Source organism: Oryx dammah, unplaced genomic scaffold (genome assembly GCF_014754425.2).
Source record: "Oryx dammah isolate SB20612 unplaced genomic scaffold, SCBI_Odam_1.1 HiC_scaffold_20, whole genome shotgun sequence".
Classification (NCBI taxonomy): Eukaryota; Metazoa; Chordata; class Mammalia; order Artiodactyla; family Bovidae; genus Oryx; species Oryx dammah.
Window position 1 is genome coordinate 43,133,676 of NW_024070204.1, and position 72,089 is coordinate 43,205,764.

Genomic DNA, 72,089 nt, shown 5'->3' on the forward strand with positions numbered 1-72,089 from the left:
CTGACCTAGAGCCAGACATCCTGGAATGTGAAGTCAAGTGGGCCTTAGAAAGCATCACTATGAACAAAGCTAGTGGACGTGATGGAATTCCAGTTGAGCTATTTCAAATTCTGAAAGATGATGCTGTGAAAGTGCTGCACTCAATATGCCAGCAAATTTGGAAAACTCAGCAGTGGCCACAGGACTGGAAAAGGTCCGTTTTCATTCCAATCTCAAAGAAAGGCAATGCCAAAGAATGCTCAAACTACCGCACAATTGCACTCATCTCACACACTAGTAAAGTAATGCTCAAAATTCTCCAAGCCAGGCTTCATCAGTACATGAACCATGAACTTCCAGATGTTCAAGCTGGTTTTAGAAAAGGCAGAGGAACCAGAGATCAAATTGTCAACATCTGCTGGATCATCAAAAAAGCAAGAGAGTTCCAGAAAAAGATCTACTTCTGCTTTATTGACTATGCCAAAGCCTTTGACTGTGCGGATCACAATCAACTGTGGAAAATTCTTCAAGAGATGGGAATACCAGACCATCTGACCTGCCTCTTGAGAAACCTATATGCAGGTCAGGAAGCAACAGTTAGAACTGGACATGGAACAACAGACTGGTTCCAAATAGGAAAAGGAGTACGTCAAGGCTGTATATTGTCACTGCTTATTTAACTTATATGCAGAGTACATCATGAAAAACGCTGGGTTGGAAGAAGCACAAGTTGGAATCAAGATTGCCAGGAAAAATACCAATAACCTCAGACATGCAGATGAAATCACTCTTATGGCAGAAAGTGAAGAGGAACTAAAAAGCCTCTTGATGAAAGTGAAAGAGGAGAGTAAAAATGTTGGCTTAAACCTCAACATTCAGAAAATGAAGATCATGGCATCCAGTCCCATCACTTCATGGGAAATAGATGGGGAAACAGTGGAAACAGTGTCAGACTTTATTTTTGGGGGCTCCAAAATCACTGCAGATGGTGATTGCAGCCATGAAATTAAAAGATGCTTACTCCTTGGAAGAAAAGTGATGACCAACCAACCTAGATAGCATACTGAAAAGCAGAGACGTTACTTTGCCAACAAAGGTCCATCTAGTCAACTCTATGGTTTTTCCAGTGGTCATGTATGGATTTGAGAGCTGGACTGCGAAGAAAGCTGAGCACCGAAGAATTGATGCTTTTGAAGTGTGGTGTTTGAGAAGACTCTTGAGAGTCCCTTAGACTGCAAGGAGATCCAACCAGTCCATTTTAAAGGAGATCAGCCCTGGGATTTCTTTGGAGGGAATGATGCTGAAGCTGAAATTCCAGTACTTGGGCCACCTCATGCAAAGGGTTGACTCACTGGAAAAGACTCTGATGCTGGGAGGGATTGGGGGCAGGAGGAGAAGGGGATGACAGAGAATGAGATGGCTAGATGGCATCACTGACTCTCTGGACGTGAATCTGAGTGAACTCCAGGAGTTGGTGATGGACAGGGAGGCCTGGCATGCTGCGATTCATGGGGTCGCAAAGAGTCGGATGCAACTGAGCGAATGAACTGAACTGAACTGAGCTGAACTGAACTGCATATTATTCTTAAAGTAAGAGATGGGTTTCATAAACCTTAAATATTTTATATAAAGTTTATTACCATCTATTAAGTTTTGTAGTTTTCTCCCCTCCTAGTTAGTTAGTTCAGTCACTCAGTCGTGTCTGACTCTTTGCGACCCCATGAATTACAGCACGCCAGGCCTCCCTGTCCATCACCAACTCCCGGAGTTTACCCAAACTCATGTACATCGAGTTGGTGATGCCATCCAGCCATCTCATCCTCTGTCGTCCCCTTCTCCTCCTGCCGATAATCCCTCCCAGCATCAGGGTCTTTTCCAATGAGTCAACTCTTAGCATGAGGTGGCCAAAGTATTGGAGTTTCAGCTTGAGCATCAGTCCTTCCAATGAACACCCAGGACTGATCTCCTTTAGAATGGACTGCTTGGATCTCCTTGCAGTCCAAGGGACTCTCAAGAGTCTTCTCCAACACCACACTTCAAAAGCATCAATTCTTCAGTGCTCAGCTTTCTTCACAGTCCAACTCTCATATTCATACATGACTACTGGAAAAACCATAGCCTTGACTAGACGGACCTTTAGCTTCCAGTATCTCAAAATATGACCTTATTTGGAAATAAGGTTATGATATGTTCAATTATTTAAGTTCCAAATAAGTCTGTTGCATATGTAATTGTTTAAGATGCGGTCATAGTGGAGTAGTCCTCAGTCGCTCAGTCATGTTTGGCTCTTTGCGAACCTATGGACTGTTTGTAGCCCCCCAGGTTCCTCTGTCCATGGGATTCTCCAAGCAAGAATACTGGCGTGGGTTGCCATTTCTACTCCAATAGTGGGGTAGAATGGGCTTTCAACCCAGTATAATTGGTGTCCTTATGAGAGGAGTAGAGACAGAGAGATGCAGACACCTAAAGAAGAAAGTCATGTGACACCAGAGGCAGAGACTGCAGCACTGGAGTTACAAGCTGAGGGGCACCAAGGATTGGTGACACCCACCAGAGGCGGGAAGAGGCAAGGAAGAATTCGCTCCTATAGGTTTCAGAGGAATCATGGCTCTGCTGACACCTTGATTTCAGACTTCTGGCTTCTAGAATTGTGAGGCAATAAGTTTCTGTTTTTTTAAGCCACCCAGTTTGTGGTGTTTTGCTAAGGTAACCTTAGGAAATGAATACAGTGTCCGTTACCCTCCCTTCACCATGGTTTTTCTTTCTATGGGTTCAGTTGCCCATGGTCAACCATGGTCTGAAAATATTAAATGGAAAATCCAAGAAATAAACAGTTCATAATTTTACATTGCATGTTATTCTCAATAAGGTGATGAAATCTCCAGCCATCCTGCTCTGTCCTCCCTGGGATGTGAGAACCATCTGTTTGTCCAGCATAGTCCCCCACTAGTGATGTTAGTCACTTAACAGGCATCTCATTTAATAGACTGACTATAACAGTACTATAGTGTTTGTTTTCAAGTAACCCATATTTTACTTAATAATGGCCCCAAAGCATAAAAGTAGTGATGTTGGCAATTCAGATACACTGTGACTGTGCTAATATATAAATTAAATTATCATGTTGTTGCTGTTTAGCCTATAGAATTCTTTGCAACCCCATGGACTGTAGCCCACCAGGTTCCTTTGTCCATGGGATTTCCCAGGCAAGAATACTGGAGTGGGTTGCCATCTCATCATCTAGGGGATCTTCCCTACCCATTGATCAAACCCACATCTGCATTGCAGGCAGATACTTTACTGCTGAGCTATATCATAGATATGCACATATAGGAGAAAATGTAGTGTATATAGGATTCAATATTATCTGTGGTTTCAGGCATTCACTGGGGGTATTGGAAAGTACCTCTACAAGATAAGGGGAAATGACTGTAAGAAAATATAACTTTAAAATTCTTGCTAAGAATTTGGGTTCCACGATGAAAAAAAAAATTTAAACAAAAATACAGCAACAGGGCAGCCATGGATGAGTATACAAAATGAAGAATCCATAGTATCACTACATTATCAAATATATACCTATTAAGCATTGACTATGTGATACTTTATCTACCTTATCTCGAATCTCTAAAGTAGGCTTTCTGCAAAAAAAAAAAAAAAATTACAAACAATAAATGCTGGAGAGGTAGTAGGGAAAAAGGAACCCTCTTGCACTGCTGCTGGGAATGTAAATTGATATAACCACTATGGAGAACAGTATGGAGGTTCCTTGAATAACTAAAAATAAAACTACCATATGACTCAGTTCCACTCCTGGGCATGTACCCTGAGAAAACCATAATTTAAAAACACACATGTACCCCAGTGTTCACTGCAGCACTATTTGCAATAGCCAGGACATGGAAACAAAGTAGGTGTCCGTCAACAGATAAATGGATAAAGAAAATGTGGCACATGTATTTGTTGTTGTTCAGTCTCTTAGTCGTGTCCAACTCTTTGCAACCCATGGACTGCAGTACTCCATCATGTCCAGGAGTTTGCTCAAACACATGTCCATTGAGTCAATGATACCATCCAACCATCTCGTCCTCTGTTGTCCCCTTCTCTTCCTGCCTTCAATCTGTTCTTTCCCAGCATCAGAGTCTTTTCCAATGAGTCAGTTCTTTGCATTAGGTGGCCAAAGTATTGGAGCTTCAGCTTCAGCATCAGTCCTTCCAATGAATATTCAGGTTGATTGCCTTTAAGATCTCCTTGCAATCCAAGGGATTCTCAAGACTCTTTTATAACACCACAGTTCAAAACCATCAATTCTCCAGTGCTCAGCCTTCTTTATGGTCCAACTCTCATATCCATACATGATTACTGGAAAAACCATGCCTTTGAGTAGACAGACCTTTGTTGGCAAAGTAATGTCTCTGCTTTTTAATGTGCTGTTTATGTTGGCTCAGATGGAAGAGCGTCTGCCTACAATGTGGGAGATCCGGGTTCAGTCCCTGGGTTGGGAAGATCTCCTGGAGAAGGAAATGGCAACCTACTCCAGTATTCTTGCCTGGAAAATCCCATGGATGGAGGAGTCTGGTAGGCTACAGTCTATGGGGTCACAAAGAGTCGGACACGACTGAGCGACTTCACTTCACTCACTTGGGTTGGTCACAGCTTTTCTGCCAAGGAGCAAGTGTCTTTTAATTTTATGGCTACAGTCACTGTTTGCAATGATTTTGGAGCCCAAGAAAATAAGTCTCTCACTGTTTCCATTGTTTCCCCACCTATTTGCCATGAGGTGATGGGACCGGATGCCATGATCTTAGTTTTTTGAATGTTGAGTTTTAAGCCAGCTTTTTCACTTTACTGTTTCACCTTCATCAAGAGGCTCTTTAGTTCCTCTTCTCTTTCTGCCATAAGGGTGGTGTCATCTGCATATCTGAAGCTATTGATATTTCTCCTAGACTATTGATTCCAACTTGTGCTTCATGCAGCCTGAACATTTTACATGATGTACTCTGCATATAAATTAAATAAGCAGGGTGACAATATATAGCCATGACATACTCCTTTCCCAATTTGAAACCAGTCTGTTGTTCCATGTCCAGTTCTAACTGTTGCTTGTTGACCTCCATACGTGTTTCTCAGGAAGCAGGTAAGGTGGTCTAGTATTCCTATTTCTTTCAGAATTTTCCACAGTTTGTTGTGATCCACACAGTCAAAGGCTTTAGCGTAGTCAATGAAGCAGAAATACATGTTTCTCTGGAATTCTCTTGCTTTTTCTATGATCCAGCAGATGTTGGCAAATTGATATCTGGTTCCTCTGCCTTTTCTAAATCCAGCTTGTACATCTGGAAGTTCTCAGTTCACATACTATTGAAGCCCAGCTTCAAGGATTTTGAGCATTACCTTGCTAGCATGTGAAATGAGTGTAATTGTGCAGTAGTTTGAATTCTAAACTCAGATCAGGAACTCCTTTATTGCAAAGTTCAGACTTAAATGGAAGAAAGTAGGGAAAAACCACTAGGCCATTCAGTTATGACCTGAATCAAATCCCTTATGATTATACAGTGGAAATGGTACACGTATAAAATGGAATATTATTCAATCATAAAAAGAAACAAAATTGGGTCATTTGCAGTGTATAAATCTAGAGTCTACTATACAGAGTAAAGTAACTGAGAAAGAGGAAAACAAATATCATAAATTAACACATATATGTGGAATCTAGAAAAAAATGCTACTGATGAACTTATTTAAAGGGTAGGAATAGAGATGCAGCCATAGAGATGGATTTATGGACACAGAGAGGATGAGGAGGAGGGAAATTGAGAGAGTAACATTGACATATATTCACTGCTATGCGTAGAATAGCTAGCTAGCTGCTGTATAGCACAGGGAGCTCAGGTCAGTGCTCTGTGATGATCTAGAAGGATGAGACTGGGGGAGAGTAGGAAGGAGGCTCAAGAGGGAGGGGGTATATGCATATGTATAGCTGATTCACATTGTTGTACAGCAGAAACTGACACAACATTGTAAAGCAATGATCCTCCAATTGAAAAATAAATAAATTTAAGAAATAGTGAGTGAGGCAAAATTCTGTTAGATCTGAGCCCTTCTTCCCTGTTATATCCCTCCCTTCCATTAAGCTACAATGAAAAGAACACGTGGGAAAATTATGAAGATGAAAAAAATATATGTAGCTTCTCTGTTTATAATTTCCTAACACTTCATTTTTTGACACATGAAAACTTTTGCTTCATGGTTTATGTATTTCAAGATAAAGAGATTCAACCAATAGAGGCTTGATCAAGTGAATACTCCATGGTGCATGGCTTGTATGAACAGATGCCAACATAAAAAGAAATCACTATGTAACTCTCCAAATAAAAATTAAAAAAAGAGATGCCATAATTTCTGAAAAGGTTGCTCAAGGGAATAAAAGTAATTTGCTCCTACCTCAAATAAGCAAAGAAAGAAAACAAAGATTTGACAGAGTTCTTTACTGTAATGTATCATCTCAGATAGGAAAATGCAAAATGTGTCAAAATCAGAATAAATGAACATAAACAATGAAAAATGAGTAAGCTAAGCATGATTTTTTAACAGGCTTATTAAGTAGAATATCTGGAAATAATGGTACCCAAACCACGGAGGAAAGATAATATATACTGTGACTTTTGTTACAAAGTCAGAGGCTTGTGTTTTGAAGAAAATGGAGAAAAAATAAATACAAGAGAAAATGTTCTGTAAAATGATATGTGGAAAAATCAGCGAAAGTATTTGTGAATTCTACCAGTCCCATATATGTGTATATATGTTTTAGTGTTTAGCTTTTTGACTTTTTGCCTTCTCTTATGCATCTTACATGGATCGATGCTTAGTGAAAGAAAAGTATTTTTGAAAAATAACATTGGATCAGATAACAGGCTCCAGGTTTGATGGATAAATTTCCCTACTGTCCAATTCTTCAAGATAGTCTGTTTACATTGGCCTCATGTGGCTAAGTTATTGACCATAACCTTAGCTGAATTTCATTCTTTCTTATCCAAAAGCATCTTTGTCTTTTTGTAAAGCTGAAAAAAGTTCAAAGGTCAGGCAGCTGGAGAGAACTGTGGTCATGGAGGCGCCATTTTCCTGGACTCCAGTCCTCATCATCTCTAGCTCTTCCTTCTTTGTACTACTGCTCAAACTGCTCACTGGCGCAACTGACATTTTTGAGAACATATTGCAGTGGAATCCATAAAGCTTATTTGTGTTGAAAAATGGGAAGGCTATGCTTCATACATCAGCCACATAACATATTCCTCAGTGAGCTCAAGATGAAACTTCCATTCCCTGTTACTATAGCAGCAAAATCATCTGCAATAATTTTGTATGTTATTGTGAAACAGCATAGTAATTAGGAAGATAAACTTAGGTACCAAACAGAGCTGGTGTCTTCTTTCAGTCTTCTGCTTACAAGGTGATGCTGCACAAATGATTTAATTTCTCCAAGCCTCCAGTGCTTTCTGATTGATAGGGTTTGTGAGAACAAAGGACATGATGCTTAGAAAGCATCAATATTAGTGTCTGTAGACAGTGGACAAGAAGAGCTAAACATTTTCATCATTACTTGTGCGAGTTTAGACAGCTTACTTAACTACTCTGCTGTAGTTTCTTTGTTTGTGAAAAGGGGGATAATTATATTATCTGATTCAAAGAGCTGTTCTGGAGATACAAAAGAGAATATTTCAAGAGCACTCAGAATAGCGTTTGGCACAAAGTAAGCGGTTAATAAATATAAGCTTCTATCATCATCATCATCATCATTAGCATGATCAGCATCATTATTCATTAATGGGATAGTAGTGAAGTAAGATTCCCCTAGGTTCAGTTACAATTGCTTTACATTAAGTGTGACCAGCTTTGTGTCGGTGGAGTAGTCTGTGTGATTTTAGGTTTACTTGAAAAAAACCAAAACAATCCACGTCATCCATACATATCTTTCCCACAGAGTTCTCCATCACTAAAAACTCACCATGACCCTCTGAATTTAGAAGTCTCCTCTCCAACGGATCACTTTTAAATTGGGAAGGAGTTTAAAATATGTAAACATCTTTATTTGAAGAGCCATAATACCCAAAACCAATTATAATATGAATATAGAACAATTTATCAGGTCACTTTCCTTCTTAGTGGAAAGAACACGGTAAAATTCAGAACTGTTGGATTCCCAAAATGATAGTAGAGTAGATCTGTAGGAGTAATAAAAATCAAAATACAAGGCAAAGAAAGAACAGGTGAGAACTACCAAAAAGCAACACAGTTACTTTAAAGTTAGAGTGGGTTTTATCCAAATAACTAAAGATATTGAAGTTGCTTCTCTTGACCCTGGGTGCAAACATAGTTCCAGAAAGGTTTGGACAGGGAATTATTGGCAGAATTTGATTTATAAAATATGTCCTTGGAATGCTGCAGGAAGCAAAGCCCAAGGGAGCGTGTATTCTCCCAGAAAGTGTGAAATAAATGAATGTATCATTCAAATCTTTCATGGTGGGAAAGGAGGCTGTTGATAAGAAATGGCTGCCTGATTAGTCTTTTGAGTAATAAAAGTTCAATAGAAAATGTGTGTGAAAGAAAAACTTTGAAAAGCTTAGGTTTATGAAGAAACTGTTCTCAGGAAAAATTATAAAATCTTTTGTGAATGAAAATGAAAGATGAAATTGAAAATTTAGCAAGGGGTGTATTAAGTATTAAAATACCAACATTTGTGTAAAATTGTTGATTTTAGTGACTTTTAGCAGCACCAAATTTACGTAGGGTCATGAATAATTTGGTGAATCAACATCATACAGACAGTGAATGTGAACATTTTAGAGAAGTTACTCCCATCACACAGACTTTTTGAAGTTCACTGACCTTGGAAATTCCTTTTTTGGCACAGGTACAAAATGTTCCAGATTGACTTTCTATGTATTCACATTTGCCACATAATAAGCAATCAAGAGGTAATTAACAGTCCTTGAATCACTTTCAACTTTAAAAACTCAGCCAAAGTAACAGCTATTTCATTTTGCAAGGCTGTGGCCTTTCAAAAAATGACTGTGAGTGATGTAATATGTAATCAAACTAGTATCGTTCTGACCAAATCAAGAATTAGTACCCTTTGTGGTGAATGTACAGATGAAAGGAGAGGTCATTCTATATTAGAACATCAGGACCAGGCTGAGGCAAAATCAAATAATGGGTATCCCCCAGAAAGAGAGGTTTTAAGATTATCACAGAGTTGACTGACCCTTAATTTATCTTCCCATCAACTTACACAGTATCTGAAAATTCTACCATTAAATTCCCATTTTGAGTTGACATCATGTCCAGAAGATATGGTTTGTTTAGGTAGAGATGAGTTAGCTAAATGGGGTAATAAACTTCAACACATTTGTTTCTATTATTTATCAGATCAGTTTGCTGTCATCTAATATAGAGAAGAGCCAGGAGAGAAGGGGACATACAGTAAGAAATGTCTGGAATAAGGACCTGCTTACAGAGACCTAATCCACACAGACAACACACAGGGCAAGAGTTTGGGAGGAAGACTGTAAAGGTCGAGGATAGGAAACCAAACTGGGGGATAAAGAGGGAGTTAACCCTTATGGCAGAAAGTGAAGAGGAACTAAAATGCCTCTTGATGAAAGTGAAAGAGGAGAGTGAAAAGTTGGCTTAAAGCTCAACATTCAGAAAACGAAGATCACGGCATCCGGTCCCATCACTTCATGGCAAATAGATGGGGAAACAGTGGAAACAGTGTCAGACTTTATTTTTTTGGGCTCCAAAATCACTGCAGATGGTGACTGCAGCCATGAAATTAAAAGATGCTTACTCCTTGGAAGGAAAGCTATGACCAACCTTGATAGCATATTGAAAAGCAGAGACATTACTTTGCCAACAAAGGTCCGTCTAGTCAAGGCTATGGTTTTTCCTGTGGTCATGTATGGATGTGAGAGCTGGACTATGAAGAAAGCTGAGTGCCGAAGAATTGATGCTTTTGAACTGTGGTGTTGGATAAGACTATCAAAAGTCCCTTGGACTACAAGGAGATCCAACCAGTCCATTCTAAAGGAGATCAGCCATGGGATTTCTTTGGAGGGAATGATGCTGAAGCTGAAACTCCAGTACTTTGGCCACCTCATGCGAAGAGTTGACTCATTGGAAAAGACTGTGATGCTGGGAGGGATTGGGGGCAGGAGGAGAAGGGGACGACAGAGGATGAGATGGCTGGATGTCATCACTGACTCTATGGACGTGAGTCTGAGTGAACTCTAGGAGTTGGTGATGGACAGGGAGGCCTGGCGTGCTGCGATTCATTGGGTCGCGAACAGTTGGACACGACTGAGCTACTGAACTGAACTGAATGCAAATTCTATGGAAATTATCACTAACTTGACCATTTATTTAAATATGGTTATTTTATAACATTTCTGACAGATTTTACTAATACAATTAAACTTATTTCAAAAAATGTTGAAATCTTTTAACATTACCTTAGGGATCCTGAAGACAATGTAATATGCTTTGCTGTATCTAGGGTTGAAACTCAAAAGTAAATCTGAACTTGTAAACCCAGCATTAAATGATTATCATCCTTATTTGCATGGAAAAAATAAAAGTTGATCTCCTACTCCATACCTAAAAGTTAATTGAAGATAGATCACAAACTTAAATGTAAATCCCAGAACCATAATACATACAGGAAAAAATTGGGATAGGTAGAGATTTCTTAAGCAGAACACTAAAATCAATAACTACAAAATAAAAAAAAAAAAGGTAAGTTGAATTTCATCAAAACTAAATGTGTTCATCAAAAGTCACTGTGAAGAAAACATAAAACCACAGACTGGGGAAAATATTTGAAGTATATTCACGTGACAAAGGACTTGTGTCTGGATTTTAAAATAAAAGTATGAAAAACCCAGTAAAGAGATAGTGACTTAGATACTTCACAAAGTAAAATAAACAAAAGGCTAATAAATACATGAGTAGGTGTTTACCATTATCAGTTATCAAACAAATGCAAAATAAAATTACAATGTACCATTTCACATCCTTTGGAATGGCTACAATCAAAAAGATTTATAATACTAAATACAAATATTGGCAAGGCTTTAAGGTAACTCGTACACTGCTGGTAGTAGTATCAAATGGTCCAACCACTTTAGAGAGTTCATTGGTAATTTATTTTAAAGTTAAACGTGCATCTACCCTAAGATACAGCAGTTTTACTCCTATGTATTCACTAAAGAGAAATGAAAACACAAGTTCACAAAAGCTTAAATGTCCATTAACATGTGATGGAACAAAAAAATTATGGTATATTCATTAAATGGAATACTGTGCAGCAATGAAAAACACTAACCGCTGCATGCAATAGTATGACTAATCTCCAAAAACATCAAATTAAACAAACAATTCTAGGCACAGAATACATACTCTGTGATTCAATTTATATGAAGTCCAAAATTAGGCAAGTATATGATGATAGAAATCAGAAAGTGGTTGCCTAAACAGGGGTAGGGATGGGGAAGGAGGTAGAGGATGTGATTTACTGGAAAGGGGCTTGTAGAGACATTCTGGTGTGATAGAAATGCTCTAAATCTTGTTTTGGGTGATGGATTAATGATTGTATAGATTTTCACAATCTTAAAATATGTGCATTTTTGACATTAGTTATATGCCTACAGAAAATTATTCTCAAATGGATTCTTATATGTTGAATTTCTATTATCTTCAGGCACTGTGCTAGTCCCTTTTTAAGTCATATCTATAAACAAATCTAACAATCCTTATGGGATAGTTTTTCCCCCTTTATTTTAACATGCAAAGAAATTGGAAGTCTTTAGATTTGCTCCATGAAACTTACAGGGCTAATAAATGACAGAATGATATTCAAGCCAAGATCCATGGCTAAAATCCATGCTCTTCCCAAACTGCCGCACTTTCAGAGTCAATATTTCCTACAGTCCCTGAGGATAAAATAAACAAGCTTGGAAATTTGAGGATGCAGTTGAAGTGGGTGGAGTTATAGAGAAAACAACTCAAAAATTGTGACCTGCTATTCTGAAATTTTGTTTGTAAAAGCTTATGTGTCATAAAGAGATGCACAAAATGATTCTCAGCACAATAGTGAACTCACACAATGCTTATTATCTGAATGATTTCAATGTGAACTATTTTAAGAAGCTGTTATTTGGTGCATGCACCTGTTAGACTAAATCGCTTTATAATCTTTTCTTTTGATAGAATTACAACTGTTCAAAGTGTTTGGACAAAAAGGTATTCTTTCCTCTTCTATTGTTCCCTGCTAAAATAGCACTTTACTGACTAGAAGAAAGCAACTATAGAAACATGGAGAACAAATATGACTTTTAAAAGGACAGTCTGAATAATTCTGGAGTAAATAATATAGCCAGAGAAGCTCTCAAAAGTTACTTTTCTATAAATGAGCTTCTCTTGCTCTTTGTCATAGACCTCAGATTTTTTCTATTAGAGATTAATATTTTTTATGTCTTGCTGGTATTTGCTTCTCACAAATGTCTTATTGAAGTGCAAATACCTCTTGGAAGAGGTAAATTAGGCCATATCAATACAAACATGAGTTCCTAGATAAGAAAGTTGAAAATAAGGCAAGTAGGCAACCATATAACAATATATAAATGTATCAAAATAACACTACATACACATGAATTTACCCAATGTTACTTGTCAGATTTAGCCAATAAAAAAAAAAAAAGGAAGTATGCTGTTTAGGCTAAGATAGGCAATGCTGTGGTAATGCATTAATCCTGAAAACTCAATATTTTACATTTTATTTTTCACTCAGAAGATTTTCACTGTAGATCAGGTGACTCTCGAGACACCTTTTGTTCATGTGATAACAGAAGGAATCAGGTTGTTTCCAGCTTGTTTTGCCTTCTCAGAAGTGACGTCCATGATCTCTGCCAAAGACACAGTGGGCCTTACCTCCGTACACATCTCATTGATCGGAACTCAGCCTGGCTGTCCACCTAACTACAAAGAGCAGGAGGAAATATATCATTGTCTGCCCAGAGAAAGGAAATGATGTAAATGGACACATGCAGCCCTAATTATTCCACAGCAGAATTATCATTCAGTTCAGTTCAGTTCAGTTCAGTCGCTCAGTCGTGTCCGACCCTTGGCGACCCAATGAATCGCAGCACGCCAGGCCTCCGCATCCATCACCAACTCCCAGAGTTCACTCAGACTCACGTCCATTGAGTCAGTGATGCCATCCAGCCATCTCATCCTCTGTCGTCCCCTTCTCCTCCTGCCCCCAATCCCTCCCAGCATCACAGTCTTTTCCAATGAGTCAGCTCTTTGCATGAGGTGGCCAAAGTACTGGAGCTTCTGCTTTAGCATCATTCCTTCCAAAGAAATCCCAGGACTGATCTCCTTCAGAATGGACTGGTTGGATCTCCTTGCAGTCCAAGGGACTCCCAAGAGTCTTCCCCAACACCACAGTTCAAAAGCATCAATTCTTTGGCTCTCAGCCTTCACAGTCCAACTCTCACATCCATACATGACCACAGGAAAAACCATAGCCTTGACTAGACGGACCTTAGTCGGCAAAGTTATGTTTCTGCTTTTGAATATACTGTCTAGGTTGGTCATCACTTTTCTTCCAAGGAGTAAGCGTCTTTTAATTTCATGGCTGCAGTCACCATCCGCAATGAGTTTGGAGCCCCCAAAAATAAAGTCTGACACTGTTTCTACTGTTTCCCCATCTATTTCCCATGAAGTGATGGGACCAGATGCCATGATCTTCGTTTTCTGAAGTGAGGAAACACTGAAAGAAAGTTGGGCACATTTCAACTGTGAATGTAGCCAATTTTAGGAAACACTTAGGATGGTCCCACTTGTATATAATGAAACACTTAGAAACTACAACTCACCTCATTCCACACGTACTCTCACAGCATGAACTATGTCATCCCCATGAGTACTAACTGACCTTTCGATTGCTCCATTTTATTAACTCTCAAACCTTATCCTCCAGGAAGGTCTGATGTGTTCTTTTCACCAAGGCAGAGGGATGTCATCTGCAACGTAATCACATTTAGTTCTCTACCTTCTTGATATCCCTAAGAAGTTCATAGCTGGGATTATGTGCCCCTCATCCCCTCAAGTAAAATGCACTTAAGAGAATGTTCCTTATTTTAAAATCATTAAAAGAAAAGAAACATTTGATTTGCAGATTTAGTATGCCTATAAATCTCAATACTCATACCAAATCCTTTGGAATGTGGAGCTGGACTTCCAGGAGAAATTGATGTAAAGACCAAATAAGACACATTGTGGATAAATTACAACCTTAATTGACATTTCATTTAAATATTCTTATAGCAGAAAGATTTCCAAGTTTTATCATTTGCATTTATGATAAAATGTACCTCTAAGGAGGTAGAAAAAGAAATTTTGTTTTTATTTGAAAACCATCTTTGCAGGGATCATTTTATTAGAAAGAAAAAAGATTCAGCAAACATTTCTACCTAGCTCTAACATTTTTCATCAAGATGAGATAAAAAGTAAATTCTTTATAGAAACATTTCAAAAGATTTTACCATTCTTTGACAAAAATACTATTTCATATATTAGGTAATAAGAATTGATCATCGTGAGCTCAGTACAGTAAGATGTTTGCAGTAATTACTCCTGACATTATCACAAAGATTACAATGTTTAACAAATATCTCATAAATATAATGAAAATGATTATAAGAAGTGATTTCTCATTCCATTCCTTTGCAATTTGATAAGCATAGCAAAATACCAGATGATTCCCGTTACTGCAGAAATCAATTGGCAGGTGATAAATAATTTTTCACAAGATGATTAAATCAATGTCAGCCTTAGAGTGAAAAAGCGTGTTGGGCATATTATGAGTAGAGCAACACTGATTGTTTCTGAAGCCACTGTTTTCTTAGCATGAGGTTTAAATAAATAATGGATTTATTGAAGGTTAGAGAAATGGCCTCGCAATACAAAAGCGAGGTTGGAATTTATCATGAACGGAAACCAAAGTAAACAGCAAACCACCACCACCACCATCACCACAGCAGCAACATTCAATTTCTGATTTCTTATAACCATCTGCATTTGATTGCTAAGTATTTGGTAGAAGTCCTCTTCTACATCAAGTCAATTAGATAAAAAAAAATTCTGGTCACGTTGAGTATTTCTTTCAGGACCCATGATTTTGATGATTTTTGATGCCCTTTCTCTCTCTTTTTGTCTTGGTGGCCATGATGGAATAATCTCTAAGAATAGGGAGATGATGAGCCTGAATAGAGCAGCTGTGTGATTGACCATCGCAGTGGTCACAATTCAGAGGACCAAATCAGCTAACTGGGGTGAGGATTAGCACATGGAAACTGCTGATTGGCGAGCACCGCCTCCTCTCCGCTCCAACACAACATGACGCATCCTCCAACCAAGGCATCTGAAATCTGAGATTGTGGCACGAACTCGAGTTGAAGTGAGGGTGCTTTCCTAAAGGAAAGAGAAAATTAGAGACAGAAAAAAAGGCTTGATGATAAGCACTATGATTAGGACCACGATAACCACAGTTCAAGCTGAAGCATAAAAGGCTTTGGGTTTTTTTTTTTTAACAGACATCAGTGAACATGGCAGATATCTGCAGCTTTGACCGTCCTCAGCAGTAATCCTTGTTCAGTCTCAATCTAGTAGCCTTATATTCTTAGCAATTTAAATGTGTTGAAGAAAATTTAGGAAAAAAAAAATATAGCACGTGAGAATATTAATGTCTGAGTTTTCTAAAGGTTATGGAAACAATAAAAGATAATATGGCAATTATACTTTAAAAAATAGTGTAAATGTAAAATAAATGAAGTTAATTTTTTTTGTTAAGAAGTCAGTGTTCAGCACACAATCAGGATAAATTATATTATTTCAGGTCATTGCCTCCTTGGAAATCTTTCTTGCAGACTCACTCCCAATCACAAAACTTTCTCTATTCATGAATAACATACATTTCAAAAGTGGAGGATACTCTTAACTTGAATTTAAGTCAAACCAATAAACACACAAATATATTATTTATGTATTTACTAATATTTCTTTCTAATAATTCATTTCTCACATGAGATTTTGTATCTGGGAAGTAAGGGTAAGGAGTGGGCTTAGATTTGAGAATCAGTTGAGGAAGAGAGTGGAGTCAGCAAAGCTAAATTTGGGGGTCTTTAACTTTTTTCAAAGTATATGATTTTTGTGTTGTTTTAGAAATGCAAAGGACTGATCCCATAAAAGCCCAGTTGAATGTTTTAATCTTAAATATATAATTTCTATATCTTGTCAAATTTTAATCCATGTTGAACATAAATTCATAATATAAGGGAGTAAACCCATAGAGCTTAGGGTAATTTTTGGTGCAAAGAAGGCTTAAAGGTAGAATTTGAATATGTCTCTGGTGCCATTTTTTTAAACTTGAGAAATGAAATTCTCTGGAATTTATAATAGAATCAGTTTGCATATGAATTAAGTCATGACTATTTACCAATAATTTTCTAAATGTTATTTACAAATGAAAATCACAAGTGAAAGGTGGTCCTTAGCTTCTCAGATCAACTCCTCAGATATATCAACTTTTCCAGTGGTCAGAAGCCATCTTATCTTTGAATTGTGCATTCCTCCTTCCAAAACACATTCATTGAAGATTGACATGCTGATCTTGCATTAAGCACCAAAATCAACTGAATTTTGCCAAGACACTTGACTTTTCAATAGGGCTCTCATTTTATTGCCAGAGTATAAAAAGTGGAACAGTTTTACTTTAAACAAATATTGACATGGGCAATTGAATAGGCTTTTTTCAAAAGCTGTATTTTAATCTATACATCTAAGTTATTCTAAATAATATTCAAATAGAAAATATTCATAGAAATATGTCAATTAACTTCAAAGTCATCTTAAAATTTTTAGGACACTCTTGATACTGACAATGTTTAGAAATCCAGCCAGCAATTCTGCCTCTGAGTATTGAGGTAAGACAGTTTGTGCATATAAAAATAAGTCATTTATTAGGTGTTTAATAAAATTATATATTTATCTTAATAGAAGACTAAAGTTATCAAAGTTTATCTTATGTTAAAGAGCATAAAAAGGATGGCAAATGTGGAGAAAAAATACTAGCAAGAAAAGGAGAGTATAGTTTCCTGATTTTGAAAGCATATATTTGAAAACTATAGAGAAAGAGATGGAATTATTTTATACATTTACAGAGGTAAGAATAAATTGATATATTGAGCCTAAATATAGGAAAGAATTTTCCATTAAAATTATCCCAAAGGGAAAAAGAAAGAAAAAAAAAATGAGCTGGCTCAGGAGGCTGTGATTTCTCTCTTATTGGGAATATTCAAGAGCAGACAGGAATTCCTTTATGTACTCAACAAATATTTAGTGCCTGCCTTTAACTTGTGTATCTGATGCTGTGTGGGCACTGGAGTAAAATGTGCATAAATCCAGATGAAATATCTGCCCACATGGAATGTCCAAGCTAGTGGAGGAGACAGACACAAATGAATAGATGTTCTAGTTACTACTTTGCAGGAGGAAAAGAGATGGAGCCAGAAAAGCATGCGATACAAGGGCCATCTTAGTCTGGAAAGGCAAGGGAAGGAGGTGCCAGTGAATTGAGATGCAAGACTAAGAGGGAGCTAACTGGGTAAAAAGGAAACGGAGGCAAAGCAACAGAGATAGAAGCAAGCATGGCCTGTTCAAGAAACTGAAAGAAGCCAAAATTGGAGGAAGGAGAGTCGGGGGAAAGGTAGTGTGAGGTGAGCAGCCAGCGGTGAGACTTGGTGTGATCCTACAGGCAATGTGAGACATTCTTTAGTGTTTGTTTTTGTTTTTGTTTTTAATCTCTAGAATACTGAGACACTTTAAAAATGTTTGCTTTTTTTAAAGGAGTCTTTGATCAAATTTGGATTTTGAAAAGATTTGTGGATGATGAGGTAGAGAATTTACTGGATGGAAGCAAGAGTGGATGTGGGGAGTGGATATAGTCCTTTGAATAACAAAATAATCAAGGAGGGAGGTGTTGCCTACTTAAATTAGGTTGGTGGCAGTGGAGATGGAGGAAGGGGCAGGTTTGAAAAGTACTTGGGAAGTCAATCAAAAAGCTCTGGTGTCAGTGTAGGAGGACTTCAGGGTGGCTGAGGTGCTTGCAACTCAGATACAAGGGCTGTGAGATGATGTGAAGGGGAGGAGAGAAGATCATGAATTGGGATGCAGACACCTTGGCTTTGAGATGTCTTTAAAGAAGACAAGAAGGGATATAAATAAAGCAAGGATTTGTTTATACTCATCTGGAACTCAGAAATAATCCAGATCAAAGATAACATCTGTGAATCAAATCACACAGATTGTAATCTTAGTGATGGGAATGAATGGTACAGTCTATGGAGTGAAAAGAGGAGAGCGCCAAAACTTGATAAGATTCACTATTTCGTGGCTGGGCAAAAGAAAATGGATTTGCTCAGAAATCTGAAGAGACAGAGACAAAGGAGGAACCTATTACTTAACAGAAACCAAGAAAAAAAAGTATTTTAAGAAGTGGTGGTGCTGCTAGTCGTAAAGAACTTGCCTGCTAATGCAAATAGGCATAAGGGACGTGGGTTCAATCCTTGGGTTGGGAAGGTCCCCTGGTAGAGGGCGCCGCAACCCACTCCAGTATTCTTGCCTAGAGAATCTCATGAATAGAGGAGCCTGACAGTCTACAGTCCACAGGGTCACAAAGAGTCAGACATGACCAAGCGATTTAGCATGCATGCATGAAGTCAACAATGTCAAATGCTTACGAGAAGTCAAGACTCCATAATGTTCACTGGGTTTAGAGACATGTAGCTCATGCACGACACTGGAGAGGGGCAGAAGGATTCATATATAAGTTGTTGAATGAGAGAAATTCTAAGATGCCTTTCAGCTGTAAGATTCTTCAAATTTTTGTCATGGAAAAATACATTTCTAAAGTATTTTATAATGAGATTTGCACTTCACTAGGCCCCTTAAAAATGTTGCCTAAATTTGGGACAATGTCTACTGGAAAAAATATTGTGCAAATTTGTATAATAATGTATATGTTTTCAAAGGTCAAAATGAAAATACATCTTTTTGTTTCAATAAAAATCTCTTTAACTGGGCTGCTTCCTGATCTTCCTCTCCAGAACAATTCACACAATGCTGGAATTGTTATCTCAAGACTTATTCCAAACATCTTCATTCTTTCCTTAATCTGGGAAACCAGTAGAACATATCAAATTTAGTCACTGTACTAAATTACAATTCCTCAGAGGTGCAAAATACTTTCTTGGTGATAAATTTATCTGAAGATAGGGAAAAAAATCCCAATAGCCTTTAGGCTGTTGTCAGAGAGTATTTTCAGTTGCTAAATGACACTGGGCTCTATTCTCATCTCTGTAACTTATTCAGGGCCTGATTCACAATATGGCTCCCACCATGCTCTGTGCTGTCATTTCCTGCCTATAAAATGCTTTGCTCACACTGATCTCCTTAAAGAGTTCTGTGGGTATATTGATGGTCAGATACAAACTGTTGCAACAGTGCAGTCTTTCTTAAAATACAATTATCTAGAATCCTCTTTTCCAGGCTGCATTTCTCTCAGAGTGTCAGATGACTGGATTTTAGCTGTTCTTTCTATGGATGGTTCAAGCTACTCTGGATCTCCAGCTCAATCAGGTAGCTTTATAAGTCAATGAGTACTGTGTCTTCCGACTGAGCAATACTTTAACATCACAGCTTGTACTGACTTGAAGAAGAGCAAGCAAATAATGGAGTTGCTTTCCACCCCTCTCTCTGTCCCATTCGCTTGTCTCCCTCCAAAAAGCTTCAGCTGAAAGGACAGAGAGGCCCACTTCTGGAGTCTCTGCTCTCTTTGGGCTGCCCCCTTGATTCCTCCCAGAAGTGACATCCTCCTTGTGTATTCTCAGCGGTTTTTCCTTCCACAATTTTGAGAGGAGCCTCTCCACGACTCTGTGGCAGTGGCTGCCCTGCTTTTAGTGATCTCTCAAATTAGTAGTCTACTCTCAGAGTCAGCTTCTCTCAGCGGTGAGAGTCAATGACCCTGACTTCTGGCATCTTCCTGCAGCTCTTTGGAGTGGGAACTGTTTAAACCTATAATGTTTACTGTTCTTGGCTCATGACCAGTACCCGCTCCTAACTGCCAGCCTGTGCGGAGTCTCCAGCCTCCCTTTTCTTTTCTTGGCAGTTCTTAGCTAAATCCTTAACCAGTTAGGTAAGCCAGAATCACCCTCAGTCATATCTGAAGGTGATTGCAAAAAGGTCCTCTGGAGCTCTTGAAATGGCTTTGATGGCTGCATTCTCTCAAAAATAGCCTTTCCAAGTTATTTTAAATCAACCTAGAGTTGGAGGAGGGGAGGAAAGTCTTCAGCACTTGCTGCACAGTCACTTGCTTGATTTTTCTTCCTGTTTATCTGTGCCCTACACTTAATTTACTCAGGGCAAGTATTCTTAATCATTAATATTCTCTCAAAAGGCCAGTATTCTTCATCATTAATATTCTCACACAATTTACAGGCAATGACCTAACTCAACATAAAGGACACTTCGGTACTGTCTCTTCATGAGCCTCTAGACCACTCAGCAGTAATACATGTCATGGCTTAGGAATCACTTGGGTACCACCCCCCCATAGTGTACTGCAAGGAAGATAACACAGCATGGTAGCTGTGAGTATGAGATCTGACAATACAATAGCCTGTAGTAAAATCCTGCCTGTTTCACTTATTAATTATGTGACTCTGGGCAAGTGACTTTATTTTCCCAGCTCCTAGAATCCTTGTGTGCTACATGAGGATGATAATTACATCTATCATCCTCATTTGTATGGATGCTGTGGATGCCTGATGCAGTCAGCAGTCCATAAAATTTTATGTTGTGAGTTTTTCCACACTCCTCTCAGATGTACAAAGCAAATAGATTATTTTCAACTTTCTAAAAAAGTAATTTTGGTCTTCCTCATCAACCAAAACAGGAACCCAAAGAACTAGCCTGGTAACTAGTTTATTGCAACTTGGTCCTTTTAGGTAATGCTTGGGCTCCTTAGATAAAAATAATCAGTCTTCCATCCTGCTTTGCCTGCAGCCCTCCAACATGACATCTGATATATGAAGGATGGGTGAAATTAAGTGTGTCTTCATCGCATCAGAGACTAAAGCATCCAGAGATCCATGTGAAATCCTTGTACTTTTCTCTAGTCTCCATGTTGATGACTTTCTGTACCCTGCTTGGCCTGCTGGTATCCCAGCTCAAGTCCAGGCATTGACCAGTCTTTTTTACAGTTTCATTATTTCCCTGTGAATCATCCCAATGACTCAGCCTACTGGCACTCTGGACACCTTCCCCTCCCCCCAAATTACTTCTGGGTTTAAACCTAGAAAAGGGATATTAGCACCTGCATGTCTTTGTTCTCTCTGTTTTGTCCCAAGATAGGAAGACCAGGATTCTTTCTCATCTCTCTAGATCCTGTCTTCCTTGTTCACAGCTTCAGCTTTATGACTAAAGTTTAATGTTGGATTGGATGTGGATATAAAAGTGAGATTTACTTTCTGATAAGAGAATCCAATTTAGAGGTACTTTAAAATACTACACCTGTTTTACTCTCTTCCTGTTAAACCTTGTACCCTCTTCCCATTTCTGACACTAAGTTTCTAAGATAGACATTAGGTACCTGAGGCTGCAGACAAATGCTCGGTCATGTCTGACTCTTTGTGACCCCAGAGGACCCCACGAGGCTCCTCTGTCCTTGGGATATTTCCAGGCATGAATACTGAAGTGGGTTGCCATTTCATTCTGTAGGGGATCCTTCTGACCCAGGGATCTAACACAGTGTTCTTGAGTCTGCTGTCCTGGCAGGCAGCTTTTTGCCACTAGTGCCCCCTGAGGTTCTCCAAAATTGACCAAATAATTCTGGGGGTCCCTGCACCCCTGGATCTTGGTTCTCTTCCAGCACTGGGACCATTCCTCTTCCACATGAAATATCAGCAGAGTCTGGACCAAATCTCCTGTGGGTTGGGAATCACCAGTAGAGGAGTGGTGTCTCTGCCTGAAGTCAGCAGGAACTGCATGTCTCTGAGCTCCCGCTGGGCCCTTCTTTCCCTCTCAGTCTCTGGGTTGAGAGAAGAGCCATTGAACTGAGCTGGCTCCTCAAGACAGGCGCTATGGGCCTTGGTTTCACAAAGCTGTGGGTTTTCTTTTCGGCTTAGCTGAGATGTCTCTTTAAATTTTTTTCACTGGTCTCAATTTCCCAGCTTTTTCACTGGTAGAACTTGGCTTCTCTCTCTTGAGTCCAAAAGGGGGCTTCACCCTTTCTTCTTTCAGTTGACTATTGGTATCTACCTGAGCACTGGATTTTTTTTGAAAGCAAAGTTACTGTCCTGACTTCAAGATGACTAAGTATAGATTTGAAATTAGTCCAAAGTACAGATTTTTGCTAAGCACAAATCTTTCTAAAAGAGCAATCCTGACACGTTTACCCAGTCTGTCATCCCCAGCTCTCTCCCTAGGCACTAAGTTTTTTCTTCCCTACTCATCCTCACTGGGTTTTTTCCCTTATATTTAAATGGAGTTTGAAGTAAAACACTGTTGCTCAGTGTGTGGAAGAATGAGCACCTCATTTGGTTTCCTAGTGAAAATTCGCTTAGCTTGGGGTTGGAATTTTGTTAGCCACCTGCTGCAGGAATACTCCCTTCAGCTTGTTTGCAAAAGTCCAAGGAGATCACTGACTGAGAAGTTTAACAGAGCTTTTAAAAAAATGAGGAATTTTAATTAGAACATATGACAGAGAAGTCAACTTGTAGCATTCCTAGCATACACCTAAAATTACCAAAAGAAATGATGCTCTGGTTTTTCTCCTTCTTTCTTGATGTTTATTCAGGAACACCAGAGATCCTACTTTGGTTGGGTTAAGGAGATGAGATATAAAGGAACTTCCTCATTGTGCAGTTAACCTTGGGCCAACTAGTGGCCTTTACATCAAATTAGTGAACAGATCACTTGGTATCCATGACCTCACTTTGTCCACATTTGAATACCTGGTACAGTATGGTTTTCACAGCCAAATATGCTGTAATATGTGGAGCCACATTTAGAGGTATAAATTCTGGACAGAATTCTGATTTCCTCTCCAGTCCTCATCTCCATCTCAAGGGCTGAAGGATGGTGAAATGAAGCATGTGGATGAAAGTACCTTTCATGAATATAAAGCTCATGATTGGGGTGGCAGTTATACTTTGACACAATCTATGCGCTTTCCATATCTATTACCTAGCCAGAGCTATCCACAGCGACCCACAGACAAGTATAAATGAAAATGTAAACTTGAAGTAAAAGAATCAAAATGCAAGATATAATCTAAGTCAAGCTTCCTTCTTTCCTCATAAATTGTTGTTGTTCAGTGGCTAAGTTGCGTCTGACCTGTCTTTCAGTATCTCCAGGAGTTTGCTCAAATTCTTGACCATTGAGTTGGTGATATTATCTAACCATCTCATCCTCTGCTACCACCTTCTCCTTTTGCCTTTAATCTTTTCCAGCATCAGCCATGTCTTTTCCAATGAGTCAGCTTTTTGCCGCAAGTGGCCAAAGTATTGGATCTTTAGTTTCAGCATTAGTCCTTCCAATGAATATTCGGGGTTGATTTCCTGTAGGATTGACTGGTTTGGTAGCCTTGCTGTCCAAGGGACTCTCAAGCATCAGTTCTTCAGTGCTCAACTTTCTTTATGGTTCAACTCTCACATCCATACATGACTACTGAAAAAAAAAATAGCTTTGACTATACGGAGCTTCGTCAGCAAAGTGATGTGTCTGTTTTTTAATATGCTGTGTAGGTTCATCATAGCTTTCCTTCCGAGGAGTAAGCATTTTTTAATTTCACGGCTGCAGTTACTGTCAGCTGTGATTTTGGAGCCCTAGAAAATAAAATCTGCCACTACTTCCACTTTCCCCCCTTCTGTTTGCCATGAAATGATGGGACCGGATGCCATGATCTTAGTTTTTTGAATGTTGAGCTTTAAGCCAGCTTTTGCACTCTCCTCTTACACCCTCATCAAGAAGCCCTTTAGTTGCTTTTCACTTTCTATCATTAGAGTGGTAATATTTGTATATCTGAGGTTGTTGATATTTCTCCTGACAATCTTGATTCCAGCTTGTGTTTCATCCATCCTGGCATTTTGCATGATGTACTTTGCATGTAAGTTAAACAAGCAGGGTGACAATATACAGCCTTGTTGTACTCCTTTCCCAATTTTGAGCCAGTCAGTTGTTCCATGTAAGGTTCTAATTATTGCTCCTTAACCCACATACAGGTTTTTCAGCAGACAGCTAAGGTGGTCTGGCATTCCCATCTCTTTAAGAATGTTCCACAGTTTGTTGTGATCTACACAGTCAAAGGCTTTCACATGGTCAAAAAAGCAGAAGTAGATGTTTTTCTGAAATTCCCTTGCTTTCTCTATGATCTCACAAATGTTGGCAATTTGATCTCTGTTTCCTCTGCATTTTCTAAACCCAGCTTGGGCTTTTTCATTTCTATTGGAGCAAAATTCCAGGTCATCTGGGAAAAGGAATCTCCTTAGCTGTTCTCATTCCTGGGCTAGCAACCTCCCATTTACTTCTGCCTGTATGTTGCCTGAGGTGAACACGAATAGCCTTAATAACGAATGGGCTGTTATATCCTGCAGCATCTGACTGACAGAGGAAACCAACTTGCTTTATGTCAAGGATTATTGACTTTATTGACATTAATATTATAGACAAGCAAAGCTAGTTACCTTAGATGATGTATCAATACATGCTTCAGAAGAACCCAAACTAATTCAATGATAAATTCTTAAATAATCATCTTAAAAAAATTTTTATTGGAGTACAATTGCTTTACACTGTTGTGTTAGTTTCTGCTGTACAGCAAAGTGAATCAGTTATACAAATACATATATCCCCTCTTTTTTTGATTTTCTTCCCATTTAGGTCCCCTTGGACTGCAAGGAGATCCAACTAGTCCATTCTGAAGGAGATCAACCCTGCGATTTCTTTGGAAGGAATGATGCTAAAGCTGAAACTCCAGTACTTTGGCCACCTCATGCGAAGAGTTGACTCATTGGAAAAGACTCTGATGCTGGGAGGGATTGGGGGCAGGAGGAGAAGGGGATGACAGAGGGAGGTGGTGATGGACAGGGAGGCCTGGTGTGCTGCGATTCATGGGGTCACAGAGTCGGACACGACTGAGCAACTGAACTGAACTGAACTGAGAGCACTGAGTAGAGTTCCCTATGCTGTACAGCATGTTCTCATTAGTTATCATTGTAGGCAGACTCTTTACCGTCTGAGCCACCAGGGAAGTACCAATCTAATTTATAGGAGAAGGCAATGGCAACCCACTCCAGTACTCTTGCCCGGAAAATCCCATGGATGGAGGAACCTGGTAGGCTGCCATCTATGGGGTGGCACAGAGTCAGACACAACTTATACATAGTATCAATAGTGTATACATATGAATCCTACTGTCTTAATTTATCCCATCCCCTTTGGTGTCCATATGTTTGTTCTCTATATCTGTGTATTTCTGCTTTGAATAGGTTCATCTGTATAAATATTTGTTTTTAAATCACTGCAACATAACTAAGTGATAATGGAAATATGGCCGAGAAACTAAACAGATAACCATGAAGGTCAGTTGTTGTGGTGGTTATTATAATCATTTGCTATTACAAAAGATAGTTGTTTTGACATTTTAAAGATCTAAGTTGTGTGATATTTAAACTGATGCAAAGAATACCAGTTTCCTCCATCTTCTTACTCCAAATATGTTAGATGTTGATGTCTCCATATTGAATCAGAAAATGATATATCTCTGAGCAGAGACTTTGATTTTTTTCATACCCATGTCACCTAGATCAAAATAAAGATTTTATTGGAAGCACATTTATTTAGTTCAGTTGGTTAGGAAGGCAAAGGAATCCATGTGAAGATCATGTGACTCCAAGCCAATATAATCTGGGACATATTTCACACGGGAGTAACTAAGGCCTGTCCACACTGGTTTAAATACACCTGCAGCTCAGCCGTGGAGGAGAATGCCTTTAGGTAAGCAAACTGAAACCCATCTTCTGTGGACGATTCTGTTCAAAAACAAATGTGCAGTGGCAACAAGTCAGCATGCTGACCTCTCAGTGCAGGCTGGCGGGCAGCCAGGGCAAACCTGCTGAGAGAGAAAATTAAAGGAAGAAAAATAAAGCAGCTGCACAAGGTGAAGTCTGATGGCGGCCACGGAGACTCCTGGGTGAGCGAGAGAAAAAAGGTCAAGGTTTTGCTTATGTGGCGCCTTCAGAGTTGAAGCCACTGCTGGGGTGCCCTAATTTCACAAAAGTCCCAGTCCTTTCACTGGGGGAAAAAACACACATATACACAAACCATCTAGGAGCTTGAGTACTGAGGTATGGTGTTAGAAACAAATAGTCTCCAGAGACCACTGTTTTGTTTTTAGCATTTGTCAATTGTAGGATATCTAAATTTCAAAGTCTATTCATCAACCTCTGGGTTAGGATCAATGATTCCTCAAAATTAATACAGTGTGTAAAAGTGCTTCATTCCAAGAAAGAATAGGAAGAAAGTGACTTCAGAGCAGAAAGTTTTTCTAGATAAGAGTACAAAGAGATACTCAATCTTCTGACCAGAGGGTACCATACCCAAGTCTTCATCAAATATCTCTCACTGCATTATTAATTGCTGGTCTTAAGAGTTCCTGGCTGAAGAACACAGAAGTTCATTTTTCTCTGAAGACTCCCCACCTCACCAACTCATGCTGACCTGTCTCTTTGACAATTCCTATTTCCCAGTTTATTCAGCAGATGGTTATTGAGCTCCTGATGTGAAGAGCTGACTCATTGGAAAATACCCTGATGCTAGGAAAGATCGAGGGCAGGAGAAGAAGGGGACAACAGATGATGAGATGGTTGGATGTCATCATTGACTCAATGACATGAATGTGAGCAAGCTCCAGGAGATAGTGAAGGACAGGGAAGCCTGGCATGCTGCAGTCCATGGGGTCGCAAAGAGTCAGACACAACTGAGCAACTATACAACAACTGTGTGCCACAGAAATGGTAGTTCTTGATTCTCAGCAGTACATAATTATTTGTCATTCTCAGGACCATGTCCCATCTAAGGCTGCTAAGTTGCAAAACTTGAGATATGTTATCATTCGTGTTGTCATCTTTATAAATGACTTTTCTTGGAGTTGTGCTATTCAGAGGCTTTATTATTTAAACAAAGAAGACGGTATGCTCTTTGAGGGAAAAACCACGTATGGTGCTTCTTGAAGTTATCTCTTGAGTTTAGCAGAAGATGCTGTACCTAATAGTTGCTCAGTTAATGAAAGCATATTCTTATGACAGTGATGACTGTAGTGAATTTATCTCCCTTGAGGAAATAATTAAGTATATGCACAGTTCAAGTTGTCTGGTCCCTGAACATTAAGCATTAATTACTCTTTCACTACCACCTTTTTCTTATTCCTCATCTTAAGAATGTGAACAATATTCAGATTGGGGAGAGATTTCATAATGATAGATTTTTATTAAGGAAAAGAATTCAGTTTAAATCCAACACAGTTCAAATTATCTTGGTACAGATTCCCGCGGTTTTGTTTTAGCCAGAGACAACATACATCTTTGCTTTTACTGCACTATTCAAACTGGTTTCATAGTAAATGAAATAGAAGTGTTAACTTAATTTTCATGCACATGATTATAGTTCCTTATGTATGCTTTACTACCATGGAGATTGCTAAAAACTCACTTGGGGAACTCTGAAACAAGCCCACGCCCCATTGTTTACTGAGCTCACTTGGAAATTAGTTAACCTTTTTGTCCCAGTTTCTAAGTTGACTTTGTATTCCATGATATTTTCAGTTTTCTTATAGATACAAGACAGTTTCACAGTTCATATTTGGAAATTACATATAATTTTGCACATTAAACTTTGCTACTTAACTTCAAGTTAAAGTTCCAAGCTAGTATAGTTGGAAGCTACAATGCAAGCAAACCATCTCCTTTTGCCCTCCTCTAAATTTGCAAGTGTATATGGAGAAGGAAATGGCAATCCACTCCAGTATTCTTGCCTGGAAAATCCCATGGACAGAGGAGTCTGGGGGGCTACTGTCCATGGGGTCACAAGAGTCGGGCACGACTAGTGACTAAACCACCACCACCACCATTGTTCAACAAAGTGTTAGGCCTTAGACTGGGACACAGATGATTTTAAACCATAGCTCTTGTGCTCAAAAAACATATAATTTGAAGACTGATGGAGATGATTACAAATGGTTGAAAACAATGATGTAGTGACTGTATTTTGCATTTAATATTATTTTAAATATGCCACAAGAATGATGTAGAATGTGTTGAAGCTTGAAGTGGTACTTTAAAAATGAGTTGAAATTGAATGCTCAAGGATACATAGCTAGGTACCACTTTTGCTCTCCATCATCACTGAGACAGCCAAATATTCACTAATGTCTATCTAGCTCAGAGTCTATACACATGCATTTAGCTCTAATTTGAAATATTTTTCCTTAGACTTCAAATTAAATTTTACTTCCTCAGCTCCCTTTCAATCCAGATCTGGTTAATTCTCTATTTTACTTTGTTCTTTTGTTTCTTTTATCAGACCTGAAAGCAAATAATTGTATAATTATATTTTTATGTTTATCACTTTGATCAAAATGCAGGTTCCAGAGTGTGAGGATCAGGTATACTTTGCTCATTATCTGATGCAGTTTCTAACACATCCTAAGTACTTGAGGCCTAACATGTATGAATGAACAAGCCAAGCCGAGTAGAAGCTGGGGGAATAAAGATGAACCAGACTTAGTGTTAGTCTGGAAGAATATAGCATATAACAAGAAGAGCAGGGACCCATAAAGCTGTTAAGATTTTAAGGACTTTCCAGAAAAGTTTTATAATGAAGAATTTTCAATGTGGAGAGGATTTATAGTGTTCCTAACTTATGAAGATCACTTTGTCCCACAATATATAATTCCACCTACCTAATATAAGCCTGAATGGATACACTACAAGATCTACTTGCAGATTTTAAAAGAGTTATGAGACAAATGCCTTTGAGAGAATAAATGCATTTGAAGCACAGTACTTTTAAAATAAATTACAATCTGAAATGGTACTCTAGGGAGAGTGGAAAGATTCAAAATGCTCTTTGTTCTTTGATTTTTTTCCCCTCATTCGTATGTAATTATTCTTCTCTTTTGTCTTTGGAATTATTGTTTTATGCTTCACATTTCAGCCTGTTTATTATATGACAAGATTAATAACTGACCCTAAAATAACCAGTAATTATAGGTATTTGCTTATGAAGCAAAAGAGATGACAATTAGCAGGTTTTAGAACACTGGAGATTTTATTTTTAGATTTATTTTTCCTAATATTAATTGCTATATGTAAGTCAACTGCAGTACTCAGTTGTAGTAGTATAATTATGTTGGATGAAAGAAATGATAATTCAGAAGTGCATATTCGTGTATACAAATATAACAGTGTTGTAAAAATTGTCCTTAGTGAAGGCTTAAGAAAAATACGACTGATTCAAACAAAGCTAAGCATTTTAGTACAAAGTGAATCAAGAGAATTGATGTTTTCTCTTGTTTAAAATAAAATATAAAAAATGCATTATTCTGGTGGTAAACATCGATAATGGGGAAGCTATGCATGTGTGGGGACCAGGAATACATGGAAAATTTCTGTATTTTCTCAATTTTGCTGTGACTCTAAAACTACTCTAAAAAATGAAGTCTTAATAAAAAGAAAAATAAAAACCTGTCTGGAATGTCATCCATGATTGTGTTCTATGATGAGTTTCTCAGTTGTGTCTAAATCTTTGCAGTCCCATGAACTATAGCCCACCAGGCTCCTCTGTCCATGGGGACTCTCCAGGCAAGAATACTGGAGTGGGTTGCCATGCTCTCCTCCAGGGGATCTTCCCAACCCAGGGATCAAACCCAGGTCTACCGCACTGTAGGTGGATTCTTTACCAGGGAAGCCCATGAATACTGGAGTGGGTAGCCTATCCCTTCTCCAGGCGAACTTCCTGACCTAGTAATTGAACCTGGGTCTCCTGCATTGCAGGCAGATTCTTTACCAGCTGAGCTACCAGGGAAGCCCATCCATGATTATAACAAGAAATGAAAATATGCATAAGGAAGATAATCATATTGGAGAATTTAAGTCTATAAAATTTTTGGTTATCTCTATTTTATCATACTATTAATAGAAACAATTTTGCTATGAATGGGCTTGACGGTAGCACAGATATTGCTGGTTCAGGAAAAGGAGTTCAGTCAAATGCTCTTCCTCCATGTAAATCTTATGTCTGGGTTTTAGGTATATAATTAGAGAATACTCTCTTCTTCTTTTTTGTTTAGGAGCAAATAAATGTCCTGCCTCTTATTTTTCATTCAAATGTATAAATATGACATATTAGGTGTATGTAATATAATATATAATAGCTTACATAGCTGAATCATTCAAGGATACATTCACAATGAGTTATATAGTATCTGACAAACAATGACTTTTAAAAAGTTAAGTTTCTTATGCAAAAATAATTCTGGAGGAAGGAAACACAGGGCGAATGTAGCTACTTCAGGAAGTCATCAGAGAAACAGGTTGCTTCTTTCTTCTTTACTATAGTGCTCTGCTATAATATGTGCCTTTCATCCTCATGGCCTCAATATGGCTGCCACATTTCCAAGTAACATATCCAGTATGTTATATAACTCATTAGTGAAAGAATCCTTGATTGATTCAGCATGAAGAGGATGACAAAAGAGAAGAGGGGTTGGAATGGATGTTGATTGAGCCATCTTAAGAAGTTCTTAAACATCTAAAATGTTTACTGAAGAAGCTCTGCCTAAGAAGTTCTACTGTCCCTTCAAAAGATCCTTGTAACACAGATACTTAGTCAATGCAGCTGGGGGACAACTGCTTTGGTTATTCTAGCTGTGTAACAAACTAGCCCAAGTTGGTGGTAAAAACAGTTAACTTTTTTTTCTGTGCTCACGTATTGTGTTGGTCAGAAATTCAGATAGGACACAGTGGAAATAGCTTGTCTATGTGCCACAGAGTCTGGGCCCTAAGCTAATATGCTGATGCCAAGGGCTGGGGGTGATTCTCATTATGGGAGGCCTGGAATCATTCAGAGGCTACTTCACTTACATGCCAGGCATCCAGGCTGGGATGATTTGAAGGCTGTGCTCAGCTGAAGGATCAGCTGGAATACCTACACATGGGCCTCTCATGCTGCCTGGACATCTCTCAGCCCAGGGGCGAGAGTCACAGAGAGAATATCCCAAGAGCAAGTGTGACAAGTAACTCAGGTTAAAACAACATGGTCTTTTTTGATGTAGCCTTTGGAATTTCAGAGTGACTTATAGAAGCAGTCACAAGTACACCCAGATTCATGGGGAACCAATAAAGACCCTTTTCTCTCAATGGGAGGAGACTCAAGGAGTTTTTGCAACCTTTTAGCTCCAATACTTTGGACACCTGATATGAAGAGCTGACTTTGGAAAAGACCCTGATGCTGGGAAAGATAGAGGGCAAGAGGGGAAGGGGAAACAGAGAATGACATGGTGGGATGGCATCATCAACTCAATGGACATGAGTTGGAGCAAATTCTGGGAGATAGTGAAGGACAGGGAAGGCTGGTGTGCTGCAGTCCATGGGGCCACAAAGAGTCAGACATGACTGAGCGACAGAAGGACAACAAAAAAACTTTTACAGGCACTTCCCTGGAGGTCAAGTGGTTAAAACTCCATGCTTTCTCTGTAGGGAGTGCTGGCTGGATCTGTGATTAGGGAACTAAGATCCACCAGGCTGCGTGGCCAAAAAAAAAAAAAAAAAAGAGTTGAAAACACTGCCTTATTAACAAGGATGGGACTAAACATAGAACATGATTCTCTCTTTTCTTCAATTTTCTTTACCATCTTCACCATTCCTACCACACATTGAGGAAAGGCAGTTTTAAATCTATTGGGAAAAAACTCTTTCCTGTATTTCTGAAGGGTGGGAAGCTGTTTAACCCACCAGGCAGGACGAAGCACCCAGAAGTGAGGCTGGTCCCCAGTGGCAGAGTCTGATTATGGGGAAGCATGGCTGGGAAAGGGCTGCAGACACGTAATTAAGCAGTCTCATCCTCACGAAGTGGCTCTCCTCTTAAGTACTGTCAGAAATTTTTCGATGTGTGAATTCTCTGAGTGTAGAAAATCGCTTTTCTATTTTCCACAGAGTGTGGAATGTATGACCTGTGTCTATATGAAAGCAGCCAGCTATAAAGTTAGATCACTGAACAGACAGTGAAGTGGAACCAGAGAAGGCTCCTCTTTATTTGAAGCAAGGAGTGGCATGTTGTCATATTCTTTACAGCACAAGAAAAATATCACAGCAACATTTCTGAGTGAATCAGGTCCATGAAGAACAATTTCAGGCATTAGATACCATTTCTGGTTTCAAGGCCCTTATAGTAATATCCTTTGCAGCTAAGTGCTGTGGAATGATTTAATCCTGACTCTGACACTTACTAACTCCAGGACTCTGGACATGTTTTTCTAGCTCTCTCTCTCTCTCCACTTCTTTTTCTCATCTCAGGAGGTGGGGATAAAAATGCCCATCTTAGTTACTGTGAGGATTAAATGCAAATTCTTGCTAGGATACCCTGGACTCCCTGAGGAGTCTCCCCACCTCCCCGTGTCTGTCCCTGGTGATGGACAGTCTGCAGGTCCCTGAAGGGTGTCAGCTTCGCTTGGAAAATATCCAAGATGTTAAGAGACTGGATCAACTGTCTTGTCTATGTACTCCCAAAACGAGCTTTGGGCTTACCCCTGTCAGAGTTCTTAACATTCAACCATGCAATTCACAAATTCTAACTGAAAAACAATTATGTGCCAGGGACTGTACTAGGGTCTGGAAATGCAGCAATGAATATAATCTGAACAATCTCTGCTCTGGTGTTCTGCCACTCTAGTGAAGCCAAAGAGGCAATGAACAAGGAAGCAAAAATAAGAATAAAAATCATTCCAGCTTGTGAAAAAGGCTATAGGGACCCAGAAAACATGGTGTAACTCTCTGTGTATCAACTCTCTATTTTCACAACAACTTCTTGAAGAAAGTATTCTTCTTACTCCCACTTTACAGATGAGGAGACCTAGATAGAAGGGTCAAGTAACTTGCATGAGATTACAGATCTAAGAAATGGCAGAACTTGGATTCAAACCTGCACAATCTGCTTTCGAAGGCCTGTATTCTCACTACTCTGTTATTAGCTTTCTCTCCAAAGGCATTTGATATTGCATTGATATTTACTTTCCACTTTGATGTTTCTCCTACTAGACCATGAATAAATGGATGGTGAGAGTTCAGCCCCGTGAATCATGACCAGCTTTTAGTACATTCTCAATAATCGTTTATCAAATGAATGTATGAATGCATGCCTGCAGTGAGCAAATCTAGATGAAATAAAACATTCATTCAGAGCTTAGCATCATATAAGTATATAAAATGTTAGTTCTCCCTCCCTCTGTTACTCTCTAACTCCTTATGTTAGACTCCCATAGCCTGCTGCAAACTTGAAGTAACTGAAAGATTTATAGGGGAAAGAGGGGTCACCTTCACAATGTATCAAAAAAAAATAAATTAAGAAAACAAAGTCTTTTAATTTGTTAGCAAATGATGAAAAAAGAGTAACTTTGGTGAGTTTTGAAGAAAAACACATGGAAGCAAGGAAACTGGAAAGTAATAAATTTCCTTCCTCCAACATAAAAATGATGGCCCCTGTGTTTTAAAGGAAAGCAATTTGGAAAACTTCCACACATACACAGTTCAGGGAAAATGTAGGGAGAAATATGAAGTTAGTTAAATGTCTTTAATAGGCACTTCAAAGTCCTGGACCATTAAATCATTTCCACAGCTTTTTGACTGTTATCACCCCCCAGACATTGCCAAAACCACTCCTTGAAAGGTTGCAATAAATTTGAAAGGCAAATCAGATTTGGAAACTTTGCATGAGAGAGAACTGTATCTTGTACTTTAGAAATTTTTTTCAATGTCAGGACATAGCAGCCTCTTGCAAAGATGAGTTTGGGAGCGATGACCTTTGTCGATGACTTCTCTTTGTTAGATTTTTGCCCTACAGGATTTTGGAAGCCTGGTCACAGGAATATTTAAGGATACCAGGTGGCTTTGAAATGCTTGGTTGAGCTGGGTGACTTATCTAGACTTGAATGTAACATTTGAAAAAAGCAATTCTTCCATGAACAAAGTGAACATTTTTAGAAGACTGATTAATCACAGGGTTTTCAGGAGTAACTACAATGTACTTGCTGCTGCTGCTGAGCTTGATGGAAGAGGATGGTGCTTAGACTGAATGCTTGTGTCCCTCAAAAATTCATACGTTGAAATTTGAAATCTCAAGGTGATGGCATTAGCAGGTGAGGCATTTGGAAGCTGACTAGCATTTGGAAGTTTCCACCCTCATGACCAGGATTAACACCCTTATAAAAGCGAGCTCCCTTGAACTTTTACATCATGAGGTTACAGCAAGAAGACTGTCATCCATGGACCAGAGAGGCAGTCCTCCCCAGACACTGAATTTGGGAGCATATCATCTTTCACTTTCTTGCTTGCAGGTCTATGAGAAATAAATGTCTGTTGTTTATAAGTCGCCTAGGCTATGGTACTTTTTACAGAATTCTGAATGGACTAAGGCAGATGGTAAGCCTAAGAGGAAAGCAAGAGGTCATTCCCTATACATACATATTTTTTAACCCAGTACCAGGTTGAAGTTGTTTCCAGTTAAACATGTAGAATGTCACAGTCAAAATCAGCCCAAGCAACTTCTGTCCCAAACACTTTATCTCTTGAAAAGGCACTAAAACTATTAGGTGGTCTAGCAATGTTAGGATGAGACTTTATGTTAAATGAATTACCTAAAATGAGCATCAGTTCAATTCAGTTCAGTTGCTCAGTCATATCCGACTCTCTGTGACCCCATGAATCGCAGCACGCCAGGCCTCCCCATCCATCACCAACTCCTGGAGTTCACTCAGACTCACATCCATTGAGTCCGTGATGCCATCCAGCCATCTCATCCTTGGTTGTCCCCTTCTCCTCCTGCCTCCAATCCCTCCCAGCATCAGAGTCTTTTCCAATGAGTCAACTCTTCACATGAGGTGGACAAAGTACTGGAGTTTCAGCTTTAGCATCAGTCCTTCCAAAGAAATCCCAGGGCTGATCTCCTTCAGAATGGACTAGTTGGATCTCCTTGCAGTCCAAGGGACTCTCAAGAGTCTTCTCCAACACCACAGTTCAAAAGCATAAGTTCTTTGGTGCTCAGCCTTCTTCACAGTCCAACTCTCACATCCATATATGACCACAGGAAAAACCATAGCCTTGACTAGATGGACCTTAGTCGGCAAAGTAATGTCTCTGCTTTTGAATATGCTATCTAGGTTGGTCATAACTTTTCTTCCAAGGAGTAAGCGTGTTTTAATTTCATGGCTGCAGTCACCATCTGCAGTGATTTTGGAGCCCCCCAAAATAAAGTCTGACACTGTCTCCACTGTTCCCCATCTATTTCCTATGAAGTGATGGGACCAGATGCCATGATCTTCGTTTTATGAATGTTGAGCTTTAAGCCAACTTTTTCACTCTCCTCTTTCACTTTCATCAAGAGGCTTTTTAGTTCCTCTTCACTTTCTGCCATAAGGGTGGTGTCATCTGCATATCTGAGGTTATTGATATTTCTCCCGGCAATCTTGATTCCAGCTTCTGTTTCTTCCAGTCCAGCATTTCTCATGATGTACTCTGCATATAAGTTAAATAAGCATAGTTATAAACAAAAAAAATAGTATTATATATTATTAACCACATAGTTACCACAAAAAGTGTCTATTTTCAATCTAATTTATAATTCCAGAGATAGAGAACTGAGCTTACTAAGTAGAAAAGCAGCACAAAAAGAGAAGAAGAGACAACAAGGAAGCAATATTTGCTTTAGCCCAACCTTCCCTGTCAAAGAGATGACAGTGAGGAGTATAAGCAGCCACTGAGGACCAAGTCAAGGTAGGGTAGTTGGATGCAGGTGATACAATGCTGCTAATTAATTAGTATGTTACTGTTACCATGGTGGTCTGAGCTTACACCTATGGCCTTGCACATCATAGATCCTCAAGTAATTTTTAAAGACTAATTGAATGAATAGTCTGGTGTGCTTGAAAAGGAAAAGAAATAGGGTTTCTCGTGTTATCTTGCTATTAATTTGGAAAAGAGGGTTGATGAAATCAATGAATGAAAATATTAAATGCAGTTAGAGGTTCAGAGATCATGTTAAACTGTGATCATGTAAAAGAGTTTAGGGAATCAGCTCTTTTTTTTTCACCCATTCCCTCAGGTTAGCAAATACACCATCAACCACAGACAGAATATAAAGCCCTCATAAACACAGAATGAACAGCAGGTGGCAGCAAAGGATGTTGAATGAGAAAGTGATTTCAACAAGAACATTTGGGAGAATTCTAGAAAACTTATTTTGACAGGCTGCAGGTAGAGAGGGCACTCAACGTGATCACTTTCTTACCTGTGAGTAAAGTGTCTGATATAAAAAGGAAGCGTGTGGGAAGGTTGATCATGATAACTAAGTTTAGATGATTTTCTGTCATTTTAATCACCTTTTGACTAAATGAGAGGATTAAAAAAGCTTACTGAAAATACAAGTATTCTGCAGCAAAGCCCAACTAATCCTCTTAAAGAATGGACATTTATGCTCAAAAGAGATTTTTGTAATAAGACATGACATGCAATATTTATTACAAAAATTATCATTCAGACTCGCGTGGAAATATGCCAGTTGGAAGGTGATTTGTCTCTTGGCTCAGAAGAAATATTAATGGAAGCATATTAACATTGTTCAAGGAAAGGATATAAGTAAAGAAAACATTAACTCATTATTAGGTATAGGTGGACTTGAAAATGTGATAATGCCATGAGGAAAAAAAAAAAAGAGCATGGAGCCTCTGGATCTTAAGTGTGTGTGTTAGTCACTCAGTCGTGTCCGACTCTTTGTGACCCCATGGACTTTAGCCACCAGGATCCTCTGTCCATGGAATTCTCCAGGCGAGAATAACGGAGTGGGGATCTTCTTAAAGTATCTAAAAATAAGAAAGATGATAACACTACAAAAATGTACATTGATTTGTTGCAGTTAGTGGGGGAGTGTGCGAAATGTGACAGTCTGTGAATATTTATAACACAGGAGATCTTTTACAAGCAAAACCCAGGGGGACCCCAATATTAAGAACTAGCATCTAGGTTCCCAAGAAAACTAAAGCAGTGGTCCTGGTAGATCAGTTTTTGCAAAAGAATATATTTCTTTACATTTCAGCTGTTATATCTGATGTTCCAGCTGGGGTCCAATAACCTGATGAGTAATGGATGGAGTTGAGTGTTTCCCAAGATATTTAAAACAACTGAGAGAAGGAAAGGCTCATACCAGAATGATTTTAGGTTATGGCATCATCTTTACTGGGCTCCCAATGACGTCTTGGTCCCAGCATAGCTGTATAATGTTGTCCAAGTTATGAAATTTCCTGAGTCACAATTTCTTGAATGTCAAGTGGGCATGTAACAGTATCTGCTCTCACCAGGCCTTGTGAGGATTAAATCTGATAATGTATCAAAATGCTTGCCTCGTGTTTGTTACTTAATAAAGTCTACATATTTATTTTCTCTCTTCAGGAATATTCCCAACTATGTTGAGGTACTTCAAGGAATGTCTCCAAAACATCTCTTTTTACAAAAGCCTCTCTGTCAAAAATTCCTATTTATAATATTCTGCCTTCAGTTCAGTTCAGTTCAGTCGCTCAGTCGTGTCCGACTCTTTGTGACCCCATGAATCGCAGCACACCAGGCCTCCATGTCCATCACCAACCCCCAGAGTTCACTCAGACTCACGTCCATCGAATCAGTGATGCCATCCAGCCATCTCATCCTCTGTCGTCCCCTTCTCGTCCTGCCCCCAATCACTCCCAGGATCAGAGGCTTTTCCAATGAGTCAACTCTTTGCATGAAGTGGCCAAAGTACTGGAGTTTCAGCTTTCAGATGGAGCAAAATCCCTTAGAGAGGTAACAAGGCACAAAGGTGGGCAGATGCTAACAGTGGAGCACAGCAGATGAAGTGGAAGTGGTCAAGCTGTGGCTCCCGGGTGACTAGCTCTCTGTTTTAGACACAAAGACTATCTAGTTAACTTTATCTGGATTCAAGGTCATAACCTTGACAAAGAGACTGAATTCTCCCTGCATCCTTGAAAAAGAGATTTATTCCTTTCTGGTCAGTTGTGAGGAGGTGGGGGGTAGGCGTAGTTTAGGCTCCTGGAGTAAAAACATGGCTGCCCAAGTTCAAGTCTGGCTGGAGGTGGAGTGGGTGTCATTTCCCCGCCCCAAACATTACTATTGCTACACACACATTAATACACACTCGCATTCTCTTCTTTGTTTCTCTTATGTTATCAGAAAAATTATTATAAAATGACAGCAAATTACGGATGCCTGTTATTTTGCTTAAACATTACAGATGAGAAAAGTGAAGTCGCTCAGTCGTGTCCGACTCTTTGCGATCCCATGGACTGTAGTCTACCAGGTTTCTCTGTCCATGGGATTTTCCAGGCAAGAGTACCGGAGTGGGTTGCCATTTTCTTCTCCAGGAGATCTTCCCAACCCAGGGATCAAACCCAGGTCTCCTGCATTGCAGGCAGATGCTTTACCCTCTGAGCCACCAGGGAATCCTCTACAGATGAGAGGTTTTCTTTTTTAAGCAACCATGAAAAATAAGTTTTTTGAATGAAGTTGCCAAGGATACTGTGAAAGTCTTAAATATCAACAAGACTTCAAAGCAAGTCCCTTGATCAAACTGGTACTTATTTACTAGGAAAAAATTCACCAGGCTGGGAAGCATAATACAGATAAACCAGTCCTGAAGTCGCTATCATGAATGAGGTAGGGGCTGTGAACAATTTCAGAGTTGTGTCTTTGAAATGTTCCTTCTTATAGTAACCTTAGAAAATTCACCTCTTATGATGAAGAACATCTCTATTTTACATGGTTAATGATTTATTTTACTACTTAAAAAATCAATATGAATGTTCATGTAACTATCACCTAAATGTAATACTATGTTATGATTCTTGGTGAGAATAGATGAAATGGGAACCCCACATTCTGTTGCTGTTTATAATTTTTTCTGTTTCTTTTTAGACATTTTATCTCTAGTTGCTTCCTCCCAACGCATCCTTCTGTTGTTACTAATAATGTCAGACTTCTCTGCTAAAATTTCCATCAGTGATATTGCTCTGATTCTTGAGAAGGAAAACTTAGAAAAGTTTCAAAGATTTTACACAGAGACATTTTATACAGAAAGGGCAATCACAAATCTTGGCTCACCACTTGGTCAGAGGCTCCAAAGTTAGCTATTTATTCCCTCTGTTATAGCAATTCATTTGTGAAGATCATTACAAAACTGTCAAAAATAGTATTTTTGGATTGCAAGACTGAGGTTACATTGGGTGAATGGGGGTGGTGATAGGTTATCTAATTTTATCTTGGTATGTGTTAACAGTATATTTTCCCTAAGATATATGTGTCATTTTTGGGGGGTGGGTACCATGAAAGCATTTCTAGCTATGTTGTGACTACAGAAAAGGCCACATCTCAGGACTCAGCATTTTCACTAATAGTTGTTATTTCAGAGTATGAATGAAATAATGATACATATATCAACTTTTTCATTGAAATAACACTGTTTTGTTAAGTGAGTTTTAAATTAACTAAATCTAGAAAGTGCCTTACAATTACCTAGTGAGATCACTCTATTTATTGAAGAGAAAATTGAGATACAGAGTGAGTAACAGATTTGTCCAAATTGAGACAGCAACTTACTGCAGTGCAGACACTGGAATCCAGACTCTAGCTGTGAGCCAATAGTTATTTCTAGCCTTTCTCACAATTACAATTTGATACTAACATTATTATTTTCATCATTATTGAAGCTCTAACTACCTGTGTTTACCCCCAAGAAAGGAAGAAAGCAAGAAAGCAAGAACATAGTCTCAAAAATCTTAAATTATTTCAAGATACAACCTGCCATTAAAATTCTGAGCAAGGTTCTCCAATAAACTGAAAAAAAATCCTTTGAATAACATCTCCCAAGTAGCCTGGGGTAATGATGAGCCATGGTTTTCTAAGCAGAATCAGAAGCTAGCTATCAAAGGATGTATATCAAAGTTGTGTTAAACCAATCAACTTTTTCACGTGCACTCTAACCAGTAATTATTTTGGAAAGAACCAGAATTTTTCAAATATTGGTTCTCTATCCTGACTGCATATTAAATTATCTGGGGTGGGGGTGGGGAAAGTGCCTGAGTTCCACCTAAATTCAATGTATCAGAATCCCTGAAGAATTCACACTGCCCAAGGAATATGTGTGTGCGTGCTTACGTGTTTGTGTGTGTGTGTACAGTTTTGTTGCTGTTGTTTAGGCGCTACGTCGTGTCCCACTCTTTGCGACCCCATGGACTGTAGCCCACCAAGGCTCCTCTGTCCATGGAACTCTCTGGGCAAGAATACTGGTGTAGATTGCCATCTCCTCCAGGAGATCTCCCTCTAGGGACCAAACCCGCGTCTCCTGCATTGGCGGCGGCTTCTTTACTCTAGAATCCACTAAGGAAGCCGGTGTACAGTTTAGGCTACAATTTATTAAAATTCCCTAGGTGTTTCTAGCATGAATCTCATCCTCAGCCATATCCCACTTTAGCCCGCTAAGGGACAGCATCCGACCGCGGAAACTCAGGCGTTCCGCCAAGGCATCTCTTACCATTTTGTCGCAGTAGGGGGCGCTCGGGCACCGAATTTCCTCCTTGGCCACCTCATCCCCCCCATTCCCCTAAAACGCAAGGCACCGCAAAAAAAAAAAAAAAAAAAAAGCATTCATTTGGAAGCCAACAGAGAGGGAAAAGACAGGGAACTGCCCCTTATGATTTATATATCCGAGAGCCAGCAAGTAGTCCTTTAAACAGTATCCCCAAATTTGGCTTTAGGGAACAGCTGACCCAAAGACAGCCCCCTTTCTTTTCATCCTTTGGACTTGGAAAAACTTAACTTCCCGCAGGGATAGAGTCCCAGCCCGGCGGCGGGGTGGGATGGTTTATGGCTTTGGATCTTGAGCAGTTCACTGTTTAAATAAATCTTGGTGAGCAATGGAGAACAATCTCCACATTAATCTTGTGTAATTAGCGTTATAACCCTCAGCAGCCTAAGAAGCACTAAAGACAAAGCTTTATGCAAATATCCCTTCCCTCGCCAGCCGCCCCTTCGCCTAGCAGGGTCCCTCTCCTCCAGCTCTTTCTACCCCTCCATTTGGGCTCTGGTGCAGTTTGCGAGCCTCTTTTTAATGACAGGCTCCATCGGCTACCTTAAAGTTAATGATAAAGTTCCTGCCCTTAAAAATTAAAAAAGAAGCAGGAGCAACCTAAGGAAGGGAGGGGCTTGAGCCTTGCCGAGGGTATTAGAACGATTTAGCCTATTGGAAACTGGCACCTGCCTTTGGCAGCCGGTATTGTCCACTTAAGGATAGAACCTACTGTGTGGAGAGAATTAGGGGATGGGAGGAGGCATTTTCTCCAACCAGCCGCTTTGGAGGGCCACACCTAGAGTGGGCGCTCTTTCGACAGGAGAAAGTTCACCCCCAAGGACCCCACACCACCCTCCAGACGCACATATTTCCCAGGCATTAGTCAGGAACTGAGCCCTCGGCTGAGAATCGTTGCTAAAAGGAGATACAGCCCTAAAGGAGGAGAAGAGTGTGGGGAATTTCAACACACAAGTCTTTACTTGCAATTGCGGGGAGTGTTGGGGAAGCAGTGCGCACAGAGGCCGAGATGCGCGCACATCCCGCACAGACGCCGAGCCAAGGGCGTGCCGATCCCCTGCCTGGCTGCGGATTATCTGCTCTGTGTTTACTGTTTCGGAGGGCTTTACGTGAAGCGAATAAATTTTTACTTGCTCCCAGGGACTGGCTTGTTGTTTTATGACATGTACTTATTTAAAGCCTCTTTTGTCGGTGCTGAAATGGTCCAAGCTCCCAAATACTGTGCAGGGCTGTGAGCATGGAACAAGCCGGAATGCAATGAGCATCTCTGGCGTAGCCAAACGCGGTGGAGAGGCGAGCCTTATTCTTTTCTTACACACACACACACACACTCTGAATGCTTGCTTTTCTTTTTCGCAAACCAGAACCTAATGTTTTTTAATGTCTTATGCAGAGGGCTAAGGGAATGCAGTCTAGAGAATTATACCTGAAATACTGCAGGCATTGAAGAATTTCCACAAAAACTGTATTCTGATTAAAAACAAACCGCAATACAAATCTAGTTATCCTTCTTCCATCTGTATCTGCTTAGAGTTTATTCCTCCCTTTTCCGATTCCCCCTCCCCCCATCCCGTACCTAAAGGTAAGCACAATGCTAGGCAAAAGCTAAGGTTTGGCTCTTTTAACCCGTAATAACTGTCATCTCTACACTTTGTTTATGAAATGGAATAAGAATGGGAGGGGGACTTCATTTAATGGCACAACCAGGCTGTATAAATACAATACTCAATTTTTTTTTAAGTGAAGTGGATTTGGTTTACTCTGAAGAACAGTAATTCAAACAGCACCTATCTGCTCCAGATAGAGTAGCTATGCACATCTATACAGGCAAGTTTGAAATTTAGAACAAGGCTTTGATTTATTCCCTTTCTATCAGTGATTAATGCCCCTTAATTAGCTAATCTCAAAGCCATTATTTACAACCAGGGCAGACAAAGGGAAAACTGATGATCCAACACTTATGTCAGTTTGAAATTTTGAGACAACAACAAAAAAAATGCTTTATTCAGCGTGCAGTCCTGAGTCTTTCAAATGAACCTCAAAATAACAAAGAAACCCAAAAGAAAAATATTTAAAGCCAAAACAAAATAAAATAATTAAGACCAAATCAAACCACCCCTCCAAACAATCCTAACTATATTTCGCCCTTTGCTCCAGAAACTTGAGAATGTTGATATTTAAACGGAAAAGGAATCAATCCTTTGTATCTTCCTCTCACTTAAAATCTACGAAAGTTCTCAATTTTGGTAGGCGGAGAGGGGGAGGGGTTTATAGTTGAGTTTTTGAAAATCGTTGATGGGGAGTTTGAAAACTCTTCTCTGTGTAGGTTTTCAAGGTAGGCGTTCAGGGCTAGGGGACCAGGCTTGCATCTCAAAATCGGATGCTTCAAAACCCCTTCTCTCTTGGGCTTCTAAGGCGCCTCTTAGCCCAGGGGCGGGACCTAGGTTGAGAATTTTTGTTTTCACTCCGCCAACGCGACGGGCTTTCAGAGGCTCAATTTCAAGTGACCCTTAAAACTCATTTCTCGAGAGAGTTGCAATTTCTTCGCTCTTTCTTGGGAGAAAACCAGATAGATCGGGTATCCTTGGGGTGTTCGGAGCTTCCTTCTTAGGGGGCTTGAGCGGTTCACCTCGGGAGCTGGCCTGGTTGCGGAAAGCCTTGGCGTTGCTTTGGAAAGGGGAAGAGTGGGCCAAGCCTGAGCTTGGACCTTGGATCTCCACAGGTCGGCTCAGGCCACCTGGCTCGTCTCGTCTTTGAGGGCTCGTCAAAGAGGGTTTGTCTGGCCCTCTTTGTCCCCCTTCAGAACCTACAGAGATGAGAACATCCCCTCATCTCCATCCCTTTTCTCCGGGGGAAAAACCGTTCCTGTGCTGCGTCTAGAGTCCTTTCGCGCTTTGGCTTGTTCAGAAATAGAAAATACAGAAAGAACACGACCCCGGGAAATGTTTCCAAGCCGACGTGGGCAGACAAGCAAGGGTGGGACTGAGGAGGGGCTTGAAAGGCGCCCAAACCGAAAGGTTTGGAGGGAAGCTGTGGATTTGTTCGTGGACTCCTGAATCCAAGACCAGAACCGGAACAGAAAACGATCTCCGGAAATCGGAGCGTGCCCTTCAGGCAGCAATATAATGGGTGTCGAAATCCCGTCTGGAAAGTAGCCGGCCAAGGAGTGGGAAACAGCACAGGACTGGACCGTAAAGAGGAAGGGCTTCGGAGCGAGGCGCGAGTGTGTGTGTGTGTGTGTGTGTGTGTGTGTGTCTGTGTGTGGGCTGGGGAGATGCCTAGGGGAAGAAGGGAGGAGGGAGGAAACGAGAAGGTAGAAAGAAGCTACGGGAGCGGATGAGGAAAAGCAAGAGGACCCGTGTCCTTTGTTTGAAAGCACTCGCATCCTAAATCGTAGGAACGAGGTCGTCATTAGCGCTCTGACCCGGAGGAGAGACGCATTAGAGAGAGAAATGAACAGAGAATCTCCCCGCCTGGTTTATTTCGCTTTCCTTGAAATCCCTCGGCCTCGAGGTTCCCGTCGCCTAAGCTTGCCCCCTCTTTCTCCCCCCCCCCCCCGCCCCTTCTCCGCACAAAGCCAGTGACTGAGCAGGGAGGGAAGGAAGGAGTCAGTGAGAGAAAACCAACAAGCTTTTCCGGATAAAAAATAAAATCTGCGCATCCAGATTACCAACATGTTTTTTTTTTTTTTTTCCTCCCCATTTTGCGTCGAGTTCTTTGGAAACCGTTGTTGGAGTGATAATTTAGCCTGAGAGATTATTAAAGTCTCAAAGTTCCCAAAGACTGTGGAATCCTGCTTGTAAAAATACTTAAAAAAAACTGTTTCTTTTTTCCGTCTTTCCCAAAAGAACCCCGGAGAATGCACTTCAGTCTTGGGGACTGAAGGCGTGGTGGGTAGACAGCTGTTGAATGCAAACAAAGACTATACTGAACCCGACGCTGTTTGGGGTTTGGTCTGGGAGATTGTCCCTCTCCTTCCCATTCCAGTGCAAAGAAATGGACTGGGAATGGGCTGGGCAAAATTGTGCGTTTATGGCAGACAGATGGGACAGGACAGAATGAACCTTAAGCAACAAAAGGATGATCGAGATTTGGTTTCTAGGTGCACAAATTTGGAACGAACAAAATAACCAAGGAAGCACAGAGATACCAACACTGGGGAGATATCTACAACGTTGACTCATAAACGAATCATCTCTCTCCTTCTCTACCTTCTTCTCATGGATCAAGAATTGTGACCCCATCTAGCGAGCTGCTATGGAAGCCAAAACTGCAGGACATTCTGAGAAACAAGGCTTCAAACCTGCCTGAAACTAACAAAGCAATCCTTTAGTCTGCCAGATCACCTCTTTTTCTTCCCTCTTCTCTCTCTCTCCCGTCTCTCCTTCTCACCCTCCCTTCTCCTGTCTTTCTCCAGCTAGCCTCACCTCAATTAGCCCCCATGAGCAAGTCAGTCTTACACCTGCTGGCGGGATCTTGGTAGGGGTGGAGGGAAGAGGTGGGTTTGGTTTTCAGCAGAGCAGTGGAGGCACCTTGTCAAACCTGCCTACTTCCCCTCACCCCACCCCCCGCCCAAGGATCCTCTTCAGGCGTTTCTCGGAGCCAGACGCCAGGCAGGCTTTCTTCCGCCTGCGTCATTGCTCACAGCCACTTTCAGTTTCTTCCATCCACCAGTGCCTGCCACCTCTTTCCTCTGTCCTCTCAATGAGCAGTTCTAACACAGAGTTTGCAAAGCTCTCCTTCTGACTTAGGGTGCCAGGTTTAAAAGGGGGAGAACAGAGTGGCTTGAAAGAGAAGGAGAGATCCTTTTAAAATTTTTAATTTTATTGACACATCTTTGAAAGATTTGTTTTGGTATAAGGCAAAGCTGCCAATTCCAAATACAAACAGATGGACACACACTGTGTATATCAGATGTTGGGAATAAAAATGGTTTATTGATTGAAATAATAGAGGCATTATTTTGATTTGTCTTGACATGAATGCTGATTTATAAAGCTCTTCCCCCACTGATTTCTTCTTGTAGTCCAGACACATGGAAATGATCAAAATCTCACCAAAGCTCACCTTGGTGCTAATCAAGAGTGCTCAATGCACGTTATAAATCTGATATTATATTTATTGCTTATCTTTATTTGAGAGGTTAGTCCCCATCCTAGGATTGTCCCCTTTCAAAAAAAAATTAGGAGGGGGGCGGTGCATCTGTTTTCACTTTGCACTTTCAACGGGCTGGAGCAGACAATAGTGTGAAAAACATCTGAAAATATGAGGCGACAGAGCTGCATGTGTGTTTCATTTCTACAGTGTTAGGAGGAGAAAAATAACAAAAGAAACACACTACACACATGCACACTGGCCCAGGACCATGCACAAAAGGCTCGTTGACCCAGGGCTAACATACAAGACAAATTAAAGAGAGGAGCAAATCGCAGAAGGGGCTAGGGCAACCTGGGGCCGGGCGGTTTGGGAAAAGATCAAGGACAAACGATAGTTAAGAAACTGGACACGGGTAGGGAAAGAACAGAAGGAGAAAGTAAAGTGTCCAGGACTGGAACTCGTGTCCCCGAGGAAGAGAATAATAAGTTTTCTTAAAACACTGAGTTTTTTCCTTTGCTGCACGATAAAAGAAAGTCATAAAACATACACAAATCCATCCAACGAAAGCAGCCAGTCACCCCAAACCTAGCTGTCTCTGATTAACTGTTGCTGGGTCACAGGAGACCTCCATCTGGCTCCGAGACTGCCTCGACGGGACAGGCTGCGGGTAGGCTGAGGAATGCCTTATCCCTGAGGGGAGCAACTAATATTTGTGAGGTTTAAAGAGGCAGGAGTACAAAGGCTGGAGTGAGTTTATCTGAGTATCAACGGACCCCCAACAGATAACTACGTAAAAAAAATAACAAAGCCCAGTTGGGTAAGAGGGGAAAAGATTTAGTATCTGGGAGAGGATCAGAGGGAATGAGGTTGAGCGCGGCTGCTCCAGAGCTGAACCTCAGCTGCGACAGGCAGCCAATCCCCGGGCCTGCGGGAGCCGGGGACCGAGCCCCCGGGCCACGGAGAGCTCGCGGGAGCCTTTCCGCCGCGGAGGAGCGAGCGCGGGGACTCGCCGGGACCCCCCGCCGGCGGGCACTGGCCAAGCGTTTCTGGACCCGCGGCCGAGGAGGCTCCTGGGGAAAAGAGGTGGCGCTTGAGCAGCGAAGGAGATGCCCTGTATTCTCAACTTCTTCGTGCCGTGTCTCTGCCTCTGTTTCCCCCTCGGTCTGGAGGCTGCGCCTTCAGCAGAGACATCGCCGCGGGTAGGGGATCGCTTCTCTGAGAACGCCCGGCACCCCAGAGTTAAAGAGCGAACTTCGGTTCAGCCTGCTCTGCAGACCATTTTCTTTTTCTTCCCAGTGTCTGAATTCATTGCTCAGCCTGTTGCTGTCGCAGAGCCCCTGGGGGCTCCTTCCCGCCCCCCCCCCGCCCCGCTCCGATCTCCAGTAGGGTGTCTTCGCAGGGACGCCGGTCCCCCACCCCCGGCCCCAGCAGGGACACGCGCGTGTTTCCCTGTTGAAAGCAGTCTCCGACTTGGCGTGGCCGGTCCCCTCCTGAAGCTCACCTCTGGCAGTCGCAGGAAGTTCCTGTCCAGTCGTTTGCTTTCCTCTTGCAGGGTCGGGATCGTCTTTAACTCCCGAGGCTGCTTCTCCGGGCGAGTTCCACGATAACTGCACATTTCTGTACATTTAGTTCTTAGGAGATTTTAGAGAGCGCGCTTTCATTTGTATGTACACCGTCTGCCGACAGCCTCTTCGCGTTAGGGAATCTTGTTCCCCCTCCCTACACGTACGTGCACACATTTTTATTTTTAATAAATGATTTAAAAAATCAAAACAAACCTCTGAATCAGTCCGCCTAATTTTATGCTCCATCTCCTCGGTATGTGCTACATCCTCTCTGCCAATCGATGGGAAAGAGTGTTTAGGGGCATTTGCAATTTCCTTTGTCACTTGCCACTCTCTGTGTGTAGATTTTACATATCATTTGTTTACCAAATCAGTCTGTGTGTTCTCAGCCCAGGATTCAGGATTTGCGTTCCTGTGTTAATTAATTGCCCAATACTTGGAGAGGACTAGCAGAGCAGCCACCTGCTGCAGAAAGGATCAGCCCACATTAGGGTGCTGCAAAGAGACTGTTGTGACAGATCTCGGCCCTGTGGAGGCTCTGAATTAACTCACAGAGCCCTCTGCCTTCCTAGGACTATTTAGAAAAAAACACCATGGTTTGAAGAGTGGGCGGGGTGCCGAACGTTCCCCAGCTTCTATCTCCAGGCATAACAAGATACTTCTTGCCCAGCCCAGAGGTACTGTGTAGTTTCATTCCCCTGACTGCAGATAATACGTAGCCACTTCAGTTCTTCTGGCCGGATGATGCTTACCTACACACTGGTATTGAATAGCCTCAGGTTCTTCCTCGGGTCTCACTGGTTTATTAATTGACTTCTTCACTAGACTAGATCCTGACTTTGTAGGGCTGAGTGATAGGGAGTTTGTGGATGATCTTCTTACTACCCCAATTAAAATTCACACACAAAAATTTAAAGGTAATTTGGCAATGGTGGCATCCTCCAAAAGCTTCCTTTAGTTTATTTCATTTGTTCAATATTTATTGCTTTATTCCACAAAATGACCTGTAAGTTTTAAGGCTCTCAAAATTCCTCTTTAAACATTTGCATGCCAACTTGAAGTATTCACAGCCACACTACCCTAGGCCAGGGGGATGGCAAACTGGAGCAAATGATCACTTCTCTACTTAAGCAAATCTTGTAAAGAAAAAAAAACCTTCATCACCATTCCCGTACCAGTTGAACAATAGGCATCTCTTTGATGGATCAAGAGTTTTGTCTGTTTCAGCAGGTACAAGAGTCTATGGCATTTGAAATTTGTAAGAAAAAAATAACTAGTTATGAGATATGTTTTGGAGACTAATTTTTGATTGGACCATTTGGTCTATCATTTATGAAAGTTATCTTTGGGTGTAGTATCTCTTTATACCAAGCTTTCAGGAGTAACTAGAAACACAGGGGAGGTGGGCAGTGCTGTCTGAGATGCAAACGGCAACAGCTTGTGGGTAGACAAAAGCCCCGAGGCAACAACCTTACTTTGGGGCAAAGCTATCTCACTGAGCTCAAGGTGGCTTCTTTTACTCTTGTTTTTACCATTGAACATAAGTTGCCCTTATCTAAGATTAAAGTAAAAACCCTGGCACATCAAAGCTGCGTCTGGACCAGGATATAGTCTATTTCTTTGGAATGAAAGAACAACTGATAGAAACCCTTTTGGTTTTCCATGATTTTATCTTTGTCTCCTGTGAGCAGAAGTGAGTTAACAAATGGGATTTGGAATAGACTACAAATGTTTGCCCTCTAAATATTAAGCTACAGATCAGCATATAAGGAATCTGAGAAAAGAGGTAGAAGGTCTTCCCAGATGATAAAAGTTACATTGTAACCTGATTGAAGGGTTGGCAAAAAACAGTAACAGACACAAATGACAGCTTGTCCTCATCCAAACAACAGCTAGGCCAGAACAGCATTGGGCCAAAGAAATTCCAGCCCAGTTCCCTTTATTATATAATCCTATGTTCACTAGGCAATTCCCTAATTATAATTTAGCTTGCTATATACATTAGCTTCCCTGGTGGCTCAGACAGTAAAGAATTTGCTTGCAATGTGGGAGACCCAGGTTTGATCCCTGGGTCTGGAAGATCCCTTGGAGGAGGAAATGGCTACCAATCCAGGGTTCTTGCCTGGAGAACTGCGTGGTCAATTCTTGGTGGGCCACAGTCCATGGGGTAGCAAAGAGTCAGACATGACTGAAGTGACAGAGCACGTAGATCTGCTGAGTTATGACAATATGAGTATTGAGATCTCTGAGATTATCTATCTCAAAGGTCATTCTGGTTTTAACATTGGTCTTAATGACATTGGTCAAAGTGATTCTACTCTGAGTGACACAGTCACTCTTGGTTTGCTAAGAAATGTTTCCAAGCTTCTAAGACTGAAGATTAACCCTTGATGCCAAAGCAATTTCTGGGAAAGGCACCCAACCATGTCTTTGGGCAATGATCAGTTATATCTTCTTGGGAACAACAGCCACTCATTGGCCATCTGCTCTAACATTTCAACAGACAGAATTTTGCCACTGTATACCCAATGTCAAGACTCTAAAAGTGACTAAGTATTATTTTCTAAGTGAACAAATGAAATTATCACAAATGTTCCTGTCTTTTATCAAAGATTAATTCATCTAAGCTATTCTTGATGTTAGTGATAGTTTTGGTTCTCCACCAAATCTTGGAATTATTAAGTATGATATCAACCTACCCCTATAATTTATTGTGTCCTTTTGTGCTTCAATGCAGTTTAACTGAATATGCTTTAGATGCTGAATTCTCCTATTTGATCAGAATGTATATTGATATTTTATTATTTTATAATCTTTGTTTCTAATTCTATTGACTCTCATTTTTCCCTAGTGAAAGGAACTACAAAATTTATTTAGCTGTCCCCACAGAAAATTTTTATCTCTTGATTCTAACAGTTGCCCATCACTGAAAATTTTATGTTAGGTTTTTCTGGTATGGTGGACAATATTACATTCACTACATCAGAAATGAAGGCATCTAAATTCTGTGAAAGTTTAGATCCTACCTCTGGGGCTATTGGATGATTTAATCAGATAAAACAAGCCAAAGATATTTCTGGCACTTAGTGCTAAAAAAATGCATTAGTTGCCACCATTTTTAGCACAGACATCCTCTGACTAATACCTTTAGGGAATGGAGGTATATTGACACCTGTTCCTTTTTCCTTGCTTGTAGCTAAGAGCTTAGAATTCTTCCTCTTATAAATATATTTGAAGTTATTTTTCCCTAAATACATTTCATTAAAGCTGTTTATGCTCAAGGATTTAACATAAACGTAGAGATTGGTGCTTGCCCTGTGCAACTCTTTTTACAAATTATTTTAAACAAAGTTAAAATAAGGTACAATCCATTACCGAGTTCTTGTTGACCTCATTTTTCACACATCTCTGCTTATAGATAGTTTACTTACCTTTCCCATTTCTCTGAATTGTGGAGTTGGAAGAAAACTTGAAGATCAAAAAATTATGGAATCATTGAGTTTTCAACTAGATATGAATTTAGAGATATCTGGTCTCTAGAATACAAGCCATTTCTTTATTCATTCATGGTAACTACACTATTTTTTTAACCCTCTTAATGTTCCTTTAAACATCTACCTAAATTATATCTCCTAATTTCCTCTTTTTCAAACAGACTCTTCCAGCCCTCTTAAAAACACTTTTCTATTAGAGGGTCATGTTTGTTTCTTGTATATTCCATGCTACCTTTCCTCAAATAGCTAATTTTTTTAATGACCTTTTGCATTTAAATATATTTTCTCTAATTGCTAGGAACTGAAACAAAACTCCCTGGTTATCTCCAGTTAATTTTTTATAGATGGCATTTTGCTAGCAACTCATCAGAACTGCAGTGCATAGGACTTGCATGAAAAATTGTATACTGTCACTCCAAATTTCTCAATTTCACATTTAAGTTTCTTTTTTAAAATAGTATTTGAATGAATATCATTCCATCCAGATTTAAGACCTACCTTTTATTTAACTCTTGACTATTCTGTCCTGCTATAAGTATGACTCACTCCAAAATTTTCAGTAAATTTTGAAGCAAAAAAAATTCTTCAGTTTTAACATCATTTTTTCCCCTTTTAAATGCAGTTTTTATGGATTATTTAACGTATATGAAAAGATGAGAAAAGGCCAAAAATTTGAGGATTTGGGCCAGGCTCTGTCATTATAATTTGCTGTTTGACTGTAATGAATCCCGTAAGTTGTTCTTTGTCAATTTCTTCACCTGTTAAATGGAGATAGCAATTATTTCCTCCTTATTATAAAGGTTATGTGATGTGTATGAATGTGTATGTTAGAAACAGAATCAAGTTAGACCACTTAATTTAAAGACCCAGGGCCATACCTCAAGTTACGCATGCTACATTTACTTTTCCATTCAACAGAATCATCAGTCAAATTCAGGAAATACATGCATGTATGCTAAGTTGCTTCAGTCATGTCCAACTTTTTGCAATCCCATGGATTATAGCCCACCAGTCTCCTCTGTCCATGCAGGTCTCCAGACAAGAGTACTGGAGTGGGTTGCCATGCTCTTCTCCAGGGGATCTTCCTGACCAGGGACTGAACCCCATCTCTTCTGTCTCCTACATTGCAGGCAGGCTCTTCACCACTAGCTCCACCTGGGAAGCCCCTCATGAAGTATATTTCAAGGGAAATTATTCAGCTTAAATTTTCAACTTGCTACTTTCTTCTCTATCTGGTTCCATGTTGCCAATCAGGGTACAAAATCTTGATTTTTTTTTTTTTCATTACTAGCCTGTGTTTGTTTTACAGATGTGTTGACCTCTCTTAATCCCATAGGAAAATGATCACACAGATAATGCTGAAAGCTCTATTTGTTTTAGAAACATTTTTCCCCTGACAGATGCTTCAGACTTTAGAACTGGGAACCTTGCTGTTAAGGTTTTGGCTTTGCCCAAATTCTTGTTGAATTTTTTTTTTTTTTTAGAACTTGAAAAGGAAAAAATAATTTAAAAAATTTACAGCTCTTTTAAAATTATTATTATTATTTTATTATTATTTAATTTATGAATTTTGGCTATGCTATAACTTGGTCTTTGTACTTGAGTTTCCCTATTAGTATGTGGCCATATCTTCCCTTCAGTGGTTGCAAAGAACATTGTAGGGTGGAGTGTGTAAGTAGTCCATCATCTGAGCTCAGAACATTTTCGTTGTGTTTGGGTTCATGTGCCAACAGGATGCAGTACTGTTTCTTCAAGTCAAGGGTCCACAAGCACTGGTGACAAATGTTTCTGCCACTCCTTCTTGCTACAAAATCTTTTTGGAAGAACTCTTGGTGGCTCAGATGGTAAAGCGTCTGCCTACAATTCGAGAGACCTGGGTTCAATCCCTGGGTTGGGAAGATCTCCTGGAGAAAGAAATGGCAACCCACTCCAGTATTCTTGCTTGGAAAATCCCATGGATGGAGGAGCCTGGGAGGCTGCAGTCCATGGGGTCGCAAAGAGTTGGACACGACTGGGCAACTTCACTTTCTTTCTTGGCACAAAGGGTAGAGATTTCTGACAGCCTAGCTATCTGGTACTCAAATATCCTGGGCAACATAATAAACTCATAGGAGCATCATGGGATATTTTGAAAGAAACAGTGATATTCAACCATCTGATAGACACTGCAAAACTACTATATCAGGACTTCCCAGGTGGTCCAGTGACTGAGGCTCCGCGCCCCCAATGCAGGGGGTCTAGGTTTGATTCCTGGTCAAGGAACTAGATCCCACATGTGGCAACTAAAACATCCTACATACCTCAACTAAAGATCCCACACGCCATAATGAATATCAAAGATCCCACATGCTGCAACTCAGACTTGGCACAGTTAAATAAATAAATACAATACTGATACCTTAAAAAAAAAATCTGAAACTATCAGATCCCATTTTCAACATAAGATCATGCTACATTCCTTTAGACAATACCATATTTTTGTGAACCTGGTATTTTGGAGTTTGCTGTGATAAAAAGCAAGTACCACATCAAAATCAATGTGGAACAGGAAATATAGGTGACAGTGTTCAACACATTTCCAGATTTGTAAAGTTGCATAGTACGCAATATAGATACACATCTTATTTGCAAATATTTGTGGTTATTTAAGAATAGAATTGGAGAAGGCAATGACACCCACTCCAGTACTCTTGCCTGGAAAATCCCATGTATGGAGGAGCCTGGTAGGCTGCAGTCCATGGGGTTGCACAGAGTCGGACACGACTGAAGCGACTTAGCAGCAGCAGCAGCAGCAGTGGGAATAGAATACAATTTTTTTCTTTCAATCGCTTGTGTTCAAGTGGCCATTAAGTTGTTAAGACATAAATACTTAAGTGGTTTGTATCTAACTACTTGCTGTTGCTGTTTAGTTGTTAAGTTGTGTCCAACTCTTTTGCAACCCTATGGACTGTAGCCCACCAGGCTCTTCTGTCCATGGGATTCTCCAGTCAAGAATACTGGAGCGTGTTGCCATTTCCTTCCTCAGGGGATCTTCTTGATCCAGGGATCAAACCCTGAGTCTCGTGCATTACAGGCAGATTCTTTTACCACCAAGACACCTGGGAAGCCCAACTACTTGATAAATAGAACTATATTTATTGTTTATTTCTTTTAACTGCAGGATAGGATGAAAAAACTACTGAGACGGGAACAAGAGTGTGAACAGATAATTTTGGGGAGCATCTGGTCTTTCACTGTGGTTTCTATATCAACTGTTCTAGAACTTTTCCCCTGAGTTGGGTCTCCCAGTGCTGAAACTGAAGCAGACCTGAGACTGCTCTCAACATTTGCAACAGTTTTAAGCTGTGGTTCCCTCTATTTTATTTCCCGCCTGCTTTCTGTCTTTCAGAAATCCCTAAAAATTTCTGACCCACCAATGTCAATCCTTTGTTTTGCAGTGATACTAAGGATTTTCAGAGTGGAATGGAGTAGGATGGTGGGGGTGGGGTGGGGAGGATATAATGCCTTGTGTTTAACCTCTCATTTTTATCCCATAAACACATTGGAGTCTTTAGGTAACACTGAGTTTACATACATTTTAAAAATCATTTTTCCTCCTTATTATTTTTCTAGGTAGTCCCTCAATTATTTCTCTGCTACTTATTTTTTGTATTGCATCCAATGTCATATTTTGGAAAATTTCTTCTTTAGTTTACTTAGAGATATTTGGTACTTTACTAAATACATCATTTTGTATAGAAGAAACAGTTTTTCTTTTCCAGGTAATATCATTTTATTTCCTTGAAATTTTACTTTTTATTTTACAAATGTTTACCAAATTATGTTTATAATCGGCATTTTATTTTAGGTCCCTTGCTGAAATTAATTTCATGAATAATTATTTGGCCTTTGATCTCCACCTTGGATGTTGAAATCACTCTCACAGCCATGTTGACATCTTGATTTACTTATGAATATATCTCATACTAATTTTTGGTCACATTCATTAGAAAATGGAATGTTTTCTTTTCTTGCGTATCTTTACTACAGATATGCAGTCATAAACACTGACAGATGATTAATGATCCAGTTTAGAAGTCTGAAATTCTCATGAATTGCTCTTTTCTGAATTGAACTTTTTAAATAAAATAGCTCTCCTTTTCATACTTGGGACAGCACTAAAGATTTCTGTTAGTAAGAGAAAAAGTCATCCCTCTATTTTAGTCATTTTGAGCTACTATAGCAGAATGCTACAGTCTGGGTGGCTTAAACAGCAAACATTTATTTCTCCCAGTTCTAGAGGCTGGGAAATCTAAGATTTGGGTACCAGTAGATCTGGTATCTGGTATCTGGTTAAGGGGGTTCTTCCTGGATTACAGACAACTGCTTTCTTCTTACCTCCTCACATGATGGAGAGAAAGGAAGCAAGCACTTCTGTCTCTTCTTTAAAGGACACTAATCTCATTATGAGAGCTCCACTCTCAGAACCCAATTACCTCCCAAAGGCCCCATCTGAAAATATCACCACATGAGGTGTTAAGATTTTAACATCTGTACTTGGGAGGACTCCTCCACCACTGTTTATAGATTTCCTCAGTTGGCCAGCACTAAGCATAGAAAAAGCAAAAGAACTCTTTAGCCATGCTTATCTGCATCTGCAGATTCAGCACTTGCGAGAAAGTCAAATGAGATTATATTTACATTACATACAATAACTGATTAAAAACTTCGGTCACGTTGGCTATTAGTCCACACACACACACACACACACACACACACACACACAGTACTGTCAGGCAGGTGTGCACACCAAAACACAGCCTGGGCCACCTGCAGTTAAGAGACAACAGCATGTATCAAAGCTGCCATAGCATGTACCACCTGGAAAATTTCAGTGGACTGTAAAAAACTCAAGACACATCTTTGCTCCTATCCCTGACTGCAATCTCATTTCTCATCGGGATACTTCAGTGCCTAGTGCTAACTTGTCTAACTGTACTGTTGATCCAGGAGTATCAGGAATCCATTAGTTTAGTCTACTGAATGAGCTGTAACAGAGAAAGCCCTGAAGCAAAGAGACACTGAATAGGTTGATTTTAGTGAATGGGCAAGAGGGTGGAAAACTTCCATGGCTTTTTCAGTGTCAGGAAGGTAGTAAGTAAAGTTGTCATGGCCCATGCTAAGCCTGGAATTCCTAGGGTGTAAGATGAGCACCCAGCCGTCCTGGAAGTGGGTTTATGATATAAGAAGTGAGATACAAACCTTAGCTATGTTGAGATTTTGCCTTGTATCAGTCCTGTATGTCTCTTTGAGTTTGTTTCTCCAAATAACAGATTTCTTCAATAGACCCTGGAGAAGGGAATGGCTACCTACTCCAGAATTCTGGCCTGGATAATTCCATGGACAGAGGAACCTGGCAGGCTACAGTCCATGGGGTCACAAAGAGTTGGACATGACTGAGTGACTTTCAGTCACTTACTCGGACTATCATTCTAATATGTATCTTTTGCTAGTAATGGGTCAACTCAAACAAGCTCCTGTTTGAATTAATACAAATTCCGAGGTAGTGGTTCCAGTTTCTATAATGGGGTTTTACTATATATTATTTCCTTTGCAAATCTCCTGGAAATTGATGAGATTGTTTATATAAAGGATTTGGAGTAATTTTGCTAAAAGTTCTGAGAAATAACTAAGAGATCTTTCATCTCATGGGACTTTGGGGCATAGGGCCCTGGCTAAGGCTCATATTCTATTAGCCTATTAAGTTTTGGATGGTTATCTAAGGAATGTAGGGTAGAAACAAACTCAGAGAGACACACAGGACTAAAAGGAGGCAAAATCTTAACATAATTAAGGTTTGTACTTCATTTCCTTTTTCACAAATGTACTTCCATGATGACTGGGTGCTCATCTTACACCCTGGGAACTCCACGCTTAGCACGGTCCATGACAACTTTACTAACTTCCTTACGTTAAAAAAGCATGAAAGTTTTCTTTCAATTGGCGTTTTCCTGGTAACTCAAATGGTAAAGAGTCTGCCTGCAATGCAGGAGACTCAGATTTGATCCCTGGGTTATTAAGATCCCCTGGAGAAAGGAATGGCTACCCACTCTAGTAATCTTGCTTGGAGAATTCCATGGACAAAGAAGCATGGCAGGCTACTGTCCATGGGGTTGCAAAGAGTCAGACATGTCTAAGCAACTAACACAAGGCTTCAACGAGAAAAATACGGAAAACTTAAAAAAAATTGCTTGGGAATAACTTTTACTTCGTTATTCTTCATTTTGTTAGTCTAATTAAAGTTTATATGCTAATTCAAATAGACTCTAAAAATTGCTTAATGAAAATTTCACTATTTCCACTCTTTTCTGGAAGGCCGATTGCTAGCCTATTGCTACAAAATTAGTGGTGCATCTTTACTGATAAGAATTCTCAATTTCTTAGCAGAGTTTTGTCCACAACTACTTTAGAGACGGAAAACTTGAACATATTTATCTAAGGGATACTTACATCAAACTTAAGTTTCCTAATTCTGTTTGTAAGATTGGTCATGCATGTGTAAGCTAGAAATATAAACTAGTGAATAAGTTCAAAAATATCCAGGTAACGCTGGCTGAAATGTTCCGAAACTAAGATAATAATCTTGATCATAAGTTCAGCTTGGCAGGTGAAGCTCCTTATGTCCCATTTCTTATTTAAATATTTGATTTCTTAGAGGATTGCTTAGAACAGGGCCACTATAACCTGGGGGAGAGAAAACACTCACTCAAAATGTAGTTACTAGAACAAAGACAGACTTCTTTGTAAAGAAATCCTATTTTGGGTATGTTTGAATTGTCAGTGGTTGAGGTACGCTAGAGTGAAGGCATTACTGTGTTTGATTTTGTGATCCACTGTTTAGCCAACAGAAACTATGTCCCTATCATTGTAGCATTATAGAGAAATAGCATTATATTTGAGAAAATATGCTATAGAAAAATATTATGTTATAAAAAAAAGCATTATAGAAAAATATTTTGATGGGTCTTTCTGGTCATTGTTTAGCACATTTATTTTCTGTCACATGACTGCCTTGTGGTCTCTTCAAATGGCAATTCATCCCCATTACTGTGGATACTTTCATTTAGTCAATACACAATAGCGCATTACAGCGGCAACTCTTGTTTCAGAGATGAGGAAGCTAGGACTCAGAAAAAGAAAGTGAAGTACTCACAGTTACACAGAATTGCTTGGTTGGAAACACAACAGGAACAATGACCCAGTTCCTCTGGTTCCTAATCAAATTCTCCCTGATCTCTTCAAAGCTCTGTTCTTTCTGATATCATTTCAAAATGCCTAGCTATTGCTGAAGTTTCACTTCCAACTTTTGATATAATTTGACCCTGGAAGGGCAAGTTAGATTGAGTTGATTCATGAGCAAACAGTGTATAGAAAGTGATAAACGCATTTTAGAGATAAATATGTTTAATTAGAGAAGAAGTATGAATACCTATAATAGGAACCTCACTTACTACTTCCAAAGCAAGATAAAGCATAAGTGTAAATTTTCATGCTCTATTGTTTAGAAAATGAATTATGTATAAATTGTTCTTAAAATAGCATAGTAATTTATTAACATACTTTCAATGAATTCTGGGAGAATGTTCTAAGACACAAAGCCTATGCCAGTACGCAATCATGGAATTTACCATTTTAATGTAGATCGAGTTTTTGGCAGGACATTTTATCAGAACACTTTGGAATGACAGTGGTACAGATGAACTATCTTCTCTGTTGTTTTGTTCTATAGAAACAAACAAAAGTAAAAAAAAAAAAAGGAATAAAACAGTATTGAATCAACTCCATTCGAATGTGCTTTAAACATCCTCTCTGGAACTGGTTCACTTTTTTTTTTTCAATCTTTATCTCATCTTTTTTTTTTTTATAGTAAATGTGAGAGATGACATAGAATGTGAAATTTTTATGATGCTTCCATTTATGTCAACTCACTCCAATACATTCATTATTTATTTGGCAATTAAGAGATTCTGTACTGCTATTCAGTTTATTTTGTCTACAAACATTTGTTATACAGTTACCAATTTTCCTGGGTTCAAAAGAATTAGAAGTCCTGGAATATTCCTGAATACCATAATATTTAAGAACTCAAAATACTTAGTAAATAATATTCTGTTATTTAAATTGCTCTGTGTGGATGTGGGAGGGTACAGTTTCATTAGAAATGAATTCTGAAATAAGTTCAGAACAAGAGCAGGATGGAAGATGCATATATTATACCATCACAGTACAACATATTTAACATTGAAAATTTGACTCTGTATTACTTCTTTTGAACATCAAGTGGATATGTTCTACTAAGCCTGGCTCCAAGCTTCATTTAGATATTATGACGAGGAATAGAATTTTTCACACTGTTCTTTATAAAAGACTATTTAAGATATGAGTTCGTCCTAAAAACCCCAAATATAAGATCTGATTCATTTTCAGAACTGTAAAACCTTGATCATACAAATTTCATAATATTATATATGTATTAAATCCTCTAATATCTCCAACATTCTAATAATCTAAATTCTGTGTCCCTCACCCTTCTAAGATAACTCAGTGTCTTGTGTTCAGAGTGACAAGACTGAAGAACATTTGATAAAATAAGTTTTATGTGTTATTTATGAGAAAGACACTTAAAGATTTAAATAAGCCTTTAAAATATTTACGTCTTTACTTCTGACTTTCTGCTTTGCACTTTTTTTAAAATGGGCTTTTCTCCTATATTTGATGTAGATTTCAAACTTTAGATTTATAGTTCAACACCTTGCAACAAATTTTGTAAATATTCGGTGGGGACTTAGTCTTGAAATATAAACATTTCTTGCTATTGAAGCCCTGAGGAAAAACAGAGCCCCTCATTCATTATGAGACATTCAGAAGACTAAAGAGATTTTGAACTTTTTTTCCTTTTTCTGGAACATCTTCTTCAACAAGAAAAATGAAATGTCATCATGCTAAGGTGAATCATAATAAATGTTATGTCTTGTCTGACACTGAAAATAAATCCAAGTAAGTTTGGAGAAATATTGGTGGCTTTTTCCCCCATAGAGGTTTAGATCAGCTTTATAAATTAAACAGTATGCGTTGACAGCTCAGGGGCAGTAAGTAAACTATTCAGTAGATAATCTCCATAGAAACCAAAAAAGTTAACTATCTCAATCTAAAATTGCACTTCTGGGCTCAAATGATGGATATAAAAATAGTGAAACTTTCTTTACTTCAAATTAATCACTAGGAACAAAAGTGCCATTAAAACAAGGTCTGATATCAAATAACTTAGAAGAAGAAACCCAGATATAAACGGCTGTGATGGTGAGCTCAGTATGAATGTTTTTCCTCTGAAGTTTTCTAATAACCTTTGTTAACTTTTAGAGATCATTGCTTGTTTGTTAGGAATTTTTCTGAACACTTCATACATATCAACTCATTAAATCTATACCAATATTAGGAAATTTTGTCATCCCCATTTCACAGGTGGGGAAACAGCCACAGAGAGTCAATTCCTGCCTTCCCCTCCCTGCCCCCGACCCAATGTAAGTGATGGAGTTTGGACTTGACTTTGGGCTCTGTGGACTGTCATATTTCCTAGGCAAACCACATAACTTTTCTACAGCAAAAACCTATGTGAACATTGGTAGCAACTCTTTTGGTGACAAGGAGAAATATTAAGTATTTTGAATGATAAAATCTTGAATTGCATTTAGTTATCCATCAACCTCTGGCAGTGTATTCTGAAGATATTAAAAGGCAACTTCTCCAAGATTTGCCTGCTTTTGAATCTGCAAATTTCTTAAATGTAACTTATTTTTACCTTCTTTGGTGATAAAGGCATCGTAGAACATAACAGGAAATCTTGTGAAGGCCAATAAATAAGCATGTTCTGTGTTTGTTTAGCTACTATGTTTGGTTGACTCATGTCACTCTCATATTTATGTCCACTTGCAATTTGTGAACGTGACTTTATTTGAAAATAGGGTCTTCGTACAGGTAATCAAATTAAGATAAGGACTGGCCCTATATCCAATAAGAGTGGTGTTTTTATAAGAAGAGGAAATTTTGGACACAGAGACCCTGACACATAGGGGAGAGGGCCCTGTGAAGACAGAGGCAGAGACTGGAGGGACACAGCTGCAAGACAAGGAACACCAAGAATTGCTGGCAACTGCTAGAAGCTAGAAGAGGCAAAAAGGGTTTTTTCCCTAGAGCAGAAGTCCCCAACTTTTTTGGACCAGGGATGGGTTCTGTGGAAGACAGTTTTTCCATAGACTGGGTTGGGGCTGAGGGATGGTTTAGGGTTGATTCAAACGCATTATATTTTTTGTGCACTTTTTTCTTATTATTATTATATCAGCTCCACCTCGGATAATCAGGTATTAAATCCCAGAGTTTGGGGCCCCCCTGTCCTAAAGCCTTTGTAGGAATCAAGGCCTCACTGTACTACTGAATCCTGGGAGCCTTCACTTCATTGTTATCTGTTCTGGGTGGGCCAAGACACTGTTGTCAATTTTCCAGTGTTTTCTCTCTTTTTCTTTCATTCTCTCATCATTTGCCATGGCTATTACCCTTTATTGACCATTGTACCCTCGATATTCAATATTTTTTAAATTAAAATTAGCATCTCTGATAGTTAATTATATGTATCGACTTGTCTGGACTAAGGGATGCCCAGATAGGTGAAGAAACATTATTGCTGGGTATGTTAGTGAGGGTGTTTCTAGAGGAGACTAGCATTTGAATCAACAGACTGAGAGAGAAGATCCACCCTCATCAGTGCAAGTGGGCACTACTCAATCTGCTGAGGGCTTAACTTAAAAAAAAAAAAAAGGTAGAGGAAAAAGCACCTTTGCTTTCTCATTGAGCTGGGGCATCCTTCTTCTTCTGTCCTTGATCATCAATGCTCTTAGTTATCAGACCTTCAGACTTAGACTTAATTATACCACTAGCTTTCCTGGGTCTCCAGCTCACAGATGAAAGTACTACAATAAATCTCTTCCCTCTCTCTATCTCATGTGTATATCTATATCTACTATTGATTCTATTTCTGAGAACCCTCATATGGTATCAAAAATATGGTTTTAAATAAGGAATGTAGCAGTAAACAAGATGGCCTGTGCTTTCAAAGCCTTACTCCTTAGTAGGGCAGAATGATGTGTGTGTGTTAGTCACTCAGTCGTGTCCAACTCTTTGAGACCCCATGGACTGTAGCCTGCCAGGCTCCTCTGACCATGGAATTCTCCAGGCAAGAATACTGGAGTGGGCTACCATTCCCTTCTCCAGGGGATCTTCCTGACCCAAGGATTGAACCTGTGTCTCCTGCACTGTGGGCAGATTCTTTACCATCTAAACCACCTGGGAAGCCCCGTACATGCACATAAATAGATCACTACAATTCAGTGAGATGGTGCTTGGATAGTATGGAAGACCTAGGGTAGGAGTGACTTCTCTTTTCGAGAAGCTGTTTTAAATACAAGTGAACCCTATCTGTGTGTTTCTGTCTCTAAACTGCAATAGATAGGCCTATTCAGCACTATTTACAAGGAATATAAATGGTTATCAGGCCCATTGTCATATTTTTCCCAGATACAGGATTTTAATGGATATGAACCCATAATTATAAAATTTTGGTCTTTTTGTTGGTCATAAGAGATATGGTTTTTTGAGAAGTAGAACTGAAACAGGAGGAAAATGGGCAGGACAACCTTTAAAAAGGTGACATAGACCAAGAACACGATGTAAACTGATTAGAACCAAATAGGTCCAAGATGGCGGATGAGATGACTTCCGCTAGACCTTGAAACTCAGTATACACTCTAACACACTCACAGGAACTAAACAGTTTCAGCTGACCATAAAGGTCAAAAAATAGATGGGGCCTAATTCCTAGAAATCCCCACTCCTTCACCAAAATAACTGGAATACTCCTCTGACTCATTAGACTATGAAACAACCCAGCCCTATAAAAACTGACAACCCCATACCCTGGCGGTGCTCTCACCTTCTGAGATGGCCCACAATCTCTTTGTGGAGTGTATTTCTCTCTAAATACATCCAATTCTTACCTATCACTTTGTGTCTCACTCAATTCTTTCTGCTCAGAACCTGAGCCTCATTAAGCCCTGAGACCAGGTGTAATGTCAGCTAAAAGACCATAAGTTCAAGTCCCAATCTGAGTTACATGATTTCAGAACTCTTTTTGTTCCCTTAAATAGCTGGAATTCAGTAACCTATGATTTTGCCTTTTGTGTGACTAATATTTTTTTCACCTCTTGTCTAGAACTTGTTATTTCCTCTGCAAGGTTGGTGAGAAGCCGTTCTGGTAGAACCTTAGCAAATATTTAGTGAGTATCACTCTGTGCCAGCTTCAGCACAGTCACTGGGAATACATCCATCAGTGAGTGAGACAGTTTCCCATCCTCCCTGAAGCTTGCTGTCTTGGAGGAAAAAAAGGAATTGCTTCCCTGAATTACTTGGGTCCTCCTTCAAAGTTTCCAGGCTGTGCTAGAGGCGATATTGCTAGAGCTTTCAGCCATTTTAAGATTATTCTACAACACCTTCAATAATGATTTAAAAGGGAAGCATTCTGCTTGTTTTTGTCTATTTAAATTAAGTGAGCACTTAGCCTGAGGTACTCCTCCTACCTCCAACAGAATTTAAACCAAGCAAAGAACTTGGTCTAGGGTATAGATATTTGTACCTTTGTAGCTGCCAAAAAAAAAAGAGACCCCCAATTAAATGCTCAAAAGCCTTTAATTACTTTCCTTTGAGACTTTAACTTTAACCCTGTTTATTACTCTTAAGCCACTCCAGAGGGCAATATTTTTTATTGGTGACAGATTGCCCAAACTGTTGCCAGTGACCTAATCTCTTTCTCCTCAGACATGACTGCATTTTACTGAGAAGTGTTCTCTGCAAGGACAAGAAGGTGTGTGTCTATATTAAGGCAACTGCTCTGCTCTTTGTTTTTCCAAATCTGGATGTGGTTTTGTACAGATCCATTACGTAGACATCACCATTTTCACTTGAAATCTAAGCACTGGATATAGTGAAACATGCACTGTTGTATGCTTAATTCTCTGCATCAGTTCCTCCTTGTGTTGGTAGAAATTTGGTATTTGGTGTCTGAAGTTAATTGTAATGTGATTGTTGGAGCCTAGGAGGAAAGGTCTGTTTGGGATGGTGGTGGTGATTTAGTCGCTAAGTGGTTTCTGATTCTTTGCAACCCCATGGACTGTAGCCTGCCAGGCTTTTCTGTCCAGAGGTTTTCCTGTCAAGAACACTGGAGTGGGTTGCTCTTTCCTTTTCCAGAAGATCATCCCAACCCAGAGATTGAACCTGGGTCTCCGGCTTGGCAAGCAGATTCTTTATCACTGAGCCACCTCTGCAGTCCCTTCTGTTTAAGATATGTCAAAACCAAGTGTCAGAAAAAGGGGGCCTATTTTTAACTTTGCTAATCAACTTTAGATACATTACTGACCTTTGCCCCTCAATTTTTTACATATACTAAACATACTATTCACAGCTGTGGAGTTTGATGAGCATAAGTCCATAAAAGATTAGAACATAAGTCCATAAAAGATTAGAGTTAACTATTGCTACAAAGGCAGTGGCAGAATCTCCTGGCTTATAATCACATTTTATTATCTCTACCTTTCCCAGTACTTCACATGAAGTTAGTGTTCATTTGTTTAAATTACTTGCAAGTGAAGTGGCTCAATCATGTCCAATTCTTTGGGACCCTTTGGATTGCAGCCTGCCAGGCTCCTCTGTCCATGGATTTCTCCGGGCAAGAAGAATACTAGAGTGGGTAGCCTTTCCTTTCTCCAGGGGATCTGTCAGAATAAAGTTAGTTTAATATGTTGCATCAGTTAAGAAGCATGTAATGACAGATTTAGATAAAAATAATATTAAAGACTGTGAAATCTTTTCTGCCTTATCTCCTTGTATATAATATATATAATCATATATGTGTATAAGCACATAATTTCTTAATTATTATCATTGCAAAAGATTATTTGGCACTCGCTATTAATTTGCCACTCGCAGGCACCTGGCACAAGAATTTATACAGAGATAACAGATGACAAAGCATTTTTGAGGCAAAAAGTATGCCCAGTTCCCACCCAGTCCCCTGCCCTTATTGGATATGGATTAAAATGAGGACAAAAAGAAGGAAAAAAAAAAAAAAACACAGAAATCTTCTGTATCTAGGCCATTGTAAATTCAACCTCAAATACTATGATGTTTCCATATCATGTTTGGTAGGAAAATAACTGGCTTTAGATTATGCAGAGTTACTGTCAGAGGGGCTGGAGAACTTTGCTAGGTAGGTCTGACCTATGATGGACTTCCCAGGTGGCCTAGTAATAAAGAATCTGCCTGCCAAAGCAGGAAATGCAGGTTTGATCCTTGGGTTGGGCAGATCATCTGGAGAAGGAAATGGCAACCCACTACAATATTCTTTCCTGGAGAATTCCATGAATAGTGGAGCCTGGCAGGCTGCATTCCAAAAGGTCACAGAGAGTTGGAATGATTGAGCCACTAACACTTTCACTTGCAAGTAATTTAAACCAACAAACACTAACTTCATGAAGTACTGGGAAAGGTAGAGATAATAAAATGTGATTATAAGCCAGGAGATTCTGCCACTGCCTTTGATAGCAATAGTTAACTCTAATCTTTTATGGACTTATGCTCATCAAAACTCCACAGCTGTGAAAAGTATGTTTAGTATATGTAAAAAATTGAGAGGCAAAGGTCAGTAATGTATCTAAAGTTGAAAAATAGGCCCCCCTTTTTTTCTGACAGTTGGTTTTGACATATCTTGAACAAAAGGGACTACACAGGTGGCTCAATGAGCTTCTTGTTATTTTGAAAGAAAGACTTTCCATTCTTAAAAAATTATGTGCATATATAAGAATCAGTAGTTCTGTTTTAAAAGGAATTTCTTGGCTTTAAAGGCACATTTGTGTTTGCTCATAGAAGTAAATTAACTTCTTAGACGCTCTTTATCTGAGATTCAGTATTGTCCTCATGAGGTACAACTGTTTTGGAATTCTTACATAATCTCCAATGGTAGTTGAAATATATCCACAAATTAATTGTTGCTCCTCTTAAAAACCTGGCAATTAATTACTCTTTCCTTAAATGTTGGCTGTTTATTAAGTTTAGTGACTTACTTTTGACAAATTGAGCATGGTAGAAGTGACTGGGTGTGATCCAGGACTAACCCTAGAAGATGTTGTACTTCTGCCTTGCTCTTGCTTGGACCCTCCCATCTGAGGAAAATGCAAAGGTAGGCAATGGAATGGAGGAGCATGGATTTCAGGCAGGTGATAATTGTACTGGTTGTTGAGGAGACTTCAGTTTTGCAAGATGGACCTCTTCACAGGCTGCTTGAATGTCAGTCTGATGTCCCTGCTGGCCCCTTGGCCAAATGAAATGGATGCTAAGGAAGCAAAACTATGGCATAGTTTAGCTAAAATTTAGACTCCGTGGAAACAGAAGAATTTTGAGAAGATATTTTGGGGACAAATAGCACCAGTATTCTTTTCTAATTATATATGATTAAAACAGATGACCAATAAAAATAATTGAATAAATGAATGATGGAGATAGTGGAAATTTTGAATTTAGTCCAATGTTAGTTTTCAAGATCACTGTCTGTCTTAAGTATGAATTAACTATGAATTCAGTTATACATGATTTTTAGTAAGACGATATATTTTGTAGGGAAATGAGCTGAAAGAAGAATCAGGATGCAGAAGGCAGAATTGTAAGATGGCTCGTAAGATTTCTGGCCTCTGGGGTATATGCACTTTTGGTTATTTAAACACTAACCAAAGAGATTTTACAGGTGTAATTTACTTCCCAAATCAGTTGCTTTAAGATAAGATTATCAAGATGACCTGACCTAATCTCATGAGCTCTTTAAATATGGATTTAGAGTTCAAAGCCAGGAGCTGGAGATTTGAAGCATGAGACTAAAGCATCACTGACTTACAGATGGAAAAGGTCACGTGGAATGGAATGTGGGTAGCTTGTGGGAGCTTAGAACTGTCTTTGCTTCCACGAAAATTGTTGAACTTCTGACCAAAAACTGCAAGAAACTCAATTCTGCCAATAACAAAACCAAGTGTGGAAGTAGATTTTTCCTCAAAGGCTTCAGATGGGGACTTCCCTAGTGATTCAGTGGTTAAGAATCCACCTGCCAATGCAGAGGTCATGGGTTCCATCCCTGTCAAAGAATATTCCATGTGCCACAGAGCAACTAAGCCCAAGTGCCACAACTACTTAAGCCTGTGTGCCCTAGAGCCTGTGAACCTCAGCAAGAGAAGCCACAACAAGGAAAGCCTGCACACCACAACTAGAGAGTAACCCCCTGGCCTCAATTAGAGAAAGCGCGAGCATGGCTCAGCAACGTGATCCAGCGCAGCATAAACAAGTGAATAAATAAAAAAAAGTGTGAAGCAATCTTGTAACCTCCAGCCCAGCCCAGCCATCAGTTAAATACTACTAGTGAAAGTGTTAGTTGCTCAATCTTTCTGACTCTTTGAGACCCCATATACTGTAGTCTACCAGGCTCTTCTGTCCATGGAATTCTCCAGGCAAGAATACTGGAATGGGTTGCCATTCCCTTCTCCAAGGGATCTTCCCAACCCAGGATCAAAACTGGGTCTCCTGCTTTGCAGGCAGATTCTTTACTGTCTGAACCACCAGGGAAGCAACTAAGTGATCCAACTGATGCCATGTGGAGCAGAAGACTCATCTAGCCAAGACCCATCTAAATTCTTGACCTACAAAATCATGAGAAAAAAATAAAACAATTGTTCAAAAAAAAAAAAAAAAAGACTTCAGACGAGAACAACATGGCTAACACCTTGCTTTTCATCCTGTGATACCCTGAGCAGAGAATCCAGGCTGATGGTATGAGAACTCTCCACATACAAAACTGAGCTATAAATGGGTGCTGCCTTTAGCTGCTAAATTTGTGGTAACTTCTTATATAGCAATAGAAAAACTAATACTAAATGAAAAAATTAGTGTCACATTCATACTTGATTTTGGTTAATGGCCACAGCAAGAAAGAACAATGAACAAATTATCGAGATGGGCTGCTTTTGGTATAATAGAACACAATCATTTATTTTTCGATGTGCATCAGTCACGCTCCCTGCTCCAAGCTTCACATGCTCCAAGCCAGTAAAAACAATGTATGTGGCATTATGAACAATATACTAATCTGAATTATCTGTTAAATTAGGGAGAAAAGAGCTTAACAATGAAAGCACAAATTTCTGTATGATATACTTTCACCAAAGTGCTTTTGTGGGAAAAATAAATATCATAGGAAAAAGAGAAATGCATTATGGTAGAAAATAGATAGAAAAACCACAAGTGACTCTTCAACTCTCAAAAGGTCTCTGGTTTAAGAAACACAGAACTGTGTTTATTGTGTCCATTCTCTTTAAAGCATTTTTAAAACATATATATTTGATAGATGATTTTGGTCCATTGAACCTATCTATAATTGCAAATGTTACAATTCAAAAAGGAGACTTAGGATTCTCTATGTAATTGTTTACCTTTTCCCTGGAAGATTATTTTGTGTATGGACAAGTTTTGAATCTTGTAATTGCATCACACTAATGCTGGGAAAGACTGACTGCAGGAGTAGAAGGGGATGACAGAAGACGAGATGGTTAGATAGAGAGCATCACTGATTCAATGGACGTGAGTCTGGGCAATCTCTGGGAGATGGTGAAGGACAGGGAAGCCTGGAGTGCTGCAGTCCATGGGGTCTCAAAGAGTCAGACACGACAGAGTGACTGAACAAAATTGCATCACAAAAACACAGAAAATATTTAAGCAAATGTCAGTTCCTTAACACAGCTAAGGTAGAATAATGGCCTATATTTTCAATTATTTATTAGGTTAGAAAAGTTTAAAAACGGAGTATTCGTATTGTTATTCTCCAATTGTTGTTATTGGAAAAAAGCTTGTGAAGAATTGTTCTTGGCTCCTTTTGAGATTTTCTTTCTCCCTCAAAATGTAGATTATAATTCATGCACATACATCCATATATTATCAGTTTGAACTGATTGCATACTATGCAACCCCCTCCCTCACATTGTGCTGGTCTCATCATATCACACATACAGCTTTATCTCACTTATTATGCAACATCTTGGCCCAAGAAACTGGAATCTCTCTCTCTTACAGACACACACACACACACACACACACACACACACAATAAAGCTAACACATGGCTGCACAAGAGCCAAGAGAAATGGGGATGAAGTTCAGAGCAGTTGTGTAAACTTCTGCATATATTACCCCAGATGGTCTTAATGCTTTGAGAAAATGGAAGTACTCCATCTGATTTCTGCTCTAGGGGTTCAGTTAGATAAAAATAAATCACCAAACCTTACAGTTCCACTGAAAGAATAAGGGGAAATATGAGCTTTCCCCCCCTGCCACTCATGAAACCAAAAATATTAAGGAATGTATTTCTGAGATAAGCCATTTTTGTCCTAAGTTCCAGAGCCTGGTCAATGTAAAAGTAATTGTCTAAGTCATGTGACTATTGTCTTAAGCAATTACAACATCTGCAAGGTGTTTTAAAAAACACTTAGACCTGATTTCTAAATCATTAAGACATAGAGGAGAATTTATTTTGTGTGGTTTCAGGCTGCCAATTCTCTTTTCTCGTTTTACATGGTGTTGGCATGGTGCTACTGAATTGGACCGGAAATGCAAGATCTATTGCTGTAATCAGTGTCTCACCATTAATCACTTCCTTTGTCCCTTTGCTCTACCATCACTCCTTCTTGGCAACAGCTCCGGGGCTATTTCAATCAGCTACATCTACTGGAGGATCTCACAACCAAAGGACTTAGCGCTGGAAGAGTCAGGGGACTGCCAGAAGTTAGAAGCCAATTTGAGAATTTAAAACAAAGAATTTAATATGGGAATTGGTTACCAAGAACTGAAACCCACCAGAGACTGCAGGTAAACTCAGAAATAAGCAAAAGCATGAAGCTATTTTGTCCCTAGGCTGCAGGCACGAAGGCAGAAGGGCTGTTGTCAGAACAAAAAAACGTCTAGGAATAGAGCTGAGACTGAATGGAGTTTGGATATACACAGAAACCATTAAATCTTTAGTAATGGCCATTGGAACTTCAACCCTCCCATCTTCTTTGTCAGCCTCCAGCCCTTCTGGAGAAAGGCTCTTGCAAATATTCTCCAGATGTCCAAATATTTGGCTCTTGCCAAATCTCCCTACCCTACCATGTGGCCCCTCACACAGTCAACTTGAAACTCTTCATTTTCATTACAAACTCACCCGTCCTTGTGATCATCATGGATGTACCATCTCTGTCCTCCTTAGTTATCCTCCCTGGGCTTCGAACTCAATCTTCCTTCCTCACATCAGGGAATTTAGATCATCAACTTTAAAGCTCTTCTGTGTCTTTAAAACATTCTGCTAGTCATTGCCAGTAACATTTTAACAGTCTCCCTTATTCCCCACCGCACCCCCCCCCACACAACAGACAGACAGAGAAAAAGCTCACCTCTCTATCCTCCCATTCACAGTCAAGATTCTGAAACCATTGTTTATACTCACTGTCTACTCACCTCCTCATTTTCCATTTACTTGTCACCTCATTGGGATCTGTCTCTTTCTCTCTCTCTTTCTATTGAAATGGCACTCTCCAAAGCCACAAATGACCTTCTGTCTTGCTGTAATGAAGAGAAATCTTAGGAGTAGTACAAAAATTTATTTTTGTCTTTTGTAATCGCTAAATTCCAGCTTCCCTTAGTGCTCATTACAAGAGCCATCATAGAAGGTTTCAGAAATCTGGATTTTAATAAACCCACCAGCTTATTCAGATGTGTGCTAAAATTTGATAACCACCGAGGAAGGAAAAAAAATTGGAAAATAGAAAAGAAATAGAGGGGAATGAAGTTAGTAGGTTCTAAAATCTTTGATTTGTTCTATTCCTGTTGATGGGATGGGAATGAGGAATATCAAGAGCCAATGGGTGTAGCAGAAACTGCCAGAAAAAATTTTGTGTGTGTCTAGATGAGCCAGGTGCTTCTCCAGGCAAAACCTGGGGATATTCATGCATCATGACAAATTGTGATCCTGAAGAGGCCATAGCCTCAAATTCATTGCAGCCAATGGATACATCTCATCCAACCTTGGTGACCTGAGAGCATAACTGGAATTCTAGACCAGGTGAATCTTCAGGACAAGAAGAGCAGGCAACTGAAGGCACAGACCTTGGTAACTGGAAGCAATCTTGTATCAAGCCGTGGTAGATGTTTGTGCTTGGCCAGAAGTCCCTATGCAATCAGTTGTAATTTGGCAATGATTAGTCCCAGTGTAGAATAAAATAGACCCTAAGTATAGAGACACAAGCACAGAGTATAGGTCCAAAATCCCTTTTTATACTCCACTATAGGGACCCAGTAAACTTTTGTGCACTCTTACCTTCTGAAGGATAAAGATGGGAAAGGAAGTTATTTGAAAGACAAAACTTAATTGAAAGGAACTTTTGTAAAATTGAGAAATTTTGAACTAGAAGGTCTTCCCTGTAGCTCAAATGGTAAAAATCTGCCTGCAACTCAGGAGATCCAGGTTCAATCCCTGGGTCAGGAAGACCCTCTGAAGAAAGGAATGGCAATGCACTCCAGTATTCTTGCCTGGAGAATCCCATGGACAGAGGAGCCTGGCAGGCTACAGTCTGTGGGATTGCAGAGTCGGACAAGACTGAGCGACTAACACTACTACTATTACTACTTGAACTAGAAGAGTTGGTGATATTATTAATTGGAAAGTATAAGTTTCCCC